This window comes from Mustela nigripes, chromosome X (genome assembly GCF_022355385.1).
Source record: "Mustela nigripes isolate SB6536 chromosome X, MUSNIG.SB6536, whole genome shotgun sequence".
NCBI lineage: Eukaryota > Metazoa > Chordata > Mammalia > Carnivora > Mustelidae > Mustela > Mustela nigripes.
Genome location: NC_081575.1, coordinates 83,067,888 through 83,135,602, shown reverse-complemented (window position 1 = coordinate 83,135,602; position 67,715 = coordinate 83,067,888). Strand labels below are relative to the sequence as shown.

Here is a 67,715-nt window from a genome sequence, read left to right as displayed (position 1 = left end):
ACAAAGCACAGAGGAAGAGTGTGACCTCCCCCCATCCCCCACAGCTGTTCCTGACGTCTCCACCTACCAGTACGATGAGACATCTGGCTACTACTATGACCCCCAGACTGGCCTCTACTATGACCCCAACTCCCAGGTAATAGGGGGCCCAGGGAACGGGTGGGGCCTACAGTTCCCCTTCTGGAGGTCTCCCCTCACGCCCCCCTCCTTTGCCCCCTCCCAGTATTACTACAACGCTCAGAGCCAGCAGTACCTGTACTGGGACGGGGAAAGGCGGACCTACGTCCCTGCCTTGGAACAGTCGGCCGACGGGCATAAGGAGACCGGGGCCCCCTCGAAGGAGGGTAAAGAGAAGAAGGAGAAGCACAAGACCAAGACAGCCCAACAGGTGAGCAGTGGGGCTCACTGGCTGGTTCTTTGGCGCCTTCCAATGAGTGCATTTCTTTCTTCTTGAAGTCTCCGCTGTGGGGGTTGGGCGGGTGGGGGAGGCAGATGTGTGTATGGCAAGTGACTGTGCTCAGGAGACCAGGCTTCCAGCCCAGCTCCACTCTTTGATGCGTGACGTTGAGCCAGGGCAGTCTCCTCAGTACGTGGTCGGGCAGCCTACCTCCCTGAGTGGCCAGTGCCACCTGTCCCAAGTGAACCCAGCCAGCTTTCCTGTCCCCCAGTGGGAATCCTCCCATTGTTTGAGTGCCTGAAGCTGGGCTAGCCCTGCCTGTGGAAACGAATGGGCACGCAGAGCTCCTGTGGGCCAGCCCTGCTCATGGGGATGTATCCAGGTCTATCTACCCCAGAGAACTTCTTATGGGCCCATCAGGGTGTGGAAAGTGGCCCTTGCAGTGTCTGGTAGGAGCAGGCAGTTGGCACTTCACTGTCTCTCTGCGGAGGAAGAGTATCACAGTCTGGGTGCAGCACTTGGAAGCAAGAACTAAGTGTTTCCTTGACAACCTGGTAAATTCTAAAAGTGGTGGTGTGCCTGGGAGGGTGGACAGAATATGGAATGTGGCATAGTATTGCGTGTAGAAGTCAGACGGAGCCACTGTCTGCACCATAAAACAATAAGACAAAAGCATACAGAGAGCAGAGTCCCGTGGGTGCCTGTGAGGACAAAGCACAGCCCAAGAGGGCTTGGCGAGGGGCACTGATGGCAGAATGACAAGAAATGGGGACTTTCATCGCCACATCTTTACCCACTGCTTGAGGCTGCAGGGCAGCAAGGGGCAGTGGATGGAATTGGCGGTCCCAGCCACTGGAGGGTCCCTGAGAGCCTCACCCACACCCTTACCCCTAGATTGCCAAGGACATGGAACGCTGGGCCCGCAGCCTCAACAAGCAAAAAGAAAACTTCAAAAACAGCTTCCAGCCCATCAGCTCCCTGCGAGACGACGAGAGGCGGGAGTCAGCCACCGCAGATGCCGGCTACGCCATCCTTGAGAAGAAGGTGTGTTGGGGTCACCTCTCCATACCCACTCCCTCATCTTGTCATCTCAGCATCCCCTTGAGGAGTCCCTGAATTTGTGTGTCCATCCCCCCCCCCCCTCCCCAGGGAGCACTAGCCGAGAGACAACACACCAGCATGGACCTCCCAAAACTGGCCAGCGATGACCGCCCAGTGAGTGGCCGGAGCAGGAGGAGCAGTGGAGGGGTGGGGCGCTCCAATCTAGCCAGGCCTGACCTCGCTTTCCTACCCTCACATTCTCTAGAGCCCACCTCGGGGCCTGGTGGCAGCCTATAGTGGGGAGAGCGACAGTGAGGAGGAGCAGGAGCGCGGGGGTCCCGAACGAGAGGAGAAGCTCACTGACTGGCAGAAGCTGGCCTGTCTGCTCTGCCGGCGCCAGTTCCCCAGCAAGGAGGCACTCATCCGCCACCAGCAGCTCTCCGGGCTCCACAAGGTGACTCTCCGAGGGAGGACTGGCGGGGCCCCTTGGCTCAGCCCAGCCCAGCGTGGCCTGGCCGGCCGCTTCACCCCTCGTCTTGTCTGTCCCCTTGTAGCAAAACCTTGAGATTCACCGGCGAGCCCACCTGTCAGAAAACGAGCTTGAAGCACTGGAGAAGAACGACATGGAGGTGAGGTGTGACCCATTCCTGGACTCCATCCCCTCTGTCCCCGGCCCAGTGCCTGTCCCCTCAGGCAGCCGGTGCTCAAGTCCCTCGGCTGGGTATAGCTTGGCTGCTCGCACCCACAGTATCCGGCTCACAGGACCTCACACCTGTTAGCCAGATCCAGCTCCCCCAGTGCCACACACACACACACACACACACACACACACGTGTTTTCAGCAAATGAAGTACCGGGACCGTGCGGCTGAACGCAGAGAGAAGTACGGCATCCCTGAGCCCCCAGAGCCCAAGAGGAGGAAGTACGGTGGCATGTCTGCAGCTTCTGTGTAAGTGCGCGGGGCCAAGGAGAGGGGCCCGAGGCCAGCTGGCTGGTCACTCACCCCACCCCACCGGCCCCTGTAGGGACTTCGAGCAGCCCACACGGGATGGGCTGGGCAGTGACAACATTGGCAGTCGCATGCTCCAGGCCATGGGCTGGAAAGAGGGTAGTGGCCTGGGCCGCAAGAAGCAGGGCATTGTGACGCCCATCGAGGTGAGTCTCCTGCAGTCCCATCCCCGGCCTCCAGCATTCTGTCTGCCGCACCCCCATCCCGCAGCCGACCTGATAGCCTGCCTCTCTCACATAGGCCCAGACACGGGTGCGGGGTTCCGGCTTGGGTGCCCGAGGCAGCTCCTATGGGGTCACTTCAACCGAGTCCTACAAGGAGACACTGCACAAGACAATGGTGACCCGCTTCAACGAGGCCCAGTGAGCAGCTGCAAGAGCTGCTTCTACATATGTCGGGTCCAGCCCCGGGGGACAGGGAGGGTGAAGTGGTGGGTGGTCTGAGTGGGGCCCTGCACCTGTCTACCAGCCCACTCCCCAACCAGAGAGGCCCTGACCAAGTCAGACTTTGAGTTGGTGACTTTTGTTGGACAACTGGGCTGGGATCATGCTCTTCTTTTTGTAATAAAAGCCGAAAAGTCCATACCTTGCATGTCTCTTTCTCACACACCAGCACAATCTATTCCCACACACAGGGACATAAACACAGGTGAACAAGGGGCCTCATCAGGCCAAGGAGGGTGGCAGCATTCACGGCATCTGGTGTATGGGGGCTCCCAGCTTGGGATGAAGGTGGGGGGTACAACTGGAAGTTCTGGCCTGTGCCCCAACCCACAATATCCGGGTCACAGCCCCCTCACCATTGTCAAGTCCAGTAGGTCTCTGTACACCAGGAAGTCCCACATCAGCAGGGCACCATCGGGCTTGAAGTCCCCCCTTGGGTGAGAGTTAGCACTGGGAACCTCCTACCCCCTGGCCTTGGCACCCAGCAGCTGCAACTGCTGTCCAATCGCAGGGCTAAACCTGAATCACACTTGGCCCTCCCTGGAGCTGGGGACTGCCCCTGGGCATCTCCAGGTGGACAACAGTGGGCACTCTAGCACCAGTCACCCCTGTGCCCTCAATGGGCAGATGACCCCAGAGGGATGGAGCTAGAGAAGCTCAGCCTGCCAGCTCCAGGTTGGAGATGCCTCATCAGGACTGGTTGGGCCCACTTAGTCCCGTCCTCTCTGCGACTGCCAGCACAGGACCCACCCCTCTCGTCGCTGTGGACCAGTCTGCACCCTGTGAGTCCCAAGTATGTGTGTGCTCTCAGCACAGGTCTGGGTGCAGTGGAACATGAAGCTGAGGCTGCCCTCTCCCAGCCTGGCCTTGAAGGTCTGGGCGGGAAATGGGGCCAAGAACCACCCCGCCCCCAAACATGATTGTGAGGTGAGAAGGGGAAAGGGGAGGTGCTAAGGGAAAAGGGATCGGTGCAGAGCCCCTCCCCCACTAGCTGGCCTGCTTTGTGACATCTCCCTGCACCAGCTAAAGGAGGCAAGTTAGAAAGAAGGGGCCCCCTAGAGGTGATATGGTGGTGATTTGGGGTGGGTGTTGCCCAGGGACAGAGGAAGGGGGCTGTAGGAGAGGGGAGGGAGACAGGAAATAGGAATAGAACAACGTGAATAAATCTCATAAACGAGTGAAAAAAGACACAGAAGAGCACACACTATATAATTATGTTTATGTAAAGTTCTTAATCAAAACGTGCTGTTGGGGTACCTGGCTGGCTCAGTCAGTAGAGCATCTGACTCTTGTATATACAAGTTTGGGCCCGAGCTGGCTGTAGAGATTACTTAAAGTCTTAAAAAAAATTGGTGAGGGGGCACCTGGGTGGCTCAGTGGGTTAAAGCCTCTGTCTTTGGCTCAGGTCATGATCTCAGGGTCCTGGGATCGAGCCCCGCATCTGGTTCTCTGCTCAGCGGGGAGCCTGCTTCCCTTCCTCTCTCTCTGCCTGTCTCTCTGCCTACTTGTGATCTTTGTATGAAATAAATAAATAAAATCTTTTTAAAAATTGGTGATAGAGCAGAGTGGAGGTGGTGAGGGTGTCTTTCAGTAGAGGGGGTTGCAAGGTAGCATTTTTGGGATAACGAAAAGATTCTAGATCTTGACTGGGGTACTGGCTACATGGGTGTATAGTAGGTAAAAATTCAAGCTCTACAATTAAAATCTGAACATTTCATCATATGTAAGTTAGACACAACGTTGGAAAAAGACTACCAGAGCAAACCTCAATAAGAAGCAAGGAAGTAAGACAAAACAGAAATAGATGAAATAGGGGAAACAAACAACAGATTAGTAAAATCAAAGGCAGAATCTTTAAAACAAAAATTAAGAGCAAAGTTAGACCTGGCAAGACTGATCAATTAAAGAAACTCGAAAATGCAAACACCCCAAATACAAAATTAAAAAGGGGAACTTACTACAGATGTAACAGAACTTTTAAAAATAACGAACATATGTCTGAAAATCTAGCTGAAATGAATACATTCCTAGAATAACATAAAATGCCAAAACCATGCCATGAAGAAACAGATTAGTCGAATAGAGCAAAAAGTAATAAATTGAAACAGTAGTCAAAAGCTTTCCTCTCCCCACCAAAAAAAGGGCAGGGCCTAAATGGTTTTTGTTAAGTGTGGTTTACCCAACTCCCAAGGAATAGTTAATTGCTCTCTTATAGAAGTTGTTCCAGGTACTGGAAGAAGACTAAAAGAGGTCTGTTTTATGAAGCTAGTGTAATCTCTATCCTTGAATCAGGTGAGATAATACAAGAAAATTTCAAACCCATTTCACTTATATCTGTAGTTGTAAAAATCCTTAACAAAATCTTAGCTAAATGAATCGAGTAATATATTTAACAAACATGTTTGAATCAAACAGGGTTTATCCCAGGAACGTAAAGTTGGGTCAACATCAGAAAAGGCTACAAATGTAGTTCACTACCTTAATAGACCCAAAGTAAGCGAAACATAATCTGAAACACAGAAAAAGCAGTTGATAAGCTCTAGACACCATGAATCCATACCTATCTATAAATAAATGGGTGAAAGAGTAAATAATTGGAGAAGAAGGGAAATATGTTCTTTACAGTAGAATGTTAACAAATAATACTAACAATGGTCAACAGTGATGGAGTTAGAAAATTTATGAATGCTAAAACTAGTTGTTACACTAGCAGTCAGTCAGACTTTGTTGAGGAACAGGATATTCACATAGATTCAAAGTATCTCCCTATGAAATCCATGTTAGTTAATTCCAAAGGGAGGGAAAGTATCTTTACAAAAACCTGCAGATATCAGCTTAATGAAGGGAACACAGCGAACATGATCAATATTAAAATCATGAGCCATCGGATAGAATGAAATGAGGAGTCAGCGACACTTCTGTGTTAGTCCCATCCCAAATACAGAACCTGAATCTAACCACAAGGAAGCATGAGACAGGACCAAACCAAGGGACATGCTACAAAATTCCTGGCTTCTCATCTTCAAAAGCGCCAAGGTCATGAAGGTCAAGGGAAGACTGAAGAACTGTTCCAGACTGAAGGAGACAGGCCATTTGAAAGTTCAAATGTCACCTACTTAATGAGGCCTGCCCTGCCTACCCTATTTAAAATTCCAAACCCTCCCCCACCATACTCCCTATGCCCCACTCCTTGCATTACTTTTCTCCATAACACTTCTCAGATTCTAACATCCTCTCTCTCTATTTTTCCCTTTTCTATATTTTCTTCTTCACCAGAACCAAAGCTCCATAAGGGAAGAGACTTTCGTCTTGCCTTGCTCACCACTATGTCCCTAAATGCCTAAACCAGGGCTTCGCATATACCAGTTCTTGGAAGTATAAATAAAAACACATTCCACAAAAAAAAAAAAAAAAAAAAAAGGCTAGAAAGAAAAGACAAAAACAAAACCAAAAAAGGCTAATACATAAAGAGTTCCTAAAAATCCATGAGAAGTACAGCAACCCGACAGAAATGAACAAAGGACCCAAACAGAAAATTCCCCCCAAAAACAAGAACCATAAATACCTTTAAAGCTATGAAAAGATGCCCAAGCTCACTCCCACAGAGTTCACAGGACACTCTCATCCGTGGCTGGGGGCAAAGCTAAATGGTACAATTCTCTCTCACCCTCACCTCCCCTTCCCTCTCTTTTTCCTGCTTTCTAACCTCCACGGGCTTCTGCCCAAGGTGTTCCCTCCAACTGCAATGCTCTCCTTCTCACTTAGGAAAGTCCAAATCCTGACTCAATGACTCCCTCTGATCCATTTGAGGGTAATCGATTCTTCAGAGAACTCGGCCACACCCATGGCTTCAGCTGTCCCCTCTGATGGTCCCCAAATCCGTATCTCCAGCCGCAGACCTCCCTCCATCCCCTGAATTTCACACCTACTCCCCAACTCTTCACTCAACCAACACAAACCACAACCTGGATGTCCAGCGTGCATCTCAAATATAACACATCTGAAAACAAACACCTGACCTTGCCCCACACCTGGTTCCTAATGGAGTATTTCCCCTGTCCGTTGATGACAACTCCATCCTTCCAGCTGCTCAGGCTAATAACCTGGGGGTCAGCCAGAACTCCTCCTTACTTTTCATGTCCTCTATCATGACCCCTTGGCAAATCCTGGCATCTCTACCTTCAAAATCAACCCAAAATCGAATCTCTCCTCGCCTCTTCCACTTTTACCATCTCAGTCTGATCCTCTCTTGTTACTTCTGGCCTCTTGCAGTGGCCCTTCTGCTGGTTTCTTGGCTCCCATCTTTCCCCTTACAGTTGTTCTCTCTCCACACAGAGCAGCCAGCTTGTTTACGCTAGAATGGAATTTCTATCAGGTGGCACCTCTGCTTAAAATCCTTTCACGTCTCCCCACGGATCTTAGAACAAAACCCAAACATCTCAGCCTGGCTTATAACACCCTCCTTGACATGGCCTCAGATGTCATCACCAGTGTTCTCCCGTCCTCACTCCTCTCTTGACTACACAGACTTCTGCCCTCTTCCTCAGACTGGGACTCACACTCCCAAACTCCCAATGCTGTGCACCTGATGATGCCTCTGTTCGGAATTCCTTCCCCCATGTGATACATGGCCTGCTTCCTCACTTTTCACATGCTGCTTCCTCAGAGAGGCTGTCCCTGACTACCTCACAGGGAGTATCTGGGGAGGTCTCTCTGAGGTGAGGCAAAAGATGAGTAAGAAGGAAAAGACCTGATGGAAGAGTGTTCTTGACTATTGCAAGGGCAGTCTCCTTCATAGGTTCTCTGCTGTTTTCCCAGTGCTCTGCACTTAGTAGGCACTCAAGAAATCCTTTTCTGTTTTTCTTTTATTTATTTATTTTTTTAAAAAGATTTTATTTATTTATTTGACAGACAGAGATCACAGGGAGGCAGAGAGGCAGGCAGAGAGAGAGGAGGAAGCAGGCTCCCCGCTGAGCAGAGAGCCCCATCCCAGGACCCTTGGATCATGACCTGAGCCAAAGGCAGAGGCTTTAACCCACTGAGCCACCCAGGTGCCCCAAGAAATCCTTTTCAAATGAATAAATCTGGAGGTTGTTGACAGGATATGAGGTACAGAATTTGGGATAAGGTGATAAAGATATTTTCTGTGAGACGCATTTGCTCGAACATCACCTTCTCAGCAAGGCCTTCTTTGATCACTCAAAAAATGCAATCTGACCCCACAGATTTCCCCTTACCTCGTTCTGTTTCTCTCCATAGCACTGACAATTGTTACATACATATATACTACACGTATTTACATATATCTTTAATTATATATTCACCTGCGAATATAGAATACACACAATGTATTTAAGACATTTATTATATACAGATGTAAATTAGTTACATATGGATACTAGCTATCATGTTATGTCAACTATGTATTTATATGTATATTTTATTACATATAATTTATATTATACAGTCACATGTATCTATCATAATAAGTATTTATATGCAAAACTATGATTTTTACTCATTTGCTGTATTTATGGTCTATCTCTCTCGCTGGAATGTCTGCTCTGTGAGGACAAGGAAAGAGTCCCTAGCGCGCCTGGCCCACAGCTTGAACTGCATAAATGTCAAACGAATGAACTCCTTTGGCCATCTGAGCCTCAGCCTTCCCATCTGTAGGATGGGTGTGCCTTTACATCTGGAGGTACCCCACGTTCCACTCTCTTTTCCCATCCCCCAGAGCACAGCTCCAGGAATTCCACAGCACAGGTTCACATTTTCCCATACTCTGGGCGCTGTAGCCCACCACGTGCACCAGGCACTGGCCAGACAGGACTACTACCCCCAGCATGCCTTGCGCGCTCGGGACGTACCACAACCTGTAGGGGTGTCTGGGTCTGACACGGGCGCCGACGGCGCGGCAGCAGGGGAGGGCGCCCCTCTAGCTAAGCGTCTGTGGTACATCCCCAACCGGGGGCCCTCTAAGGCCCCGCGCTTCCGAGCTCCGCGCAAACTCTGGCTCTGGTACGACGGAGGTGGTGTGCTCTTCCGTTGCCCCGTGGCTTCGGCTCATCTCCAGCAGGAAGGCGAGGCTTCCGCCCGGCGCAGGGGGTGAGCTGGAGCACGGTGCCCCCAAACCCTAGACAGCGTTTGGGGGAGGGGGCTCAATTTGGGGGATCCCCTAATGGGCACATTTGGAGCTCTGGGCCCGGGGTGGCTGCTTTTGATGGGTCCCTTAGGAAGTGGCATTTGGGGACACCGGGACGGGATTTGGAGTCTGTTTTAGGGAGTATCACTGGGAGGCAGGATTTATATACCCTTCAGAGGCAGGCTTTACACCCCTCGGAGACAGGGTTTTGGGGGGATGTTTGAGGAGACCCTTAAGGTCCTTGTATGAGTTCTCTGTCCATGAGGCAGGATTTGGGGGTACTCCCCAAAGGGAGAGGCGAAGTTTGAGGTTCCTGAAGTCAAGGTGAAATTTTGGGAGAGCTTGTTTCAGGACAGGTCCTGTGACAGTGGTAACGTTCGGGACCGACGTGGCATTGTGGACGTATCCATGGCCTTTGTGACCTCTGGTTCTATGATGCGGTCCCCCCCTCCCCGCCCTTAGGTAGTCGGGGCGAGGCGACTGGACAGGTCGGAGCCCACACGTTTTTAGGGAGAGGGGGCCCCCCACCCCCTCCAGGCCAGGCTGTGGAAGGCACGCTGGAACCCAGTGTGCTAGGCTCTTCCCGAGGGGACAGCGTGCTACCGGGCCTTCGTTGCCCGCGGCTTTTTTCATTATTCATGAGGAGGTGTGGCTGTTGAGGAAGCCCATTTTTGCCTCTTTCGCACCTGGTCCGGGGAAGTATCCGCTTGTGAATTATTCACGAGGGGGCGGGTCAGCGTGCTGGAGGGATGTGCTGAAGGGGCGTTCTGCAGTCCGCCGGGCAAACTAGATCTCATTGATTAATCGGAAAGGTGAGTAGAGCCCCGAGTTTTCTGTGGCTTTTCTAGGGGCGTAATTTGCATAATTCATGAGGGGCGTAGCTTTTACGGTTTCATCTGCATGACCTGCTGTTAGCTTTCCCCTACAGGTTCCAGGATTTAAGTAACCCTTAACTCTAGCGACGGGAGGTAGGCCTTCTACACTGTTCATTCCTTATGGCCTGGTAATTCCAGGTTATCAACACAGGCTCTAGATTCAAATCCCATCGATCCTTGCCAGCTGTGTAATCTTTGGCAAATCTTTCTGTGAGCCTGAAAATGGGTATGGGCATAATGATAATCAGATGAGTTTACATTCATTTCACACTTTATTAGCCCATTTAATCCCCACAACAATCCTAGGAGGTAGGTTATTATTATCCCATTTTATAGGTGAGGAAACTGGGACACCGGGAGGCTAAGTAATTTACCTAAAGTTAGTCACAGTCAGTGAGTGGCTGAGCCAGGATTCATACCCAGTCAATCTAGTTCCAGAGTCTGTAGTCTTTTTTTTTTTTTAAGATTTTTTTTTTTTAATTTATCTGACAGAGATCACAAGTAGGCAGAGAGGCAAGCAGAGAGAGAGGAGGAAGCAGGCTCCCTGCAGAGCAGAGAGCCCGATGTGGGGCTCGATCCCAGGACCCTGGGATCATGACCTGAGCCGAAGGCAGAGGCTTAAACCACTGAGCCACCCAGGTGCCCCCAGAGTCTGTAGTCTTAATCAAATGCCACAATATCTCCCTCCGCCGCCACCACTTTAATGACATGTACTACTACTAATGTTAGTCATATAGTACTTGTGTCTGGCACTGTTCTAAGCCCTTTCTGCCCATTTACTCATTTAAACTCTGATCACAAGGTAGGTTACTATTGTTCTCATTTTATGGTTGGGGAAACAGTGGTCCCGAGAAGTGAAGTGTCTGGCCCTAGGTCACACAGCTAGTCACTGGTGGGTGGAAATGATTTTTGTGAGGCTTCAGGAACTCTCTAAGGAGGTCACCTCTGAGCTAAGACCTGAAGGCCGGGAAGGAACAGATTTTCTGCTCTGCATTCCTGAGATCAGTGGCACAATGCCTGGAAAGGACACATCACCATCATATGCGATCTATTAATATGATCTGTTGTTATTTGAGAGAAGTGTGTTGAGTGCTTATTGTGTACCTGACAGAGCTTTGGCCTCAGAGATACAGTTGTATCTCTGGTGGCCTGGTCCTTTTGTCCTATCTATTCAGTGGACATTGGTGACCTTAGCATTCTGTTTACCATTGTCCTTCTGGGCGGTTGGTTGTCTCAAGACATTGTTTTTTTCTTTCTTTCTTTTTTTTTTCTCTCTTTAGTGCTGTGTAAGATTTCATTGCCTGGTCAAGACATTGTTTTTTAAATAATGCCCCAAGCTGGGAGTTTCTGTAGTGACCTGAGTATACCCTCAGCCATAACTAATTTTATATTAATATAAATATATATATCTACATAGCTTTTTTATATTAATATAGAATACTTAAATTTAACAGCGCCCTGTGTCAGCACTGCTAGCTCACATCACGATCCATATTCTCTGATTTTCATAATAGCACACTTTGCTTTTATGAGGTAAATGGCTTGTATTACTATCCCCATTTTACAGTTGTGGAAACTGAAGCACCTGCCAAAGGCATGTTAGTCTAAATTCAGTTGGGCCAAGGCTGCCCTGATGTTAGTCAGGGGTGGGGAGAAGGCGGCTACACTTCCCCTGGGTTTCCCCTGTGGCCCTGCAGCATCGTCTTTCATTATTCATGAACAGGAAGGCGTGGCTGTGTTCCTTGGCTGGAGTACTATAATCCCTGCTAGCTGGGCAGGGTTGTCTTGAGTGTTTCTGTCCATCCAGCTTCATACATAATTCATAAGTAACTAGGTGGGACCTTTCTTGGCCTCTCTGAGTTTCCAGGTTGAGCTGCCGCAGCATCATAATTCATTATTTATGAGCCGGGGGAGTGTGTTTTCCCTACCCTTTTTCCCTGCTTATAGGGTAATAGATGCGGCAGTAGGCGGGCCTCTACCTTTTGTTCCAGCCCACCGGGCTTCATGCATTATTCATGACAAGATGTGGCCTTGGTCTCTTTGGCTTCCGGGCTGCCGTGAGATTTATTAATTATTCATGAAGGGGCGTGGCTCCATGTTTTAACATGGGCCTTTTGGTTGTAGGGAGTTAGTCCACCAACCACCCGGCCTCATGCATAATTCATGGTTAGGAAATGTGGGCTTTTGAGGTCCTTTCTTAGTTATCTTGGCAACCTGGCTGCAACAATGTATTCATTATTCACGTTCCATGGGGCGTGGCATCTATGGTTTTTGTGTTTTGGGTTTTTTTTTTAACCTGTCTTCCTAGTTGCTACCCCTTTCGCCACCAGGTGGAGCTCTTCGTCTTCGAATGGGTCACAGCGGGCTGGGACCATTTATACATGATTCATGAATGGGCGCGGCCTGCCTGCATCCGGGTTCCTGGGGGGTGGGGCTCAAGGTTTTGTTCCGGCCTCGGGCTCTCCGGCCGCCATCTTGTGTCGGCGGCGGAGGTGAAGGAGGTGGCAGGGTCGAGCACTACCACTACGGCCGGGGGAGGAGAAGGCGGCCCAGGCGGCGGCGATTCTAGGCGGCCCAGGCGGCGGGGAGGAGGAGGAGGAGGAGAAGGAGGAGGGTGGCGGCCGGGCTTGGCTTCGGCTCCTAGAGGAGTTGGCGGCGGCGCGACCCGGGGAACCGGCATTGGTAACAAACGGCCTTTCTCAGCGCCTTGGCCGGGGCAGGGGTTTCGGGAAGCATTGGAGGAGCTTGGGTCGGCGCTGGGCCAGGCCGATGTCGGGATGGGCGGTGGTGACTCGGATGCTAGGGATCTGTGGGGAGGGGGACAGGTCTTGGGGCGGGGTCCACATTTCCCATCCTGGACCAGCCCTCGGGCTCGGAAATCTGACCTTGGGGTCAGACCACCCCCCACGCCCCCCCCCCCCGGGCCCGGGTCTTAGAGACTCAGGCCCAGTATCCCTAGTCAGGGACCGGGACTTTGACCTGAACCTTGTATCGCAAGTCAGAATGTGTCTCAGTCGCTAACAGAGACTTAATGGGATTGACATTCCTGGGCGAAGCCCCGCACGAATGTGTGCCCTGAAAGCCCTACCCCAGAATCTTCTTTCAGACCCTCCTAGTCCTTCACTATTTGCTCTCACAGCTTCCAAGAGGGGCTAGACCCCGGGGAGGGCCTTCATTTCTGTAAGTCTAATCTAGCAGCTTCCTTCAGATAGCTCTCCCTCCTCCCCCAACTCACACAGGCATTATCTGCTCTCAGAGCCTCCAAGGAAACTAGACCCTGTGGAAAGACGATTTGGGCCTGGCTTCCATGTCAGAGACCTATTCTCTACATGTCCAACCCGAACCTGGCCCTAGTATCTTCCATGAAAAAGCCCTCTGGACCCAGCATTTCTAATCAGAGGTTCTCTTCAACATTTACCTTTAGAGACTCATTTGCTTTTAGAGGCGTTCTCTACTTTTAGGGAATGCCCTTTTTCACAGTTTCAGTATTCTCTCTGGAGACTACCGCTCATGGGCCTCAGCAGCTCCCTGGTCACACAGTCCTCACTGCAGGATGTTCCATCACAGATTCCCCTGGCCAGCACCTGCCTTTGCAGACCCCGTTGCCTTCCAGCCCCCTCCATCAGACTCTCCTCATACCCCACCCTTCACTCAGCCACTGCCTTCAAAAGCCAACCAGGGTTGCACCTTCGCTCCCAGATCCCTTAACATCACATAAATCAGGCCTCAGAATCTGCCCTCAGTCTTTCAAGGTCCCTAGCATCAGTTAGAGGATTTTAGGTTCATAGGACCCCAGCATCATTGTCAGATGTCCCTTCCCCCAACAGGCCCAGTTGTCTTCAGTCAGAGTAGAAAACCCCCTTCTCAGCATCTACTCAGAGCGTCCGTGGGATTCCATACAATTGGTCAGAGAAACCCAAACCTACTTGGAGATCTAGCCAGTATCTGCTTGCTGAACTTTTTAGGACTAGAACTATCTGGGCTCAGCCTCCTGTTTCTTCTCTGTTAGAGCAGCTGCTGTATCTAGCATGTACCAGAGATCAACACCAGGCCTTTGTGCTCCATTAGAAATCCCTCCTCAGCCCTACCCTAGGACTCACCATTCACCTTATAGCCTCCTGGGACTCTGACATCAATGTCAGAGACACCTCTCTCCCTACAAGTCCCTGTTATTTTTGATCAAAGGTTTTTCTGTGCCAGTAGCATCCATCTGCAGAAACCCCTAAGGCCCCAGCATCCTTCTGATGGACAACACACCTCCCCCTGGATCCCAGCATCTTTCCGCAGCCTCCTTGGGTCCCAGAATCCCCCCACCTGTTCTTCGTGTAGCTTCCATGGGGCCCAGCCACTGCCCTCCTTTCTCCTTGCAGCCTCAGAGGACCTCTAGTGCAATTTCCTGGCCTTTCCCTAAAAGATCCTTTCCAAAGACTCAGGTATGAGTCTTAACAATCTGGCCTAGCCCTGCCTGGTATGCTTCCCATGACTTCTGTCCCCTTCTCCATCTCCCTCTGAGCCTCCATGGGCTCAAACAACTACCTAGTGACTCCTCTCTTTTGTGTTCCCAGGGACTTCTCAGTTAATCCCTCCCAGGAGGCTTGACAGGCCCCATCATCCTGTGCCTTAGCTTCTCCATCTTGATAACCTGACCCTGTGCCTGCCCCCTTTCAAACCTGCTCCCAGACTCCTACCTCAAACCCTCTTCTCTGGTTTGTGTGGTAGAGAATGCTCAGGCTTCAAAATCACCAGTTTGGAGACCTCAGGCAAGTTCTGAAATTCTCTAAGCCCCAGTTCAGCTTTGCTGAACAGTGGATCAGATATGCGTCCTAAGGGGGCCTGATCATATGTTGAGGGAGAAAGGGTATCGATTTTGTACTGGGGGTGGAGGAATTATTAGCTCATCTCTGGGGTTACTGCCCCAGAATCTCTTGCCTTGAGACTGGGCTGTTCCAAATTCTCTGCAGTTGAAATCTTTTCTGGAACAGTCACCCAAAACCTGCTTAGACCCTTGCTGGCAGCAACAGGAATCCAGAGATAAAAGTGCAGATACTAAAGATCTCTCTGGTCCTGGATCATCACTGATTTAGGAAGCAAGGGAGGTGGTGTGTCCCAGATGATCAAACCAGTGACAAGGCAAAGAAATAAAAGTAATGGAGGCCACTGCAAGTGTCCAGGGAGGAGCTTACTTACGTCTTCAAGTCTCTGAGTTTTGACCACAGAAGTAGACTTTTTTAACCTCCCTAGCTGTTTGTCCCTGCTTTTGGAAAAGATGGGGCTCAGTAAATGAGATCCCTTCCTCAGGTCAGAAAGCCGGTAAATGAAAAAATTATGATTTGCCTCCATACTAATTCACCAACTTTTTCTTGTTTAGGTTAGTGCTTTGCATTCCCAGTACTTAGGCTGGTTGGCTCCAGGGCCCTAGCCAACCTCCTGCCTTCTGGGTCCTCCTCCTCCCTCACACCTCATCCCTTAGCCCCATGGGCTGGGTCCTGACCTTGGTCCTGACTCTCTTCTCCCAGGAGGCATTTGGCAAACAGGCCCCCACCAGCTGCATGACTGTGGGCAAATGATTGAGTTCCCTGAGCCTTTGTTTTCTTACTTGTGATGTGGGCATGAGGTTATCTCCTTCGGTGGGCATTGTTGGGATTAGACAAAGCTTTTTACCCTGTGATTGACAGGCAGTGAGCTCTTGGTAGATGATAGGGAGCTCCTGTTTTCTTGCCTAGCGTCAGAGGGTGACCGGTGCCGAGATAGAATCTTAGGTACACTGGGTGTTCTCAGTGTGATTGGGGAGGGGGGCAGGCCAGAAAAGGCCCAGTGTGAGAGGACAGTGGCTTAGGAGATCATTGGTGGTAAGGGGAAACGATTGTGGGTCCTCTTGTCTCTGCCATGTGGATCCAGTCACACACATACATTTTTCTCTGCCACAGCAGGCTCTATTGTTCTCTCTCTGAGACCCGGTGTGTGATGCTCGGCAGGTTAACTTGATCTCGTGAGCTCAGGTTTTCTCATTTGTCTGGCAAGGATGCTCAGCCCTGGTTGAGGGGATAAAATGGCGGCAGCCTAGGCTTCAGGGTCCGCAGATCCTGGTCAGGGCCTGGCCACTGTGTTTGTGGGAACCTTAGTCAAGTCACTAAGTGTCCCTGAGTGAATTTTTTTCCTCCAGTGGGAGTTGTGGGATGACACAGTAGTAGTCCAGATCTCAGGGAGACACCGTGAGGACAAAGTGAAGCAAGGCTCATAACGTGCTTGTTCTGACATCTGGCCCAGGGAGGATTCCTAATCAATATTCCTCCGCCATCATCGTTAACCTGTTTCCGGGTTCCATATGCAGACAGGGCTTGGGATGTGTGTGCGTGCGTGCGTGCGTGCGTGCGTGTGTGTGTGTGTGTGGTTTCTCCCCTGACCTCTTTCATTGGCCTGAGCCTTTCCCTTCCGGCCGGAGGGAGGGGGAGGGCTGGGGTGGGCTTTGGGAAACTCTCCTCCCTGAGCCCCTTTGGGGCTGGGTCTCTGGCAAGGTGTCTTCCGCCATCATGCCACCCTGATGGAAGTCTAAGCTGCGTTTCCCTCCTGTGCCCCTGTCGCTGGGGTTAAGGGGGAGGAGAATGGCTGCTTGTGGTTGCCTGCCTGCTCTGTGCCAGGCTCTGTGGTCTGGGCTCTCTTTCATCACTTCGGCAACTCCGTGGGGTAGGTAAGTGGCCCTGTCAGCCCTATTGCACAGGTGAGGGAACTGAGCCCACAGGTTAATGCTTAAATGAGGTCTGTCAAGGAGTGGCAGGGTCTGACCTGAGCCTACACCCTCCTCTGACTTTCCCACAAGGACATTCTTCATGTCACTCCTCTCACCCCGCAGGACTGGAGTCTCTCCCTCATGCTGGGCTGGGGAGAAAGGCGAATGGCCTAGTGGTCAGCAGCATGGATTGCAAGCCAGACCACCTGGGTTCAGATCTTAGCTCTGACAGCTGTGTGACCCTGGGCAAGTCACCTCACCTCTCTGTACCTGCCTCCTCTTCTGTAAAATGGAGATACCAGCCCTTAAGTCTTCCCTTCCCCCCGCCCCACGGTCACCACTAACCAACTGCAATACTCACATGCCCCAAGCTCACCTCTGACCCTCCTTTTCCCTTCCAGATGTCCAGCTCGCCGCTGTCCAAGAAACGTCGCGTGTCCGGGCCTGATCCAAAGCCGGGTTCTAACTGTTCCCCTGCCCACTCCGTGTTGTCCGAAGTGCCCTCGGTGCCAACCAACGTAAGTGTCTTCTTCCTAGACCCCAGCAGGCCGGGTGGTGGGAGTGGTGGGTGGGAGAGTCTTCTGTATCACAGAGCATCTGTCCACACCCTCCTCTGTATCTCCCTAAACCTGTTCCTCTTCTCTGTGCCTAGGGAATGGCGAAGAACGGCAGTGAAGCAGACATAGATGAGGGCCTTTACTCCCGGCAGCTGTAAGTGGGGCCTTGGTTGGACCAAGCAGCGGAGGGGGTACTGGGAGGACAGGGTCTGGAGGGCCAGACCTTGACCCGGAACGCCCCCCAACCTGGCAGGTACGTGTTGGGCCATGAGGCCATGAAGCGGCTCCAGACCTCCAGCGTCCTGGTGTCCGGCCTACGGGGCCTGGGCGTGGAGATTGCCAAGAACATCATCCTTGGTGGGGTCAAGGCTGTCACCCTGCATGACCAGGGCACTGCCCAGTGGGCTGACCTCTCCTCCCAGGTACTTCTTGGCAGCCCTTCTCCCTGGTGGAGGTGCCAGTCCCCCGGGCTCTGCCGCCACTCCCTTCCTCTCTGGCTCCCCTTTGCAGTTCTACCTGCGGGAGGAGGACATCGGTAAAAACCGGGCTGAGGTCTCCCAGCCCCGCCTCGCCGAACTCAACAGCTATGTGCCTGTCAGTGCCTACACCGGGCCTCTGGTCGAGGACTTCCTTAGTGGCTTTCAGGTACACTGGGGGCGTACCACCCAGCCTCCTGCCCAGTTTTCTCTGAATCTGTCTTTGCTCATTAGTTCTCTGGTAAATGGGCTGGCCTCTGTGCCAGGTTTCATGTTGGGGATGCAGGTGGGATTCAGGCTCTGGACCTGCCTATTCTGGGGGCGGGGGTGTGGATGGGCAGACCCACAGAGCCTGGTGGTCATCAGCACGTGCTGGAGTCACACTTCCTAGTGAGGGTCTCCAGTAGAGGTCACTCGATCTCCTCTGTTTCATTTTTTTTCTTTCTTGTGGACTTGGAACCCATAGTAATACCTACTTCTTAGAGTTTTTGTGAGGGCTAAGTGCTTAGAATAGCAGCTGGCACATGATAAGGGCCATCTGGTTATTTGTTAAATAAAAATTCTGAGCTGGAAAGAGGAGTTGTGGGAGCTGAGATTCTGCCCTGGGGCATCCTGCCTCAGAACCTGAGGTAGTTGTAGGTGTTCCTCCGGGTGGGGAGGGCAGGGGAGGGAGGGCATTCAGGCAGAAAGCAAAATCCCAAGGCACGTGTTTCAGCAGGCATTGTCTGGAGAATTGGGAGCAAGTGGGTGTGGTAGGAGTGAGCTCAGTCTTTGGCTGCTGAGGGAGGGTAACTTCTGTGTCTCTCTGGTCGAGGAAGGGTTGTAGGCAGGCTGCGGTGGGCGTTGGTGCGTAAATGAGTCAGCTGGGCTCCATGCTCTGCTCCTGGCTGCCTCATTACCCAGCCGGCTGCTTTGCCTGCCCTGATGGAGGGATTGGCCTTTCTCTTTCCTCTGGGTTTCACCCTGGCTGAATCTGCTACACGGTAGGTCCTTTGTGAAAGTCTCTACTGAGCCAGGGGAGATAGTTCGAGTTCCTGGCACGAACCTTCCTCCGTTATTCTCTCCCCTTTGGTCCAGTGCCGGGCCCGTGCCCTGAGCCTCCACTTCTCCACAGGTGGTGGTCCTCACCAACACCCCCCTGGAGGACCAGCTGCGGGTCGGTGAGTTCTGTCACAACCGTGGCATCAAGCTGGTGGTGGCAGACACGCGGGGCCTATTTGGGTGAGTGCCCCCACCCTGGTTTCCCGACCCCTGCTGGGCCCGGGCCGAGACCCCTGAGCTCTCACGGCCCTGTCCCTCAGCCACTCGGGGTTTGGATTCCGTGTGTCCTTCTCTCCCCACGTGACATGAGCGCTGTGTGATTCCCAGCAGTGATGGGCAGAATTTGCTCAGCAAGTATTCGCTGCATCTCGAGGGACATGCGGGTCCCCGGGAGCATGGGACTCTGGGGCATCAGCCCTGTTGCCTCCCTTTACAGGCAGCTCTTTTGTGACTTTGGAGAGGAAATGATCCTCACAGATTCCAATGGGGAGCAGCCTCTCAGTGCTATGGTTTCTATGGTCACCAAGGTGAGGAGGCTAGCCTCAGGGCTCCGGGCAGGTGGATGGGCAGCAGCAGGCCTTCCGTCTGCTCCTGGTACCCTGAACCTGCCTCTGAGGCTCACTTCTCCTTTAACCAGGACAACCCCGGTGTGGTCACCTGCCTGGATGAGGCCCGACATGGGTTTGAGAATGGCGACTTTGTCTCCTTTTCAGAAGTACAGGGCATGGTTGAACTCAATGGAAGTCAGCCCATGGAGATCAAAGTCTTGGGTAAGCTAGGGCTGTGGAGGAATTGGGTGAGAGGATATGACCCTGGGCTCAGAGTGGGGGGAGACAGACACATGCTGCATGTCTGAGATGAACCAGAGACAGACCTACCCCCCTCACCCCCCGTCGAGGTCTAGCCAGAGTTGGTGGGCCTGGGATAGAGGTGCTGTCTTGAGTTTGAGCTGTTTGTAGAATAGGTCTCTGGTGTCTGCGCTGATAGGGAAAAGGTCTCTGGTGTTTGAACAGAGCAGATCAGAGGATCCATTCTTTTCTGAGCTGGTGTAAACAGGGAGCAGAGAATGTCTTCTAGTGTAGACTTGGATCCAAGGGCAGAGGGTCGCGTGGGTTCAGAGCCTGGGTCTTGGGCAGAGTGGAGATGGTTTCTGATGTCCGAGTAGAACCTGGCGTGGGGTCTTGGCTCCTGATGACTGGGCTCCCTGAAAATCCATGGATTTTTTCCCTTATCTTGAGGATATTGTGGGCTTTAGGGAGAGTGGGTAGCCTGACCTTTTTCCTATCTACATAGGTCCTTACACCTTTAGCATCTGTGACACCTCTAACTTCTCTGATTACATCCGTGGAGGCATTGTCAGTCAGGTCAAAGTACCTAAGAAGATCAGCTTTGTGAGTATGGTGGGTAGTAGAGGGTGGGGGTGGTTCTGGGCATTTCTAGGCTCTGATGCCCTGTCCCCCACAGAAATCCTTGCTGGCCTCACTGGCAGAGCCTGACTTTGTGATGACGGACTTTGCCAAGTATTCCCGACCTGCCCAGCTGCACATTGGCTTCCAGGCCCTACACCAGTTCTGTGCTCAGCATGGCCGGCCCCCTCGGCCCCGCAACGAGGTGGGTGAATGGGTGGGCCAGCCAGGGCAGGTGACCTTGGCACCGAAGGTCCACTGTGCCTGTCTACTCTCCCTCCTCTTTGCCCCTCCCCATCCCTCTTCCCACAGTGGCCTGACAGGTGCCCTCTTGGTTTCTTCTGCCCCACCAGGAGGATGCAACAGAGCTGGTGACCTTAGCCCGAGCGGTGAATACACGAGCCCCGCGAGCGGTGCAGCAGGACAACCTGGATGAGGATCTCATCCGAAAGCTGGCCTATGTGGCTGCTGGGGATCTGGCGCCCGTAAACGCTTTCATTGGGGGCCTGGCTGCCCAGGAGGTCATGAAGGTCAGCGTGGGTGGAGAAGCTCAGGGTCGGGGGTGTGGGCCAGGCACTTCTCTGACTCCATCACTTACTGTCCATCTGCCCCAGTTAACCACTGACTGCTTCTTCTCTCCTCTGCAATCCCCAGGCCTGCTCTGGGAAGTTTATGCCCATCATGCAATGGCTGTACTTCGATGCCCTGGAGTGTCTCCCTGAGGACAAAGAGGCCCTCACAGAGGACAAGTGCCACCCGGTATGCGAGTAGGGCCCACAAGGAAGATGCCATTGGGGGCATTTCTGGCGGGTTCCTCTGACCCTCCTCCCTTTGCACTCCTCAGCGCCAGAACCGTTATGATGGGCAGGTGGCCGTGTTTGGCTCTGACCTACAGGAGAAGTTGGGCAAGCAGAAGTACTTCCTAGTGAGTGTTTCCCTTTGATGCCCTCTACCTGTACCTCCCAGGCCTCTGGCCACCTATTCTTGAGTCTCCTGCCTCCCAAGGGAGAGTCTTCTGGTTCTGGTACCTCTGTTGTGGGCCTTTGGCCACGGCCTTCCCTCAGATAGCTCTGGGTTATTTCTTGTAGTTCTGGAACTTGAGGAAGTGGCACTAACCCCACTTCACCTCCCCTGTGGTCTTCAGGGGTGGTGGGGAGTGAGGAGTCATGCGTACCATCACACTTACCTGTGTTACCCCAGCCAGTCTCTGTCTCTCTTCTCTACTGCTTCCTAGGTGGGTGCAGGAGCCATTGGCTGTGAGCTGCTCAAGAACTTCGCCATGATTGGGCTGGGCTGTGGGGAGGGCGGAGAAATTGTTGTTACAGACATGGACACTATTGAGAAATCAAATCTGAACCGGCAGTTTCTATTCCGACCCTGGGACGTCACGGTGAGTGGGATGGGAGGGGGTGGGATTTTGTCCTCTGGCTTTCCTCCTGTCTCTTGTTTCCATATTTTCTGGAAAGGAGGGAGGCCTTTTTCTTCAACTCTTTCTCTCAGCTTCTCTGCATCACTGCATCATTCAGTAAACATTTCTTGACTATCCTTGCATTGGATCTGCAATTTTTCATCTCTTTTCTTTTTTTTATTCTTTTTCCTTGATCTCTTATCTGTGCTGGTTGGGACAGTGTGTTGGGGGTCCCCTAGACCACCCCCAGGTTCGATGATTGACTAGGAGGACTCAGGACTCAGCTTTTAGCTGTATTGATGGCTATGATTTCTTCCAGCAGAAGGATACAGAGCAAAATCAGCAAAGGGGAAAGGCACCCTGGGAGAAGTCTGGGGGAGACCAGGCACAGGCTTCTGAGACTCCTAGTGGAGTCGCACGGGATGCACTTAACTCCCCTAGTAGCGAGTTGTGACATCACGTGTGAAATGTTGCCAACCAGGGACGCTCATTAGCGACTCAGTGCCCAGGGCTTATACTATGGGCTATATGTACATACCTAAATTCCAGCCTTCCAGAAGGAAATCAGTTGTTCAGCAGAAACCACACTTTACATAAGCAGTCTAGGCACAGTGAACCACGCTTATCAGGTAAGGCATGGGGAAAACCCTCCCCAAATCCAGGTTCCCAGATGCCAACCAAGAGCCAGCCTTGGCAACAGGCCTTCCTAGGAGAACACTTGTGCTAGGTTCACTCTTCCCTGCCACATGGACACTGGGCTGTACACTGCTTGAGCTGCGAAGCCTTCCATGGCAGACGGTGTCATGTGTGCCTGCCCAGGATCTGTTCTCCTTTATGTTCATAGACTTTGTCACCAGGTAGCCATTGGCCTAGGCACTGTGCTCGGCACCTGGGATACAGCAAGGAAATAAAGGTGCTAAGAGAGTGAGGGCAGACCGGAAGCAATCTGTAAGGGTGAGGTTTGGGGTTTAACGTTGGTAAGTGCCCAAGCAAAGGGAAGTCAGACACACCCGGAGGATGGATTTGCAGGTTTGATGGTAGGGGTTAGGGAAGGGCTCAGTTCTGCAGGCCTGGAGGGTGGAAGGGTGTAGAGCACCCCCCACCCCCCAGAGCACTCCAGGCCAGGATCCTGATGGTGGGGAGAGAGATAGGAGGTGAGCTAGGGGAAATAGGGGCCAACTCCTTTTCCCCTCTGTGGAGGGGGTGGGGAGGTAGGGGGAGGGTTTTGAGCAGAGGAGGGATGTGACCTGACCTGGGCTTTGGCAGGATCCTGTTTTGTTTGAGAGGATGGATTCCACCCCTGAGTTCTGTTATCTGAAAGAACAGTACATGTTGGGTAGGCATAGAAACAAGAGTGACTGGCCTCTTGCCTCAGATCTGCATTTGTTCACTGCTTCCCTTTCCACTGAGCCCCTGCCACCTCTGTCACAGCTTTGGCTATGTGGTGCTGTCGGCAACTGTCTCCTAAATCAAGGAGCCTTCTGAACTTAGAGCCCTAGTTCTTTCTAAACTAAGTAGTCCATGTTTAGGAGGACAGTTGTATACAGGTTTGTTGGGTGAATACACGAATAACTGAGCCCCATGTTCCCATCCCGGCCTTGTCCCCTTAGAAGTTAAAGTCTGACACGGCTGCTGCAGCTGTGCGTCAGATGAATCCACACATCCGGGTGACAAGCCACCAGAACCGTGTGGGCCCTGACACGGAGCGCATCTATGACGATGATTTCTTCCAAAACCTGGATGGTGTGGCCAATGCCCTCGACAATGTGGATGCCCGTAAGTTTGGAGGCGGGCGAGGAGGTCGGGGCAGAGGCGGTATGCGCGTGCACGCGTGCGTGTGTATGTGTGTCCACTGTCGTTTTGCTATCCTCTATTGACTTTTTTTTGACACACACACACACACACACACACACACACACACACACGGTCTCCCATCCCCCACCCCTCCTCGTAGGCATGTACATGGACCGCCGCTGTGTGTACTACCGTAAGCCACTGCTGGAGTCTGGCACACTGGGCACCAAGGGCAACGTGCAGGTGGTGATCCCCTTCCTGACAGAGTCCTACAGCTCTAGCCAGGATCCGCCTGAGAAGTCCATCCCCATCTGCACCCTGAAGAACTTCCCCAACGCCATTGAGCACACCCTGCAGGTAATCAGCTGTGGGGGAAGAGGGGAGGGAGCAGGCTCCTTCTTGGCCGCTAGGCCCCCTCAGGTATCACCAGCCTAAGCTCAAGACGTGCTTTCTCTTGAAACCTTCCTCTCTCACTTCCCATCCAGCAGCCTGGGTCTCTAGAGTGATACATTCATTTTCTTTTATTTTGAGAAGTTGTCAACATGTAGAGATACACAGAGAGTGGTATGATGAATACTTAAATATCATTCCTCATGCAGATTTAATAGTTGAAGTTTTTGACACATTTTCTTAGATTGCTGTATTTTTCCTTTTCTACTGAAACGTATCACAGATATCACGGCATCTCAGTCCTTAATCGAATATGCTCTGCAAGGGACATGTGCTCTGCATAACAGGGTCTCTCGACCTTGGCATTATTGGCACTTGGGGCCAGATATTTCTTTGTCGATGGTGGGTGGCGTCCTCTGCACCGGCCAGCGCTTAACAGCGTCCCTGGCTTCCACCCACAGGATGCCATTAGCAATTGGGAATGTCTCCAGATGTTGCCAGGTAGCCCTCTCCCCTCCCCAGGGTGGGGGCAGCATCACTCCCAGGTGAGGACTGCTGCTGTCTAATCAAAACCCTGCTTTTGTGCTGAGCGAAATTAATGGTCGTTTCTTACTGCCTCCTGCAGTTACCTAGGTCTTTAATGCTCCTCTTCAGGTTTCCCCAGGTATTGCTCAGAGTGGCTTCAACAGCTAGTTTCTCAGGACAATCTTGTTTGTGTGATGCGTGTGCGCACAGCCCAGAGCTCCCGTCATCAGGCTGACTTTTTACAAAGTGAACACACCTAGGTGTCTGGCACCAGGGCCATGAACCAGAACCTGAGGGGTACCTGAAGAGAATGTACCCTTCTGTGCTATGAGAATGACCTGGTAGTCTTTGAGAACAGATTTCCAAATGTACCCTGAGGGGTACCTGAAGAGAGTGTACCCCTTGTGCTATGAGAATGACCTGGTAGTCTTTGAGAACAGATTTCCATATGTTTAGTTAGTTGGCCACTTTCCCCTCTGCCTGGAGTTCGAGAGTGGGCATGTTGATATTTGTGTCCCCATTGTGATCTCATGGGGTCGTGTGTGACTGGACACAGACAGCTCTCCATGCCTGACTCCTCTGAAATGAGGCTGAGAGCAATGTCGGCCCCTTGGTGTGGAAAGCACTTAGTCTTTCCTATGTATCTGGAGCAGGTTTAGGAAACTCTCCGTAACGTAGTAGTTTCTGGTTTCTCTTTTTCAACCTCGCCCAGTAGCTATTACTGTTACAGTATCTGTTTTAGAAAGGAGGGTGCAGGGGCGCCTGGGTGGCTCAGTGGGTTAAGCCGCTGCCTTCGGCTCAGGTCATGATCTCAGGGTCCTGGGATCGAGTCCCGCATCGGGCTCTCTGCTCAGCAGGGAGCCTGCTTCCTTCTCTCTCTCTCTCTCTGCCTGCCTCTCAGTGTACTTGTAATTTCTCTCTGTCAAATAAATAAATAAAATCTTTAAAAAAAAAAAAGAAAGGAGGGTGCAAAGGTAAGTGTTGCTGCGTGTTTCTGAAGTCCTCAAACTAGATACTAGGTAGCAGAGCTGGGCATTGAACCCAGACTCAGGCACTAGTGAATGCATTTACTGTCCTTAGGAATTTGCATAGTGCAGAACATCTGTCTTATTTCCCGCTCAGCCCAGAGCCTGTATGGTGGCGGCTGTTTCGATTTGGGTCTGAATTTTTTTTTCGGTTATGGTAAAATCTAACTAAAAATTTTTAATTGAGATATATCTTTAGTAAGGCACACAGATCCTAAATAATAATTTTTTTCACACATACGCTAGTGTAACCATTGCCCAGATCAAGTTAATTGGTTTTTAAATTGAGGTGCGGGAGGGTGGGGGAGTGGGGAAGGTTAGGGAGCAGTGGCAGAGGGCTTCCCTGTTCTCCGAGCAGCGGTGTTCTAGTTGGATACATTCGCTGATGGTCTGTCTAATGACTAGTCCCTGGTTGTCAGCCGCCACTCCATGTCGTCCATCTGCTCTGTCTTCCAGTGGGCGCGGGATGAGTTTGAAGGCCTCTTCAAGCAGCCGGCAGAAAACGTGAATCAGTACCTCACGTAAGTATCCAAGCGACCCTTCGGCCTGTCCCTAGCCTGCCCGCCAAGGCGTCCTGCCTGCTTTCCTCACCAGTGATGCCCGGCACCAGGCCTGCTTACTTGGCAGATGAATTGGGGAAGGCTCGGGGTCTTGTACCTCTGGGGGTCAGGGCTAGCTTTCCGTGGAGGAAGTAGAGTGGTGCTGGAGCCCACTGCTAGGGCCGAGGTGTAATCCTGCCCCTCTGACCTCCTCCCAATTCCCAATAGAGACCCCAAGTTTGTGGAGCGGACCCTGCGGCTGGCAGGCACCCAACCCCTGGAGGTGCTAGAGGCTGTACAGCGCAGTCTGGTGCTGCAGCGGCCGCAGACCTGGGCCGACTGCGTGAGCTGGGCCTGCCACCACTGGCACACCCAGTACTCCAACAACATCCGGCAGCTGCTGCATAACTTCCCTCCCGACCAGGTAATGCCTGTCTGCTGGCCCCGTTGGGTGTAAGGCCTTTTCCCGACGCAGGAACCTGCTGCGGGCTCTCCCCATGCTCTTCGCAGTCAGGAGGCCGGCTGCAGCAGGTGCCTCAGGTACCTCAGGGCCTAGGGCTCTCCACAGATGGATTAAGTCTGACCTGTTTTTCCCGTTGCCTTCCCTTTGAGCAAGAGACTTGTGTCCTTGTTTCCTTTGCCTGTGGCGTGCTCTGAGTCCAGCTCAACCCCCAGGGCCATACTGATTACAGAGGAGAAATTTGGTAGTCATTCGGTAGTCGTGGACACAGGAATGTGCATGGGTTCGCCTCCCGGCTCCATTTGCACTGGGGCAAGTCACATAGCTTCCTCTGCAGTTTGGTCTTCCACATGCAAAGTAGACAGAATAGCAGTCTACCTCACGGGTTTTTGTGAGGATTTACTGGTACTTACTGATAGGAAGTTAGTACAGTGCCTGGCAGTCCGTCAGAGTTCGTGAGGTGGCTGCATGTCTTGCACGAAGCAAGGGCCCAGGAATTGGTAGTTGTCTGCTCAGTGAGGGCCCCTGGTTCAGCCTGGTGTTGGAACATCCATCTACAGGACCCTACAGTCTGGGTCTTTCATGACTGACTCCAGGATCCTGCATGTACCCAGCTAGGAGTTCAGCTTGTTAGAGGGGCCTCTGCTCTCAAGTCCTGCCCCTCAGAAATCTCTTTGCTCTTTTCCTTCAGCTCACAAGCTCAGGAGCTCCATTCTGGTCCGGGCCCAAACGCTGTCCACACCCACTCACCTTTGATGTCAACAATGTAAGTCTCTTCCCTGGGATGTCTTTGGGTCAGGCGGAGGGTGGGTGAGAGGGAAGGAGGCCGAGACGCGTCAGGAGAGAGCCGATGTCCTCACCCTTCTGGGCCCTGCCTTCCCCCAGCCCCTGCATCTGGACTACGTGATGGCTGCCGCCAACCTGTTTGCCCAGACCTATGGGCTGACGGGCTCTCAGGACCGAGCTGCTGTGGCCACACTCCTACGGTCTGTGCAGGTCCCCGAGTTTACCCCCAAGTCTGGCGTCAAGATCCACGTCTCTGACCAGGAGCTGCAGAGCGCCAATGCCTCAGTTGGTGAGGGTGTTTGGCCAGTCGGCTGCCCAGGCCAGCTTCCCCACCAGTTCTCTGCCCCTGGCTCTGCTCTGCCACCCCAGGCCTGAGACTTCCCCACACCTTCCTTTGAGCCTCCCTTCTTCCAAAGTGTGGAGAAGTTTGGTCAGTTGGGACAAATTGTCTCCCTCACTCCTTCTCCCCCACTCTTTGGTCTTTTGTGTGTATTTGCCTTGCAAAAAGATTTTCTCTCTATTTCTTTTGTTTATGTTTCTCTGGGAGCTGTGATCTCCACCAGTGGTCTCTCTCCCTTGACATCTGGTCCCTGTATGCCTCTTCACCCTAATACTGCTCTCCATGTTATCTTTCCTTGGCATTCCCTACCCATCTCCCTCTGCACGTCTCTCCTCTTCGACTTCCCATTTCTCTCCATCTCTTTCAGCTCATGATGCATATTAGGTGAGGGCCCAAATAGTGACCCTCAGGCTTTTCAGGCCAGAGTGTCTGCAGTCAATCACCTGTCACGGTTGAAGTACAAAAGCAGCCATATACAATGTGTAAATAAATGAACGTGTGTGGCTGTTTTCCAGAAAAATTTTATTGATAGAGCAGGTGGTGGGCTGACTTTGGCTCAGGGCCGTAGTTTGCTGACCCCCAGCCTGTGGATTTGATCTGTCTTGCCCTTCCTACCTCTCCCTGTCCATGGCCTAGATACCACATCTGCAGCTCTGTGGCTCCCCCTGCTCCTTCCATGCTCCCCATTTCCTCTCCATCGATCTTCTCCCTTCTCCTGTTATCTCCCCATCTCCCTTCCCAAGTCTCTACCCCCTCATGTTCCTCTCCGTATATTTCTTCCCGTCTTTCCTTCCACGTTTTTCTTCACTTCATCCCTTTATTTCCATTTTTCTCCTCGCATACATAGGTATATACATGCATATAGCTGCCTAACCATATGTGAGATCTGTGTAATGTACGTAAGGTATGTGTGAAACGTGTGTAAATGATATATATAAAGTGTGTATGAAATACATCTACATGTCTCATGCCCCATTCTCCTCTCTTCCTTTTTCCCCTTCCCCATATCTTTCCTCTGTCTCTGTGTCTGTGTGTTCCCCCCAATACCCTCTCTGTATATTTTTTTCATACCCCTGTTGCCCCCCCCAAAGCCATATTTTCCGTGTCTCCCCACCTCTTTCTATAACATTCTCCCCAAGATCTACAGCTCTCCCATGTGGATCTGTCCATGTCCACTTCCTCATGATGTCTTCCTTAGTGTCTCTGGAGAGCTCGCTCTCTCCATATACCTACCCCCATTCTGTCTCCTTCAGGTTTGTGCTCTCTTGTCCTGCTCTATCTCTCCGCCTTGCACCTCCTCTCTCCCAGGATAGCTTTCTTTTTCAGGTCTTCTCTACCTGAACATCTTTTGCCCTCCCAGACCCCGCCCCCACCCCAGCTCCTGTCTCCATCTCAGACACTGGCCTGGGATCTAAAGGGTCAGTGGTGTCCCTTTCTTCCTGCAGATGACAGCCGTCTCGAGGAGCTCAAGGCCACACTGCCCAGTCCAGAAAAGCTCCCTGGATTCAAGATGTATCCCATCGACTTTGAGAAGGTGCTGGATGGGGGCCCTGGGTGGGTAGGGGGATGGCCCAGACAGAACGGGTTTGTGGGGATCTGGAGGCAGCCCCAGGCCTCTACCGGGATTGCATCATGGGCCTGCCACATGGCCCTGAACGTATGTATAGACGGTCCCAGCCTTGCCTTTGTGATCTCAGAGAACCCAGCAGGTAACTGTAGTGGAGGATACTTGTGTCCCCAGGGGCCAGGAATCCTTTTCCTCCTCCAACTCTGATCCTCTCGCCATCTCCCTGCCCTTTCCCTTCTCCCTCCCCTACTCATAAAAGGATGATGACAGCAATTTCCATATGGATTTCATTGTGGCGGCATCCAATCTCCGGGCAGAGAACTATGACATTCCCCCTGCGGACCGGCACAAGGTGAGGGGAGTCTGGACCTGATTCCACACCCACACCCAGCCTCACGCTTTACCCCTCCCCCAGGCTTGAGTACTCCACGTTCCATTCGTTCTTTGTAGGCTCTGCGCCTCCTCTATCTTAACTATCACATGTCTTGATCCTTCTGCCTCACAGAGCAAGCTGATTGCAGGGAAGATCATTCCAGCCATTGCCACGACCACAGCAGCTGTGGTTGGCCTTGTGTGTCTGGAGTTGTATAAAGTGGTGCACGGGCACCGACAGCTTGACTCCTACAAGAATGGTTTCCTCAACTTGGCCCTGCCCTTCTTTGCCTTCTCCGAACCCCTTGCGGCACCCCGTCACCAGGTAAGGGCCTGCATCGGGGCTGATGGGTTTGAGTGCGATGTTTCTCTGTAGAGCTGGCTTTGGTTTGCTTTCATAGCCTGTCACCATGTGAGGGTTTCTGTGAGCGTGCACCTACTCCCTTTGTGCACACATTATTCGTTTATTCATTTAACCTATTCTGTGCTAAGCACTGAATCTGCCTTTGGAAGCCCTTAGAAAAGATGGTATCTTCTAATTGTATCCTAAGAGATTATTAATAACATAATGATAGCAACTGACATTTATTGGGTGCTTATTATGATAAATACTTTCACTTGCTTCATTTGTTAATTCATTTCAACTATTTACTGAGCACCTGTGTGCCAGGTATTCTTGTAAGGGCTAGGTTTGTTCATTTGTGCACTAGATTCTATAAATAACATGATAAATGATCTTAGAACCTCCAAAAAAGACCACGGTAAGGAGGACTTGAGTACCAGGTGGCAAGAGGATGGGTTGGGGCCTTATAAACGTGGGATGGTCAGGAAAGGCCCTGCTGAAAAGATGATCTATGAGCCCAGACTTGGAGAAGGGGAGGAGGCAGACCACACAGGCTCCTGGAGGGGAGAGCATTCCAGGCAGAGGGATGAGCCTTTCCAGGGGTCCCAAGGTAGGAGAATGCCTGGCATGTTTAGGAAGAATAACTTGTTCGAACAGAGTGAGAGAGAGGATGGGAGATAGGAGATGAGAACAGAGCAGGCTCCCAATGACTAGGCCATGTTGGTCGTCGGTCACCAAAGGGCATCAGTGCTAAGGGTGCAACAGAAGCCGCATGTTTTTGACAAAGGAGGCTTGCAGTCTGACTAATGTTAGCCTGAGCAATGGGGGGGTTGGGGGGAGTGTGGGGGGACAGCGAGGACAGGACTGACGGGGCCAGACCCTGTGGTGGCCTGCAGCCCATCAGCCCAGTCCTTGTCCCGCAGTACTATAACCAGGAGTGGACGTTGTGGGATCGCTTTGAGGTCCAGGGGCTGCTGCCTAACGGTGAGGAGATGACGCTCAAACAGTTCCTGGACTACTTTAAGGTGAGGCCCCTCTCTCACTCTCATCCCACCTGCAGGCAGAGTATGCAGGCAAGGCTTGCTGGGCCGTCCGCCCACATGACACTGCTGTCTCCCTTCCCCCTCCTCCAGACAGAGCATAAATTGGAGATCACCATGCTGTCCCAGGGTGTGTCCATGCTCTACTCCTTTTTCATGCCAGCCGCCAAGCTCAAGGAACGGTTGGATCAGCCGTGAGTTGGGGGGGGGGGGGGGGTCCCACTTGCAGCTTTTCCACCCCAGTTCACTGCCCTTCCCCTCTGCCCCCCCCTCCCCACCCTCCTCCCTTGCTTTTTGCCTCCCTGACCCTCTGCTCCTCTGCCCCCCAGGATGACAGAGATAGTAAGCCGTGTGTCGAAGCGAAAGCTGGGCCGCCATGTGCGGGCGCTGGTGCTTGAGCTGTGTTGCAACGACGAGAGCGGCGAGGACGTCGAGGTCCCCTATGTACGATACACCATCCGCTGACCCCTGTCCGCGCCTGTAGGCTGGCCCCAGCTCCCCTCCCCACCCTCAGCCCAGGGCTCCCATCGGGCCTCTGGCAGTGGCCCAGCTAGCCACGCCTGGTGTTCCCTCCTCTTTCCCCTCCCTGCACCCCTCATGCCGCTGCTTTCTACCTTGTTTGGAACCTGAATCCTAATAAAGAATTATTAACCCAGATGGGGCATGCCCTGCTGCTTCCAGGGAAGGAAGGGACTTCTGGAGCGGTTCTGTTCAGGTGGTAACCCACAGGGCTCAGCCCCATCCCAACTGCCAGTTGCCTGGGCAGAGAAAATGTGGGAATTACCACATTGGAAAGAGATGGAGGCATAGAGCACAGGTACCTGGGTCCGCGTGACTATATTTGAGCTGGATTCGAATTCCACCTTGTCCAGCTCTCCAGCTTCTAACTCCCTGCCATGTTGATTTTGAGAGGTAGTAGGAGTCGTGTTTGAGCAAACCCTGTAACTTTAACCTTGTTCTTTCCGCGAAGAAGAAAGTCCCCTGTGACCCATCAGCCAGGGCTCGGTCAGCATGGCTTATGTCCCTGCAGAGACAGATCCCTTCCCATCTGGCTTAAACCCCTGAGCCCTTGGACAAGTCTTCACCATCCTGGTTCCCAGTACCAGGAATGCCTATGGAGCCCTTGTTCAGCTTCCCAGCTGCAGGGGGCCTGAACAACTCTGTTGGACTGAGGAATGTCCATGACTATGCAGACTTTGCAGTTTTTAATGAAAATATTTGGCTGAGAACATCTGTGGAGGAAAAGACCCTTTCCCACTCCACCCTTCTCCCTCCTCAGGTCTGGTCTGCTTGTCCCTAGGCCTCCTACCTTTGCAAAGAGAGCCAGCTGTGGGTTGTTGATTGGTTGGAGCAGGCTCACCACAGTGCTGCTCCCACCCCGCCCCTGCCCTCAGGACTGCAGAGCTGCCCATGCTAGTCCTTGGTCTTGACTGAGGGCTCCAGATAGTTGAAAGCACCAATCAGACTGGCCACCTGGTGCCTGGGGATGCCACTCATACCTCTCCCTCACCCAGCCAGAAGCCCAACTTATTTCTCCCACTTAAAAAACAGACCCCTCATTCCTTCATTCATACCTAGGGTACTGGGAATAGCACAACCTATCCCTGAACCTGGCCTGACACTCCTCACAGCTTGCCCCCACATCTGCCACCTCCCAGGCCAGCTCTAGACCCCAGGCACAGCCTATGCCCCTGTCTGCCTCCCTCATGATTATTTTTTCCCTGGCCTGCTCTGCTTAGGTTACCTCATCCTTCCATACTTCCTTTTTATTCCCCTCTAGGATGTTGGAGACTGAAGTGCTTTACCTCTAGCATCTATTAAGTGGTGATGCTGTTTAGGTCAAGTGGAGAGGTTTTCCTGCCAGAGGTACTTTCTCCATTGCCGTTTAAGAGTTCCCCAAACACTCCACACCTTGATCCACTGCTGCTACCATCTGACACTTGAACACAAACTTCTGCCCCCTTTCAATACTATCCCAGCTCCTCGCCCACTATCTCCCCCCCATTATAACTCGTGATTCTCCAGACACTTCTGTGCCTTTGTTCACCGCCGAACTCCTGGATCACCTTCCTCTCTCATTCGTACCTGAAACGCTTCTTGATCAAGAAAAGCTTCAGCAGGAACCCCTGAATCCTGGTTACATCTCAGTACTCCCCCATGTGCCATTTTCTGTCCTGTTTGGCTACCATTGTAACACCCAACAAGATAGAAGACCAGAGTTCAGTGGGCAGGGTTTGGGTCACTTCACTGGGCCCCCTGCACCAGGCAGGCACAAAGGGAAGGGTGTTACATGGTTGTCTCTTGACCTAGAGCTATTTGCCATCGAACATTTGCCCCAACATTTGTTGAGTGCTTACTATGGGACAGGCACTATTCTAGGCATTGGAGACAACAATGGATAAAAAATTTAAAAAAAGGGGCGCCTGGGTGGCTCAGTGGGTGAAGCCGCTGCCTTCGGCTCAGGTCATGATCTCGGGGTCCTGGGATCGAGCCCCGCATCGGGCTCTCTGCTCAGCAGGGAGCCTGCTTCCCTCTCTCTCTCTCTGCCTGCCTGTCTGCCTACTTGTAATCTCTCTCTGTCAAATAAATAAATAAAATCTTAAAAGAAAAGAAAAGGTTTAAAAAATAAATAAATAAATAAATAAATAAATAAAAATCCCTGCCTTGAAGGGTGTGTGTAGGTGTGTGTGGGGGGCGGGGGTGCCTCATGTTCTGCTAGGGTGAGACCCAGAACAAACACAAGTAAATTGTAGTAAGTTGACAAGTCATTCAGAAGGTTTGTAGGGCTAGGTCTGGGGGTCTCGAATGGGATGCAGGTAGACATTTTTAAATAGGGTATTCAGGGAAGGCTTCATGAAGGTGACATTAAAGCAAGGACTTGGAAGAAGTGAAGGGATGAGGCATGTGAGTATCTAGAAGAATATTCCTGGCAAAGGGAACAGCAAGTGCAAAGTCCCTGAGGCTGGATTGTGCCTGCTTTATTCAAAAACAGCTTGAAGGGAACAAATGCGTCTGGAGCGGAGTGAGAAGAAGTGAGTGAAAGGAAGAAGAGTAGGAAATGAAAATGAGGTCAAAGAAGTAATGGACCTGATGGTCTAGCCCACGGTGGACTTCTGTCTTTGTCAAGTATTTCCACTCCCATCGTGCTCTGATAACCCTCGCTAGTATGAACCTTACTAGAATACTCTAACTGGTGTGATCAAGGCTGCCATAAAAAGAAGCCCAGAAGAGGCGGGGAAGCTGGCTTTGGACTGAGATGCAGTGTAAGGATGTCCCAGAAGGCCTGCCAAAAGCTGCCGCCATTTGAGCCAGGCTTGTTGACAGTGTAGGAGTTTTCCAGGCATAGAGGAGTGAGGGCTTAAGGTGTGCTGGCAGTGCTTGACACACAACAGGCGCTCAATAAATAAAACAAAACCGCAGACCTGGGGAGAGCCACGGGCGGGGTTCTGGCAGACAAGAGGTAACAGAGCTGGCAGGCAAGAAACCCAATTCAGGGTGCATACGCAAATACTCGCGTGAGGCGGAAAAGAGGTCTCCTCCCGACCCAAAGCCCCAAGCATGCGCAGTAACGCACCTTCCTCTCTTAAGGTCCGCCTTCCCTCTTTTCTCAGCCTAGGCTCCACCCCGTGCGTCTTGCTGGGGTGGGGGGGAATGGGAGGGGTTTAGAGGAGGGGCGAAAGACGATTGAACGCTCTTTTGACCAATCATCTTGCAGAATATTCGGCCTGTGGCGAGAGAGGCGCTCCGAACAAAAAGAAGTGTCCGCCCCCGGCGCTGAAAGCCAATGAAAACCTGGCGGAGGCGTGGCACGGATCAGTGAAATCACGCCTCTTCAGCTCAGCCACGCCCTTCATTCTTGCTCTGCCTCACCCCAGGGGGCAAATCCGATTGGCTGGGCGACAACCTCAAAGGGCGGGGCCGCACACGTTCACAGTGGGAAAGAGCTGGAGGAGGTGGGGGGGGGGGGGTGGGGGGGGGTTAGACTCTGTCCTATCTAAGGTGGTAAAGGCCAATGATTCTCCAGGCCGCCTCTCCTAGAAAAGTCATCTTCTCGCGAACCTTTGAAATTCCTGCCTTCCGAGGCACCTCAAGGGACTCAGACTGACTGCCTCATCTGTCTTTTTCCTCCTTGCCAAAGTCCCGTTTGCCACCATGGGAATGTACCAAGTGAGACCAAGTAGGGGGACCGAGTGGTGACCGGCACGCTGGTTACCGGCTGCTGCCCACCTTGGCACTAGCAAACTTCTAGCAAGATCGGAACTGAGTACTAAGCAACCTCTACACTTCCCCCTGGCGCCGTTCCAGGGCTGGCGCCACATTCCCCGGTGGGCGCGCAATGGCCGGGCCCCCTCCCGCTGCGGACGGGTCTTTTGGTACATGCAGTCCGAGGTGAGTCCCCTCCTTCCCCACTTCAGCCTTTTCAGCGCGTGCGTGCGCATGCGTGGAGCGCGGCGCGCGAGGCGGTTGGGCCGTTGGGTGTTCGGCCCTGGGATCTGCCGCGTCTCCGCAAGCAGTCGGCACTGAGCCGCGAGCCGCCGTGAGCTCTCGGGTTCGAGCGGGCGCCAGCGAGCCCGGGGGCATCGCCCGCAGCGGCCAAGCTCATGGCCGGCTGAGCGGGACGCCGCCTCCGCCTCAACCGCCGCCGCCGCCGCCGCCTCCTCCTCCTCAGCCGGCGGCGGCCCGGGCCCAGCAGCCATGGCCGAAGACTACTGGGACGGGCGCCTGCGGCGAACAGGAGGAGAAGGAGGTCGCGCGGCCTCAGCCCGGGCCGCCGCCCCAGGCGCCGCCGCGCCGGCCCCGCGGCGCTGAGGTTGCTCGCGCGCCCCCGCCGGTGAGCGCGTCCCCGAGACGTGGGGTGGGGGCTGCCCATCTTCTTGCAGAACCAACCCAGACCCCGGGCGGTGCCCAGGGGTCTGGGCTGCACCCCTGGCATGTGCCCCCTCCCCCAGCGAATTTCCCAGAGTGCACCGGGGCGGGGGGTCATTCGGGGCCTCCCTGACCTTGGCCCCGCCCTGGGCCCGGTCTGGGAACTGGGGATGGGCAGTCCTGTGGGTGCTAATGGGGAGCAGGGTGATCAAAGGACTAGAGGATGTGGAAGTGGGTGGTGAAAGACTCGAGCTTTGCTAATGGCCTGAGCTGTGGAGGGGTCGGAGCGTGTGATAAGTCTTAACCGCTGTGTAGGGCTTGAGGCCCAGCGTGTGCTAATGGAGGGGGGCAGTGAAGGGCCCCGACGGTGTGTGTTGGGGGAGAGCATGTTAGGAATGCTGAGGTATGCAAACAGGGTTATAGGTGTGGAGAGACCCCCGTGTGTGTTAATGGGGGTTAAGGTGGTAGAGATAGCAGAAGGGATGCTAATAGGATCAGGGCTCTGAAGTCCTGTGTGTGTTACTGAGCATCAGGATGGTGTCAATACTGTGTATTCGTCCGTGAGGGACTGCAGCGTGCTGGGGTCCAGAGAGTGCTCATGGAGGTCAGGGTAGTCGAAGAACTCCGGTGTTGAGTGTTGCTAATGGGGGTCATAGCTGTAAAGGGTACATGTGTGTGTTAATAAAGGCTGGGTAGTATGAGGCCCAGGATATGCTAATGGGGACAGAGTGGTGGAAGACCCGAGCCTGTGCTACTGAGTACCAGAAGTTATGGATATATGTGAGGTGGGAGGGCACAGTGGTGAGGAAAATGTCTTAGCACTGTAAGAGGTCCAATATATTAAGGATCAAGATGGGGTGTGTGTCCCCGAGTCCATTCGTCCCCAACCATCCATGAGGACGGGATGTGAGACTCCAGGATGCGATAAGGGACAGTTACATATGAAAACCTAGTGACCAGCCTTGGAGGTGCTTAAATGTGTGCCATGGGGAAGAGTCAGAGCCGTATCAGGTCTGGAAAATGCTAGTGATCGTCAGAACGTTGTGAAGACAGTGTGCTTTTGTCCATGGGGGGCTGGGGTGTGTTGAGGTTCCAGGGGGTGCAGTAAGGAGAATCGGGATTGTGAAGGGGTTCAGGTGTGAACCAACAGGCATTATAGGTGTGAAAGATTTGAAGCAAAGAGAAATAAAGGACAGGAATATGTGAAGGTCTAGGTGTGATAAAGTGGATTCAGAACCATGGAGGGCTGAAGTGTGTGCTAATGGTGCTCCAGGCAGAGTGAAGACCTGGGTGCGCTAATGAGGGCCAGGCCATTATAGAACACTGTGTTGGTATGTCCCTGGGGAATGGGGCTGAGTGAAGGGTTCAGGGTGTGCTAATGGGGAGGCACTGTGTGAGGCCCAGTGTGTGCTAATAGAGGTCAGGGTGAAGTGAAGGTCCAGCTTGTGCTGATGGGGGGTGGTGGGGACAGGGTAGTGAGAGGACCAGAACATGGGTTTACTGATAGTTTTGCCTGAGTGGGCAAAACAGGTCAGGGACTGGCAAGTTTCACCTCATGTTAATGAGATTCAGGGCAGTGTGAAGGTCCAGTGAGTGCTAATTTGGGTCAGCTGTAGAGGGTCCCAAGTGCATGTTAATAGGGGTCAGAATCATGCACAGGGAACAGCGTGTTAATGGGGGTAAGTGCTTTAGAGAAGCTAACGGGCAACTTGGCCTAGGAGGCACCCAAGAATGTGGCAGTGAGAGTTAACTTTGAGGGGCCCGAGCCTATGCAAACAGTGCTCTGCTCTGTTGGGGCTTCCTGTGCTGATGGGGGTTAGAAATAAATGGGGAAATTGCAGGTGCTGTTAAAATGCAGGGAGGCCTTTTTGAGGGGCCAGTTTATGCTTATAGGTTTCTGGACAGGATGAGGATGTTGTGTTTTCGGTGCGAGTTGTGTGGTGACCGTGATGACTAGAGTATGATGACTATGTCTTCAGTGGACAGTGTGGTGTGAGGTGATGAGTGCCTTTGAGGGTGAGAGTATTCTGAGGATGGGTGTATGTCCTCGGAGGGTCAGGAAGGACATATGCCCTTTTTTTGAGTGGAGTTGTGTATCCAGTTTCTTGTTCCTTCCTTTACTATTCTGAACCCTTAAAAAGCTCAGAAAATGGAAATAATAATATTTAAAAGTTTTGTTGTATATTAATGTTCAAGTGTCTCTGTTCACAAAGGTCTGCCCAGGGCACCCCTGCTGGGAATGTTACGTGATACACAGATTTTGTATCCTGTCTTCCTAAAATCCCCCCAAAACTGAATTCTGGAACATGTTCAGCTCTTGGAGTTTCCAGTTAAAGGTTATGGACCCTGGCTCCTTCTGGCTCCCTCCTCATCTTCCATCCAGCCCTACTTAACGTCCCCACAGATGCCCCATTCCCTGCCACTACAGGCAAAGCCGACTGAGTATTTGTACCATGGATGCAAGACTGCCTTTGGGGCTGGCCATGCTTCTCCTTCTTCAGCTTCAGGTCCAGTGTTCGGCCTGCTGGATCAGGATTTTTGTGGTTCTCCTGGGTTCTCTGAATGGACCTCATCCTCTTTGCTGGGGTCTCTCTGCTAGGCTGGCACCTCTGCTCCTCCTGGGGGTGGTGAGGCCAGGCAGGCAGAAGCAGGGTATAGGGACCAGTGGGGTAAGCGTCTGATTTCAAGGTAACAGATGACCCACTTCTCTCCTCGAATCCAGCCCCACCTCATCCTCCCACCTCCTCTCTAGCTCTATTTCCCTTGGGCCCAGGGCCATCTTAGGCCCGCTGTGAGTCCAGATGGTTCCTAGGCCAGGTCTTTCCCCCACCTTGCTGGCCTGGAGCCCAGGAGGAAGCAGAAGAAGGCCAGCCTAAGCCTTTTGGTGGCCCTGTTCCCTCCAGCGGCCCCATCTAGGTCATCTTCCTGCGATGCCAATGTCCCTGGGCCACATTTTCTGGAGTTGTTCACAAGTAGCAGACCTACCCTGCCCATCCGGGTGGGGATTGGTCTTAGGCCCTCAGCCTTCTGATTCATTAATTTCTGCCATAAGCACTTTTTGAGCGTCTACTCTGTGTCAGTCACTGTTCCAGGTCCTCAGGATATAGCCGTGACCTAAACAGACAGAAATCTACCCTGGCGGAGCTGATCTTCTAGTTATGGCGGTGAGGAGACAGACAGTTAAGAATATAGAAACCAATAAGTAGGTGGTATCATTTCTGAGGAGGTGATAAGTGCTGGGGGGATAATTTGGCAAAGTAAGGGGGAGCTCAGTATGGTTGAGATTTTAAGTAGGGTTATTTGTGGAGGATTATCCATGGAAAAGGTGGTATTTGAGCAAGGGTCTGAAGAGGGTGAGGGAGTGAGCTATTTTGAAATCTGGGGGAAGGGTATTCCATGCACCAGGAGCAGCCAGTGCAAAGGGCCTGAGATGGGACGGCTGGTTGTGGTTGCAGAACAGCAACTGGCAGTAGTTGTGGGGGGAGGTGAGGCCAGGAAGCTAATGGGGTGAATAGGATAAGACCTTGTGGGCCACCCTTGAGGACTGGGACATTTATTTGGGGTGATAAGGGAGATGTGCACTCTCAAGTAGAAAAAATTTTAATAAGGCCTGGCTTATAAAAATCTTGAGTGGGACCCATAGGGTCCCAACCTGGTTGAAACTTTCCATGAGCCCTCAGGACAGCTGGTGTCCATTGAGATTCAGCACTCCCCACAACCTACCCAGTGGTTGGGTCTGGGCAGGACTCCCCTCTCCATACACCCCTCACTTGAGTAGACCAGTGGGGTAGTCCACTTAGTCACCTTGACAATGGTTGCTGGGGAAGGCGGGCGGGTCCTTATGGTTGTGGGGAACATTCTGCCTTGGCAGTTGGGGGGTGATGTGGGGCTGGTGCCGGCGGAACATGCCATTCTATGGGCGAGTCCAGGGCCGTATTGGTGGCCCCTCAGTCCTGGGAGAGCGCCTCGCCCCACCCACAGCTGGGCCCATTACCGCCACTGCACCTGAGAATGCCTGCTGTGGGGGCCTTTGTTCCCACACTGAGGCTGCCCCCATAGAGGCCAACAGTCCACCAGTTGGGCCCTTGCCCTCAGCCAGCCACCCAGGCCTCAACACCCAGGTGTGCTACTCAGGAGTGCGGTCCCCAGGGGCTGGCTGTAGGTGGGTGGGCACTGACAAGGGTCCCCATCTGTGCCAGGTTTCTGGGAATCCCAAGTGTTTCAAGGCCTCCACAGTGGTTGGGTGGGCACTGACACAGGTTTGTGTCCGTGTACCTCACTAAGTTGTCTTGGGCTTTAGAGGGCCCGTGATGGTCAGGCAAGTGCTAACGTGGGACCCATTCCCATCTATCCCTCCTGCTCAGGTCGCCATGGATCGGATGAAGAAGATCAAGCGGCAGCTGTCGATGACACTCCGAGGGGGCCGAGGTGTGGACAAGACCAATGGTGCCCCTGAACAGATAGGCCTGGATGAGAGTGGGGGTGGCGGTGGCAGTGACCTTGGAGAGGTACCCACTCGTGCCGCTCCTGGGGAACCTCGCTCCGGACGGGGCCCACTCAGCTCTGCACCAGGTAGGTCCACTGATCACTCCTGCCCCCAGCACTGGTCCCCAGGAGCTGCCTCCCAGCCTAGTTCCCCTTAGACTTGTATTATTTCCGTTTTCCTTTCTCTATTCTCTTTCCCTCCCTGCCATCCTCTCAGCACCCTCTATCTGTCCATCTGTGTCCCTCTCCTTGGCTTTGTGCCCAGGCCTCAGGGGGAGGAAGCGTGCCCTGCCTGCTGCAGCTGCCCCAGCCTTCCCTTTGCCCTTCCCCTGCACTCCGCTATGGCCCCCTCAGGCCTACGGGTGCCTGCCTGCCCTGGGCCAGCACCAGTCTCAGCTCACCCCTGGAATGGGGGTGCTCCACTAGGTGACTATTGCCCCTCTACCCCTACTCAGCCCACCGCGACCTGTCTGAACCTTCCTGGGCCTTGCCACCCTCGCCTGAGGGACTCCAGGCGGCGTGGGGGGTTTGTGTGTATTTGTGTGATGAAGCAGTGTGTTCCGCAGGGGAGGGGGTTCCTGGGGCTCTGGACCTCAACTGGTCTGCCCTCCTCCCCCTGTCCTCACTACCAGAGATTGTACATGAGGACTTGAAGATGGGGTCTGATGGGGAGAGTGACCAGGCTTCAGCCACGTCCTCGGATGAGGTGCAGTCGCCAGTGAGGGTGCGCATGCGCAACCATCCCCCACGCAAGATCTCCACCGAGGTGCTTAACCCTGTCTGGCTGGTGGTGGGACGAGAGAAGAGGGTGGAACCCGGGAAGGTGGCACTCATGGTCTTCCCACCTGTCTTGCCTTCTAGGACATCAACAAGCGCCTGTCACTCCCAGCCGACATCCGGCTGCCTGAGGGCTACCTTGAGAAGTTGACCCTCAACAGCCCCATCTTCGACAAGCCCCTCAGCCGCCGCCTCCGCCGCGTCAGCCTGGTGAGCGTCTCCTGCTTCTGGCCTCGCCTCACCTCTGCCCACTTCTCTCTTCCCCGGCCCCTCCCGTGTGCCTGCTTCAATCTGCCCTTTTACCCCACAGTCTGAGATTGGCTTTGGGAAACTGGAGACGTACATCAAGCTGGACAAGCTGGGTGAGGTGAGAGACAATCGGGAGGCCTGTGGTGGGGATAGGGGGCCGCGAGAGCTTCCTGTAGCCTCCAGCTCCTTTCCTGTCACTCTTCCTCACACTCCAGGGTACCTATGCCACCGTCTACAAAGGCAAAAGCAAGCTCACAGACAACCTTGTGGCACTCAAGGAGATCAGACTGGAACACGAAGAAGGGGCTCCCTGCACCGCCATCCGGGAAGGTACAGACACCCAGGAAGGCCGTCCCAGGCTTCCCGGGCTCTCCCCATGTCTCATCTGTACACACCCCATGGTGAGCACAGAGACTGGGGGTTTTGGGACTTCGCTTCTGACGCTGGCTTTCAGTAGAAAGTGCCCATCGTGCAGATATCTAGGTCATAATCGAGGTAACTGTAGATCTGTTCCTGTTCGGAGAAGAGACCAAGGAATTAGAAAGCCAGGTGCTTGCTTTGTCCGCTTCTGAGAGCACCCATGGAAATGCTAACGTTTCCTTGACATGACAGTTTCTAGTCTGACTGTCCCACGGAATGAGCTTGAATTGCGTAGAGGTTACATGTGCAAACTCAATTTCATAGAAGCTGAGAGCCTTTGTACTGAGGGTTGAAGCAAAACCCCTTTGCAGAAAGCAAAGACAGGTTGTGAATATCTAATGTCACATAAGCCTGGGGCTGTAAGCCCAGGTTCTTGCTTCTTGCTGCAAACTTCTTCTCTGAGCCTTAGTTTCCACATCTGGAACATAGGAACACCCCTCTCTAGCACCGGGTGGGATAGAGCCAGTGGCTATGAGCCACTACCCCAGAGTGCACGGGGAAAGAAAGGAACCTTGGGCTCATCCCTGTCTGGTCCTCATCCTCGCCTCTATCCTGAGGGTGGGGTCCTAACTCTTCCCCCATCTCATTCCCATGCTTCCTGCAGTGTCCCTGCTCAAGGACCTCAAACATGCCAATATTGTCACGTTACATGACATTATCCACACGGAGAAGTCCCTCACCCTTGTCTTTGAGTACCTGGTAAGGTTGAGTGGTGGTTGGTCCTGGAGGGAGGTGGGGAGATGGCCACTGTCCCCTCTTTTCTCCTGTATCTCCTCTCCTCTCCTCAGGACAAGGACCTGAAGCAGTACCTGGATGACTGTGGGAACGTCATCAACATGCACAACGTGAAAGTGGGTGTGGGGCAGGAAGCGGGGGCACACGGGGGCCCCCACTCACCCACTCCACCCCACAAATCTCCCAGAAACAGACTTTTCCCGATTGGCTTTTTTGCTGGGAGCCCTTGGAGGGCATTGGGACCCTGTCCTCTTCCGTGAGATAAGGCTCTGGGCTCAGTGTCTGTGTTTGGGAGGGGGAGCAGTGTCTGCTGGGGGTCGGGCTGCTGGATATACTTTGACCTCCACCTGCCTTTCCTGGGTCCCTAGCTGTTCCTGTTCCAGCTGCTTCGTGGCCTGGCCTACTGCCACCGGCAGAAGGTGCTACACCGAGACCTCAAGCCCCAAAACCTGCTCATCAACGAGAGAGGAGAACTGAAGCTGGCAGATTTTGGTACCCTGCCCCCCCCCCCGCTTCCCCGTGACGCCCCAGCCTTATCCTCTCAGACCTTCCTTCTTCATGACTACCTAATCTCAGTCCACTTCAGCTTCTCCAGGCTTTGCTTAAGATGCTCTCCATCCCAGCTGTCCTCTCCCCCAGACTGCCCGGGACCTCCTCAATTCCAGCTGCCCCTTCTTTCAACCTCCCAGGCCTGGCCCGAGCTAAGTCGATTCCAACGAAGACCTACTCCAATGAGGTGGTGACACTGTGGTACCGACCCCCTGACATTCTGCTTGGGTCCACGGACTACTCTACCCAGATTGACATGTGGTGAGGACAGGTGGAAGTGTGGCAGGAGCTGTGTAGTGAAGGCGGTGGCTTGGTCACAATGGCCAGTCAGCCGACTGCCTCCCTTTTCACTGTGCCCTCCCTGCCTAGGGGTGTGGGCTGCATCTTCTATGAGATGGCCACAGGCCGGCCCCTCTTCCCAGGCTCCACCGTGGAGGAACAGCTGCACTTCATCTTCCGCATCTTGGGTGAGGAGCAATGGGCCCTAGGAGCTGTGGGGACATTTAGTGATGCCCTGTGGATGCTTAGGGTAATTCTTCCCCACCAGGAACCCCAACTGAGGAGACGTGGCCAGGCATTCTATCCAACGAAGAGTTCAAGACATACAACTACCCCAAGTATCGAGCCGAGGCCCTTTTGAGCCATGCACCCCGGTGAGACTGGTGGGTGGGTGGGCAAGTGTTAGGGGCCAGAGTGCCCAAACTCAATTTAAAGCAGGTCCCCTTGTCCTTGCTGTAGACTTGACAGTGATGGGGCTGACCTCCTCAACAAGCTGCTGCAGGTGAGTCCACCTTCCTGGGCCAGCCTTGGGGGTTAGGGGATTCTAGGGGTGGGGAAACGGGGGAGCTCCAGGGGTGGGGAGGAAGAGAGTCCTGCTTGTTGAAGGTGTTCAGTACACTGCCGCTGCCCTCACTGCCCCTTGCTCTCCCCACGCCTGTCCCCCACTCAGTTTGAAGGTCGCAATCGGATCTCCGCAGAGGACGCCATGAAACATCCATTCTTCCTCAGTCTGGGGGAGCGGATCCACAAACTTCCTGACAGTGAGTGAAGCTGGTGGGGGGCTGGGGGGGACAAGAGGCTGGGCAGGTTGTGCAGGGCTCGGGTTGTGTCACCTCTGGGGTAGCACATCCTTGTTCAGACACGTGATGCATTTATTACAAAAATTAACTTGGTTTTCGGTTCCTTTTTACCTTTCCTGGGAATTTTCAAACATACATAAAGATAGATGCAACATCACTTTCCCTTATTCTAGTAAACATTTTCTTATAAAATATATATGAAATGCACAGATCATAAGTATACATCACCATGAATTTTCACAAACTAACACACCTGTGTAACTGGCATATGGGCCAAAAAATAGGATATGAGGGACGCCTGGATGGCTTAGTTTGTTAGGCGTCTGCCTTTGTCTCAGGTCATCATCCCAGGGTCCTGGGATCAAGTCCTGCATCAGGCTCCCTGCTCAGCAGGGAGTCTACTTCTCCTACTCCCTCTGCCTGCCGCTCCCCCTGCTTGTGCTTGTGTGCGCGCTCTCTCTCTCTCTCTCTCTCTCTTTCTAACCTTAAAAAAAAGAAAGAAGAAATAAGATATGAGGAGCTTCCCTGAAGGTGCCCTCTTATTTCGTTTAGTTATCCCTAACCCCTTCCCAAGGATTACCACTAGTTGGACTTCTAACATTGGTTTTCCCCATTCTTGGAACTATGCAGAAATGTAATCACACAGGGTGTTCTCTTTTTTATTTTTAAGATTGATTTATTTCCAATAGAAAGTGTGAGTGAGGGGCTCAGAGGGGTAGGAAGAGAAGTCCTCAAGCAGATTCCCAGCAGAGCATGGATCCCGACACGGGTTTCAATCCCAGGACCCTGAGATCATGACCTGAGCCAAAACCAAGAGTTGGACACTTAACTGACTGAGCCGTCCAGGCACCCCAAAGATTTATTTGTTTTGGAGGGAGTGTGTGGTGGGGAGGGGTTGAAGGAAAGGGAGAGAGAGTAGAGTTAAAGCAGCAGAGCCCGACATGGGACTCAGTTTCAGGACCCTGAGATGATCTGAGCCAAAACCAGGAGTCCCGACGCTCAACTGACTGCACCACTCAGGCGCCCCTTTATATATTTGGGGGCACCAGCCTAGTTCAGTTAGTGGAGATATGACTCTTGATCTTAGGGTTGTGAGTTTGAGTCCAACATTAGGTATAGAGGTTACTTTAAAAAAAATAAATAGGGGGCGCCTGGGTGGCTCAGTGGGTTAAGCCGCTGCCTTCGGCTCAGGTCATGATCTCAGGGTCCTGGGATCGAGTCCCGCATCGGGCTCTCTGCTCAGCAAGGAGCCTGCTTCCTCCTCTCTCTCTCTCTGCCTGTCTCTCTGCCTACTTGTGATCTCTCTCTGTCAAATAAATAAATAAAATCTTTAAATAAATAAATACATAGGGGCACCTAGGTGGCTCTGTTGGTTAAGCATTTGACTCTTGCTTTTGGCTCAGGTCATGATCTCAGGGTAGTGAGTTCAAGCCCCACATTGGGCTCTGTGGAGTCTGCTTGTCCCTCTCCCTCCCCTCTGTCCCTCCCCATACTCCTCTTTCTATCTCCCTCTCTTTTTCAAATAAGATTTTTAAAGATTTTATTTGACACAGAAAGCGACCACAAGCAGGGGGAGCGGCAGGCAGAAGGAGAGAGGGAGAAGCAGGCTCCCAGCTGAGCAGAGAGCCCGACATGAGGCTCAATCCCAGGAGCCTGCCCCAATAAGATCTTTTTAAGAAAAAAAAAAAAGTAGAATTATATATATTTATCTATTAGACCAAATAATATGAGTCCCCAAGTATTCCCAACAGGTCATCAACTTGTGGCCAATACGGTTTTATCTGTATTCCCTCTGATTATTTTGAATCAGATCCCAGATATGTCATTCATCTATAAATTTCAGCATGTGTCTCTAAAATATTTTTCATAACAATATTATATACCTTAAAAATTGGCCCACTTCCTGCATCTCCCCACTAGATTAAACTAAAATCCCAAGCACCATCATCTAGACTCAGCAGGTGGTAATTGCAGTACTATTATCACACTTGACAGAATTACTGATTTTCTGGCATTATGTAATAGTCCATATTCCATATTCCCTAGCTATAGCTGGTTTGTGTGTAAGGATTGTTTGATAGGCGAAAGTCAAGCCTCTCAAAGAAAAGGCAGCTTTTTCTAATTCCGCCAAGGGGGCCATGTGGGAGGTGATCCTGGATGGCCCTGTGGGTCATTTCCCAGTGTCTCTCTTCATCCACAGCTACTTCCATATTTGCACTAAAGGAGATCCAGCTACAAAAGGAGGCCAGCCTTCGGTCTTCATCAATGCCTGACTCCGGTAGGTGTGGCCCTCGCCCTCTTCCCTGCCCCAGCCACCATCCTGCTTACCCACCAACAGCCATCCGCTCTGCTTCCCCCTCCAGGCAGGCCAGCTTTCCGCGTGGTGGACACCGAGTTCTAAGCTGAGTTCTAAGCCACAGACCGAGGCCCCAGCAGGCAGCAGCTGGAGGGATGCCACTCCCCTCACAGGGCAGCCCCCAGCCGCATCCTCCTCGCTTGCTGCCTGCCTACCTGCCTGACTCATGCTCGCCTGCCCACATGTTCCCGCTGCCTGTCCGAACACCCGACCATTGGCCTGTCAGCCCACCCATTGGCCTGTCTGCTGGGTGCTAACAAAGCTCTCATCGCTCCTTCGCCTGGTTTGTCTGTCTTGTCTGTCTGTCTGTCTCTCTCTGTCTCGGTAGTTGCCGGCGGACAGCATGGCCCTGCCAGCCTCCCACGCTGAGGCCAGGCCTTTCCCCCCCTCCCCATCATACCTTCCCCCAGGACCACTACCCCATGGCCAGCCAGGGGTCCGGAGCTAGCCTGGGCTGGGGGATCTCGACTCAGGATGTGGCAATGCCTTGGGTCTGAGGCTTCCCCTGCCTGCTTTCTTGCCTGCCCCACCTGCCTCATGTTGTGTGGGCCTTTTTTTATTTGTTTCATTCATTGTTGTTTTTAATTATTTTAAATGAGGTTTTCATTTTTTAAATGCAATATCTCTGTATACAGACTGGCTGGGCCCCACCCCCTGCGTGTGGCCCTCCCACAGTATTTTGTGCAATGAAGCCCCGCTCCCAGCCTTTCCAAGGCGGGGACACAGCCCCTATTTGGAGCCCTGACCATCACCAGACCCTGGGGTCGGCTAAGGGAAAGCATGCCTTGACCATTCGCCTTCCTATCCCCCCGGCCCGCCATCCTCGGCCACAGGGGGACCTGTGGACTACCAGAGACTCTCTGGGAGGTGGACGAGGTGGGGGGCCCCCACTCTTTCCCTCCTGCTGTCCCATAGCTGGGGCCTCCTTCCTTCTCAGGGTCTCCTTAACCCAACCCTCCCGCCCCTGTCCCACTCGGTGCTGTTGAGTAGGGCCCTGCCAGGAACTGACCAACTCTTCAAGGAGCCATAGTGTGTATATGTGCACAAGCAGGGGCAGAGGGGTGCATGGGGTCCGGGCCCAGGTGTTATCCCTGAACCCCTGGGGAGGGTGAGGCAGGGCAGGGACAGGTCGGTCCCAGATGGGTGGTTACTTCCCCATCCTCCACTCTAAACCTGGGTCCCTCAAATGGGGTGGGAGGGCTGGGGTGGGGGCCCTCCTAGTGGGGTTTGGGGGGTTGGGTTCCTGAATGCACCATAATCGCTGTATGAAATATTAAAAAGTCTAAAGTGAAAAACCTGATTGCAAGTCCCTGCAGGGGTGGGGGTGGGCTCAATCCATGGTGAGTTCTGGGACCTTGGAGAATTTGTAACTGGTTTCCATCATCTAGGAGAGCAGTGAGGTGGGCCAGGGACATGGCATGACTATGTCCACGCAACAGTAGAACATTGTGTTGAAACAGGTGGGGCAGGCTGAATAGAGGATGAACTACTAAAAATCAAACAGAAAAGAGATTCACCCAAGTGTATGAGGAAGCTAGATGGTGGAGACTGGTGTATGTAGAGGGGCTGTTTGTTTGCAAGACACTTGGGAAGGCCCAATAAAACCAGGAGGTAGGGAGGAGAGGCCCAGTATGACCACATGTCGGAACTGGACACCATGAGGCAGGCCAGTTGGAGAGGGAGGTGGGAGAGGAGGGTAAATTTTGGACCACTGAGTAGGTAGGGGAATCCTTTAAATGGGTTAAATTCAGAGATGGGGCTACCAATGGATGGAACTAGAAGTTTCGATTATTGGTGTCCAGGAGGTAACAGAAACCATGGGCATGGGTGAGATAACCCTGAGAAGGACGTGATGCCTACTCCAGGTAATAAGCTAAGGCTGCTTACTGTAGTCCAGTGGTGGAGCCCGAGGACCACTAACCGTTCCACTGTACCCCTGTAAGCATTTTGGCGATATCTCCGCCTACAGCCTTCTGGTTCCATGATGGCTGCCATGTTCCCAGAGATGGGAAAGCAAGTGAGGAAAATAGAACATTTGTCCTGTCTTATTACCTTGTAACAGGGCTGAACTGTCCACAAGCTCAACAGACTTCCGGTGCCGTTCTGTGGCTAGAATAAGATGATATGGCCACCTCTGGCAGCAAGGGAGGCTGGGAAGATGAGGACCTTGTAAAGGGAGGCAGGATTGCCAGGCCAGACTTAAAAGGACTAGAATTCACACAACTGCTCTGGGAAGTGGTAGGCTAATTGGTGTGTGCAGAGGTGGGCCTTTGGAAGGTGAGGAAACCAAACAGTCTAGGCCTGGGGATGGGAGACCTTGCTGAACTGTAGGAAGGACAGGCTACCCAGTAAATGGGGAGGAGAAGTCTGCAGAGGGGTAATGAGGCAATTCAGAGAATCAGAAGATTCAGCTGGGCATGCAGACCAGCTACTTGCCATGTGCCAGACTCTGTGCCATTATAGAGACCCCAGGGTGAAAGGGCTAGTCTCATCTCCCTCAGAGTTTACACAACTGAGCTGTAACCCCTCAGCTGTGTCAGGTCTGGGCTAGGGGCTGGAATCACAGTAGTAGAGACATAACCCCTGCTCTATAGAGGTTAACTGAAAATTGAGGTAAACTACGATATCCAGTGGATGGGTGGGGCTTGAAATTGTGCAGGGAGAGGGTGTTCTGGACATTCCAGGTGCACAGGTGTGGGAAGGCAACCGGTGGTCTTGCTTGTGGAGATGGGTGGTGATAAGGAAGTCACTGAACCAGAACCACAATCATCAGCCTGTCTTAGGGAGTATATAGGACAATCAGGTGGGGGCAGCCAGTGCATGAAATATTCAAATTACCAACAAGAAGGGCTGGAAGCCCCAGCAGATGAGGATGGCAGAACCTAGTACAGTGGTTCTCAACCAGTGATCTCCATACCCAATGAACACTGGCAATGTCTGGAGACACTTTGGGGAATCAAACGGGGGATGATAACTTGCTATTCAGTGGGGAAAGGGCAGGGATGCCGCTAAATATCCTACAGTGCTTCCCACAACAGAGAAATGTCAATGGCGCCTAGGTTGAGAACCCCTGGCCTGGTGCAATGGTTCAAAACTTTTTGGTCACAATCCCCTTATAGTGTTAAAAATTGAGGACATCTAAATAACTTTTGCTTATGTAGCCTCAGAATATTACACCACACATGCAAGAAAGAATGACAATGAAAAAAAGTATTGTGAAGATAGTTTTGACTTTGTGAACCCTCCTGAGAAGGTCTCCTGAACCAGTAAGAAGACCGGAACCACAGTTTGAGATCTATGGCCTGGTGCTTAAGGTCACAGCTCTGAGTTCGAACCACAGCTCAGCCATTTACTAGTTTCTGGTCTTCACCTTGCCCCATTGAAGTCCAAAGGTGACAGGGATATTTATCTGCTGCCTAAGGCTACTATTTACATGCAATAAAGCACTTAAACAGGGCCAACTATTACAAGTTATCATTGCTATAATGCCAACAAATACACTGGGCTCGAGGCCGACTTGCCTTCAACACGTTTGTCAAGAAAATAAATCTAATTCAGGCAGGGAAAGCCCGCAGGCCTGGGTGGTGATCTTTCTTGTACCAGGTTTTGATGGATGAGAAGAGCAGTGCAATAAAGGCAGGGCGTTCTGGTCAGCTTAACAAAAACTCTCAGGGCAGGGGCCCCTGTTCCCCAGCAAAGCACTGGACCGAGAAAGCCCGGAACCTTTGTGTCCCTGAGCATTCCCCAAAATGTCTTCGTCCATATCGGGGACCTCCGCCTGTACCTTTCCACACAACCTTTTACCCAGACTCAACATGGCGTTAAAATCCTACAAGGCACCTTTGTCTTTCTTGGTTCCCAACTGGAGGTTTTACCCCGCCCATTAGCCGCAGAGATCACCGCCCACAGTCCGATGCCTGCCTAGCCCCTCCACGCGTCCGACCGTGGGGTCCCTTTCCAAGATGGCAGTAGACCCCTGGCCATTTGGGGGGCTCTGTTTCCGTTTCCGGGATCAGAATCCGGAAGTGGCCGTTGAGGGGCCTCTTCCCATCTCCAGATGCGGTAGCTGCAAGAGGAGGGCGAACGGTGATGGCGGCGGTCGCAGCGAATGTGGCGGCTGCGGCCGAGGACCAAGAGCCGCAGCGCGAAGCTGTGCCGAGCCTCGAGAGCCAGCGGCTCCAGATCGAAAACGGCGAGAGTGGACGAGGGCGTCCACTGCGGGCCGGCGAAAGCTGGTGAGGCAGGGCTGCGAGCGGATCCTCGGCAGAGGGGGACAAGCGGGGGCGTAGGCAGCTGCGGGGGACGTGGCGGCCGAGGTCCGCAGAACTACCGCGGGGGTGGGGGAGTGGCCTGTGGGACTGCGGGCGGGAAGGGCGGGGTGGTGCCTGTGAAGCAGAAAATGGCGCCTGCGAATGAGCAAAGTTTGTGACGCGGCGAGGTTTTTGCCTCTGGCCGAGGCCTTCTTCCCAGGACGGGAGAAAGTGCAGGTGATTGGCACGGGAGGGGCCTTCGATGTTACGTCTGTTTTCTGTTTTAGTACTGTTTTGTTTTTGTAATCAGGAGAAATAGCTATTTAAAAAAAAATGTCAATGCGTATCTTGATAAATCCTCTTGTTTTACTGATTTCTTGGCTAACCAGTGCTTGAAATGTACTGTTTCTGGGTTTATTTTATTTCTCGCCGAGTTGCATCTCATTTTTAAAATTGTGATATACGTAAGACCTAACAAGATCGCATAAAACGTTTACATAGCCCAGGTTGATGGACATTCTGTAAAAAATACACAGCCTGTGCTCTTCAAAAATTTCAAGGTCGTGAAAGACAAAGGATGAAGAACTGTTCCAGATTAAAGGAATTAATGGAATTTAAAGAGTCGTAACTAAAATGCAATGTGTGGTCCTGGATTGGATCCTGGAGCAGAGAAAAATAAATTATTTTTAAAAATCAGGTTTTTTCTCATAAAATTAATTTTCTTTTTTTTTACTGTTAAAGATGTTAATGGGGAAATTGGTGAAATTTGACTGAGACTTGTAGATTAGATATCAGCAGTGATAATTTCTTGATTTAGTTAATTGTACTGCAATTATGAAAGAGTATCTTTTTTTTTAAGGGAATACATACCGAAATTTTTACGGATAAAGAACCGTCTTGTAAGCCGCTTACTCGCAAATGGTTGGAAAAAATAGCGTACATAAAAATGTATGTAAAAAAACAATGATGGGGCGAATGGATAAATGTTAAATTTGGGGAATCTGGATGAAGGGTATACGGGAATTCTTTATATTACTTTTGCAATATTTTTCAGTCTATATCAAAGTAAAAAAAATCAAAAAATAATAAAACAAATTTGTGAATTCACCATTCAGCTTGAAATTCAGACCGTTAGCTTAAGAAATCCTGTGCCCCTCTTGGGTGAAAATCCCTCTCCCTGCGCCACTGTTAGCCTGAATTTTTCAATTTGTTAACGTTTTTCCATTTCTGTATGCATCCATAAGTAGTATTTGTGGTCTAAGCTTTCATTTTATGGAGGATACATGTGAAATCATACTAGGTGCGTACCGTGTGCCCTCCGCATCATATCAGGCGGTACATGGTATCCACATGACGTCATTGGTGACGTTAGCCTTGATCATTTGGTGAAGGTGGTATCTCTGCCCTGTTTCTCCAGTATAAAGGTACTCTTTTTTTTCTTTTCTTACACGGTAATTCTTTTAAAAACATATTTCTTTCCATCCATTCCTCAAAACGTTTAATAGCTTCCCATCTTGTGTAGTGTAAATGCTATGATTCTTACAATGACTGGCAAGGCTGGTCCCAGGCTCCGATTGCTTCTCTGATCTCGCCTCTGATTTCCAGCACACACACACACACACCCCGCCCCCCCAAGCTCTCTCCATCCCGCCATATTAGACCCTTGCTGTTCCTGTAACACTGTGGGCATGCACTCACCTGAGGGCTTTTCTGAGTGAGGTTTGCTCATTTTAGAGTTCTCTAGTCACAGTGCTAGTGAGATATATGTGTCCCTGTTCTTGGGGACTAGGCCAAGCTGAGGTTTCCAAATAGGGAATACGAAATCTTTTTTTTTTTTTTTTTTTTGAGTGTTGCGCTGTAACTGTTCAGCAAGGAAAAGCCTCATTCCATCCTGAGAATTCATCCTGAGAATAAACAACAATTACTGGAACGTTTTTTATAGTTCATTTGGATGTGTTCATGGGGTTGGGGGCTCCCGTTCCTGCCGCATCCTGCCTTTACAGCCGCCTGGTGACAATACCCTTTAAAATTACCTCATGGGTATGGGTTTCCTTTCGGGGTGTTGAAAATGTTTTGGAACTAGATAGAGGTCGCGGTTGCACAACACTGTGAATGTACTAAATGCCACTGAACTGTTCATTTGAAAATGGTTAATTTTATGTGAATTTTTAAAAGTATGTTTTGTCAATAAAAAAAAAAAAATTACCCCACCAATGTTGGTTCAGTATTGAAGCCAGTTCATCTCTGCAGTTGTGGCTGATAGATAACATGAAGCCTTTTTCCTTAACTCTATTTTTAAAATGCTTATCTACTTAGGTGATAGCAAAGCATCTCAAGGTTCTTTAATTTGCTTTTCATTTTATAGGAGTTTGCTGCAGTGGTCAGGAAATTTGTGTTTACAAAGCATTTCGAAGTCACCAGTATTAATATTTTGCACCTTCTTTTGTCAGCTGGCAGATCTGGGCAAGGACAAGTAATCTGGCCATCTGAACTGATTTAATTTCTAGGAAAAACTTGTATTTTAAGAGTAAATTGAAATCTATGATAGTAAAATTTCCTTGGCAAATACCAGTTTTGCTTTTTAAGAATGAACTATCTACAAACATAATTAAATCAGGGAGAGTGGAGGGAGTTTCTAGAAGGTTTGTGCAGGGTGTGTGTAGTTTCCTAACAGGTAAGCAGGCAAGGAGTTCTTTGTTCAGGTAAAGGAAGTAGTGTGGCAGAGTGGATAGTGATGTGTGAAGGGAAAGTGACAGTGTTCCATTCGAGGTTAAGGGCTACCCTAGAAAGGCTGAGGGTTTTCTGTCGGTGGAGAAGTCTGCACAGCACCAGGGACCATAGAGTGTAATGAAGACCCTAGAACTCAACCAGCAATTTTCACCATTTGCTTGGTGACTTCTGTAGTAGCTCTTAAACAAGGTGGATATGCCTTGACTTCTGGAACTAATGAAAAGACTGAAATAAACAATAAACCTCTGGCAATTCCCTTGTCACTGAGTCGGTCCCCCTAGTGCTTGTTCAGAGTTTTCATGAAGAGGGGGGGTTTTGGGTGTTTAGAGTCCTGGACTGGGGCATCTTTTGGTAGATCGTAATTGCACCAGTCTTTGTTGCTTGAACATGAGTATGCTTTTTAGCTTGAAAATACACAATTACTGAAAGATACTTGAAATTCTAATTATGATTAATATAATTAAGGTAGGAAGATAAACTTGCTTTTTGATTTGTCATTTTTCAAAAATAACAAGTGTACACTTACCGCCATGAGCACTGGGTAATATATAGAATTGTTGAGTCACTATATTACACACCTGAAACTGTGTTGACTTTACTGGAATTAAAATTAAAAACCCAATAAAATTTAAAGAAAATGTTAAGTTCGGAACATGGACGAGCTTTTATAAAAATTTTAAGTTCTTTGAAATTTGGAGAATTTTAATTAAACCTAGTTATGCCTATTGCCATTCTTTCCTTTTATAGGGGAACAGAGCAAATCTTTGTGTTATCTCCCAGAGGTGGTTTCGCCATAAAAGAACATTTTAATAGTATTATTCTGGATTGGGGAAAGACAAATCAAAAATAGTTGTTGGGGGAAAAAAAGATATACATTGAAGTAAGGACAAAAAATACTTATAGTCAACTTTGTAAAAATGCAGTGATAAATAACAAAGATGATTAGAAGCGTAACTTTTTTGATGTCAGAAAACACCTAGAGTTAATAATTTGGTGTTAAAAAAGGACCTTATAATCTGGGCATAGAATAATGACGTTTTACAGAAAAGGCCCAAATTCTAATTTTCCTCCTTTGGTGTGTTATAGATGTAGCAATTTACAGTAAAGGATTCATTTACATGTCTCTGTGTACATCTGTTTAGGCCTAAACGGATATATAAGTGATAAACTTAGAACAGCGTAGTACTATGTTTACTGTCTGAATAGGCTGACAAAGCTTTTAATAAACAAATAGGAAACCCTACCTCTTCTTTAAAATCCGTATTTCTGTTTTTCTCTGATTTTTGTATCTAGTATAGTTGACCTGATATGTATATTGTTACCTTAAGCAATATAACCAATTTTTTCAGACATGAGAGAAAACCAGAGGACAAAGAACTTTGTTGAGTGGGTTTTTTTCCCCCATAAGCACATATTTCGTAAGCACTTCAGGGAATTTGAGGAAATAGAAACATAAGGGACTTTAGCATGATGTTTTATTTCTATATACTAGCAGGAAGAAATTGAAAAATGAAAATTTAAAAGATACCATTTATGATTGCTTCCTCTCGATCAGATACCTAGGGGTAAATCTAACAATGTGTGTGCTTCCCTATCAGACGATGGCAGTTCTGTCATGACTGCCATCTGGGCTGACGGATCATGAGACCTCCCAATTTCAGAGATGTTAAACATTTTTAAAGTGTCCTTGAACCCGAAGAAATCTGGTAGTCTTATTCTGTGAAAATTGGTATAAACGTCAGGCTCCTGTGAAGACTTTAGAAATTCAGGTATGAGGGATTTTGCTCACCTCTGCAGTGTGATTTTTTTTTAATTGCTGTATAGTTGATACACAATGTTACATTAGTTCCAGGTGTATGCTACAGAGTGGTTTTAATGTTAATTTTCCTTAAAAATCTGCTCTTCATTCAAGGATGAGCAGTGCCTCCCCTTGCAAGGTAAAACTTTAGGGAAGATGTTAAGGTCATAGACCTGCCAGCGGAGGCATTGAAAGCCACAGCAGGGAGGGGTGGGGGGTCAGTGATGGGGTGTTCCAGAAGAGTGATGGGAGGTTTGTGGCATGCGCCACTGGGGCAGGGAGGGCGTGTGTTCCTGGTATGAGTGATGTGCAGGGGGTTCAGTGCAGCAAAAACAAACAACAGAACCCCACCAAAATGTGTGCCTGTGTGGGTGACGCATGACTGTTGCAAGGTTTTCTAGCCCTCCATCCCTCCACCTCCCTCATCCTTTTATGAACACAGGAAAAGTTGCCATTTTAAAGAATCCCACTGAAAGGGTTAAATTGCTAGAACACTAATCACTACAGCGTGAGAGTAATATTTTTAAAAATTGTTTATTTGAGGCGGTTAACTTTGGGACAGCCTCTTATATGTCACAAATCCCATAGCAGAGCAGGTGTGTGACTGAGTGTGGACAGGGGTTGTGTGTCTGTGAGCTTTGAGGTCCAAGCCCTGGGACTGAATCAGTAACGGCTAACATTCATTTAGCATTTTTTTTTAAAGATTTTATTTATTTATATGACAGATAGAGATCACAAGTAGGCTGAGAGGCAGGCAGAGGAGAGAGGAGGAAGCAGGCTCCCTGCGGAGCAGAGAGCCTGATGTGGGGCTCGATCCCAGGACCCTGGGATCATGACCAGAGCTGAAGGCAGAGGTTTAACCCACTGAGCCACCCCAGTGCCCCCATTTAGCATTTTTTACTCTATGTCAGGTCTTTCTGGTCTTGAGAATTGCCCTTGACATTTTACAGAGGCAGCGTTCAGCCGTCCTAAATGTTCATCCTAGGTGTCGTGCATATCAGAGTTCCTCTTTTAAAAGAGAGCGGGTCAAGCTGTACACTTTAAAATGGTTCAGATGGTAAATTTTACAGTATGTGCTGCTTTTTGCCACAATTAAAAAAGAGAGAGAGAGAGAGGGACGCCTGGGTGACCCAGTTGGTTATGTGTCTCCCTTCTGCTCAGGTCATGATCCCAGGGTCCTGGGATCGAGCCCCGGGTCAGACACCCCATTCAGTGGAGAACCTACTCTTCCTCGCTCTGCTCCCCGCTCCTGCTCTCTCTTATTATCTCTGTCTCTCTCTCAAATAAATAAAATCTTAAAAAAAAAAAAAAGAACGAGCCAGTCACCATAAGCTCGGAGATCTATTATAAAGCCGAAATAAATCCTCAACACAAAAGTGACCAAAAAAGGTGGGATACAGTCTTTGAAGGAGTTCTTTTAGCATCTTAAAATCTTCTCAGTTTCTGAACAGGTTTCCAGAATTTAATAATTGATTTCTTACTCTCCCTTTATATATCCTTTATAAACATTGCACACTTAATGAGTGGCTAAAAGCTCTACAACATTAGCTGTAAATAACGGGTAATTTTCAGCCTAATTCTTTGTTCTATAATAAAACCTCATATTTCCTGGCATTCTGGATGTGGGTTTGTGGTTTGTTTTGTCTTGTTTTGTTTGGGGTTTTGCCATTTTCTGTTTTTATTTTTTTTTTTTTTTAAGATTTTATTTACTTATTTGACACAGAGATCACAAGTAGGCAGAGAGGCAGGCCGAGAAAGAGAGGAGGAAGCAGCCTCCCTGCTATGTAGAGAGCCCGATGCGGGGCTTGATCCCAGGACACTGGGGTCATGACCTGAGCCGAAGGCAGAGGCTTTAAACCACTGAACCACCCAGGAGCCCCCATTTTCTATTTTTAATCAAATCTCTTTTAGTGTCCTCAGAAATTAGGTAATCTGTTTAAACCTGAGTTTCGCTGAATGCATTTTGCTTCTGATTATTTTTATATGATGGTGAAGCTTTTTTAAAATTTTCATGTTAAGTTCTGGGAGAGATTTCCCTTTTTTATTGAGCTATAATTGACACATATCCTGGTATTATTTTAGGTGTATGTGAAATTTGTCATGTTGAATGGCAGTGTGTTGATCTTTTTAGTCTACTAACCATAGGAAGTGGTACCACTAATTCCAGGTGACCATGTGCCGCCCTTGTTCCCCGTCTGGTCCAGGTTCCTCGTGGTGCGGCACTGGTACAAACAGTGGGAAGCGTATGTGCAGGGAGGAGACAAGGACTCTGGCACCTTCCCAGGCTGCATCAATAATGCTGACCTCTTTGAAGGTACCAGACCTCTCCCTCCCCACCTCAGTCAAGCCCTAGAGCTCTTGTCCCCTCTGTCCTTAGAGCCAACGATCATAAGCGTCTTCACTGACCTATGTCGTCGGGGTGATGGCCAGAGTGACTTACCACTTTCCCTCCCTGATTCTTCCTCTACCCCCGGCAGACCAGGTAAACTGGCACCTCAGGAAGGGTCTAGTGGAAGGTGAGGATTATGTGCTGCTCCCAGCGGCGGCTTGGCATTACCTGGTCGACTGGTACGGTCTAGAGCATGGCCAGCCACCCATTGAGCGCAAGGTACAGTGGATGAGGCGGGTGCTTGGGGCAGGAGAAAGGCCTTGGAGGCCCGGGATGGGTCTAGACTCGTGTACATGGGTGCCCGCATACGCTGTGTAGCCACATCCTGTCTGCACTCCTCTCCCCTCAAGTATCTTGGTGTGTATGCTCCTCTGACCTCAGAAGTTGTCGTGCCTGTGCCTGTGTCTGAGTGTCTGTGTGTCTGTTGTGTGGGTACACCCGTTTGCGCGCCCCTCCTCCTCCCAGGTTGTGGAGCTGCCCAGCGTCCAAAAGGTCGAAGTGTATCCAGTAGAGCTGCTGCTGGCCCGGCACAGTGATATGGACACAACCCACACTGCTCAATTCAGCCGTACGGATTCTGTTGGTAAGTCGGAGGGCCACAGAGTGAGTCGGCCTTCCTGCTGCTCAGTGACCCAAGACAGCTGGGGCCTTGTCTGTGGAAAGCAGCAGTTGGGCTTTGGAGGACCAGGAAGGTATTGGTTTAGTTGGGCAAAGGCCCTGAGGGCGTGCCCTAGAGTCCTGAGGGGGTGTGAGCTGCTCTCCCGTGGCTAAGATGGTACGCCAGAGGGTCCTTGCTGGGGGTGGTCTTGGGTCCCCAGCCAGCATCTGTCACTCGGAGATGTGTCACTCGGGCACACAAGGTATTGACCAGGCGTGCAAAGTCTGAGGATGGGTCAGGGGCTGATGCCGAGATGGGTCGATCATTCAGGGTCTCAGGAGGATCCTCTGCCACCTTCCACAGACCTCGTTCTGCGCACCGCCCGAGAGCAGTTTCTGGTGAGCCCCCAGGAAGAGACACGGCTGTGGATCAAGAACGCCGAGGGCTCTTTTGAGAGATTGTGTAACACACGAGTCACAGTGCTCGACGCTGCCCTCAAGACTGGGCAGGTGAGGGTGGGGAGGGCCCTCCTGCTCACCACCAGTGCTCTCAGGTTGGAGGAAGGGAGAGTGAGATGCCCATAGGCCCTCCATGAGCGCCTGCTTTTCTTTCTCTTCCTCAACCCAGGTGGTCATCATGGAGACCCGAAACAAGGATGGCACTTGGCCTAGTGCCCAGCCACAGGCCGTGTAAGCCCCTAGAGTGTCTGGGTCAGAGTGGGGTACCCCTAGTAGGCAGGATGACTGAGTTCATGAGCCTATTTCTTGTGCACACTGTTGACCTTCAGCTGATAAGCATTTTCCCTCCGCCCTAGGAACACTGCATTGGAGGAGGATGAGAACTTCCAGGGCCAGCCAGGCATCTGTGGTCTCACCAACCTGGGCAACACATGCTTCATGAACTCGGCCCTGCAGGTTGGGCGAGTAGAGTTGCGTCTGGCACAGCAATGGGGGTGGGCCTCAAGTGAGGAGGATTGGGTTGGGGGACTGTAGGGCAAGGGGTTAGGTGGGAAGCTGGGGTTCCACAGGTCGGACCTGATGTGCCTGCGGTCCTCCCTGAAACATCAGTACCTTCTCGCTCTGCTCCCCTCTGTTTTGGGTTCTTTTCTCCTTTGTCACCACGTTCTTCCTTTTCTCGAGATGCTGCTGCCTTCTCTCCCCTGCCTCATCCCCCCCCACTTCTGTCCCCTTCCTCTTTGCTTCTTCCTTTCTGTTTCCACCTTGGTCACCCCTCTCTCCTCTCCTCTGCCTCGTTTTCCTGGGCCCTGCCTTCTGCAGTGCCTCAGCAATGTGCCACAGCTCACCGAGTACTTCCTCAAAAACCGCTACCTGGAGGAGCTCAACTTCTGCAACCCGCTGGGCATGAAGGGTGAGATCGCCGAGGCCTATGCAGACCTGGTGAAGCAGGCCTGGTCCGGCCACCACCGGTCCATCGTGCCTCATGTGTTCAAGGTATGACTCAGGCTTGGGCTGCCCCTGCCCACGCACCCCCCCACACACACACTGCCCCCGCCCCTGCTCCTGCCCTCTCACCCTGACCACCCTGCCTGTCTTCTCAGACCAAGGTTGGCCACTTTGCATCCCAGTTTCTGGGCTACCAGCAGCATGACTCGCAGGAGCTGCTGTCGTTCCTCCTGGATGGGCTGCATGAGGACCTCAATCGCGTCAAGAAGAAGGAATATGTGGAATTGTGCGATGCTGCTGGGCGACCAGATCAGGTGGGCATTCCTCAGAGACTCCTGTGCTGAGAGCTCCATTAAAATCACCAGGGCCTCAGCTTCAGGGATCCTCTGGGCTCCCTGGGGCCTCCCACACACCCTACCTGACCTCCCAGCCCAGAGTTACCCCTCACCCAGTATCCTGCCCAAATACAGCCCAGCCTGACTGAACACCACCTCCAGAGAGCCCTGGCTATAACTCCGTCCCTGCACTTTGCCATGACCCTCACCTTGACTTCAGCTCCATGCACACCCACCCCAAGCTGCAGTTTCCCCTTCCCTGGGCAAACCTTGTCACCCACCATGACATTGTCAACAGGAGGTTGCTCAGGAGGCCTGGCAGAACCACAAACGGCGGAATGATTCTGTGATTGTGGACACTTTCCACGGTCTCTTCAAGTCCACGCTGGTCTGCCCTGACTGTGGCAATGTGTCAGTGACCTTCGACCCCTTCTGCTACCTCAGTGTCCCGCTGCCTGTCAGCCACAAGAGGGTCATGGAGGTCTTCTTCGTCTCCATGGATCCTCGCCGCAAGCCAGAGCAGGTGTGGGGTCATGGAGATGTGGGAATGTGATGAGGGCTGTAGTCTGAGTTTGAGGGCTCTGCTGTACCTTGATGTGGCCCACACCGACTGACCACATGCCCTTCTGCTCTTGTGTGGATACTGTTTTCCCCTACAGCACCGGCTCGTGGTCCCCAAGAAGGGCAAAATCTCGGATCTGTGTGTGGCTCTTGCCAAACACACTGGCATGTCGCCAGAGAGGGTGAGGCTCTGCGGGTACAGGGAGGGTGGGATTGAGGGGCAGGGAGGCAGAGGGCCCAGACGAGCCCCCACTGCATTCCATTCCCAGATGATGGTGGCTGATGTGTTCAGTCACCGCTTCTATAAGATCTACCAGCTGGAGGAGTCTCTGAGCAGCATCTTGGACCGAGATGATATTTTCATGTGAGTGAGGGCCCTGGGGATTTAAGGGTACCTCAGGAATCTCCTCCTCTTAGCCAGCTTCCCTGCCCACCTTTGGCTGGACTCACAGGCCACCCGCCTTGTGCAGGGTTTGGATCATGGGCCTTAGTAGGGCAGAAGCCTTGGGGCTGTCAGGAAGGTGGGCGAGACATCCTTACACAGGGGGTTCCTGGGTGTTTTTTCCTCGTACGTGGTGGAGGCTCTTGTTTCTTCATTTTAGTCAGCACACACTGAGTATCTCCTGTGTACTGGGTACTTGATTCTCCTTCCTTACTCCTGTTGGAGTCCTCAGAAAACCAAAAGGGATTTTTGAAATAGGGAACACTAAGATATTTTCCAAACATCAGAGTATTCAGAACAAATTTGAAGTTAAAATAGAAAGTGCAGGGACGCCTGGGTAGCTCAGTTGGTTAAGCATCCGGCCTGTGATTCAGGCTCCGGTCACAAACTCGGGGTTAGGGGATCAAGCCCTGCATCGGGCTTTGTTCTGAGCAGGGAGTCTGCTGGAGAGTCTTTTCGCACTGCCACTTACCCCACTTGCACTTGAGTGCGTGTGCTTTCTCTTTTCTCCCGCTCGCGCTCTCAAATAAATCTTTAAAAAAATAGAAAATAAAAATAAAACAGTAAGTGCTACATCTTGAGAAGATCTTTTTAAACCAAGGAGGGTTTTCCAAAAACAAAATGGTTTTAGATCCCTTCATTGCTAAAAATTTGTGTCACTTTCCTCAGTGCTTTTTTACCACCAGAGCGCTCTGTGAAATGTCAGGCAGAGTGTTGGGCCATCTACCAGTCTGTAAAGCGCAAACCATGGGGTGGCTCTTCAGACCCTTTAAAAAACTATTTTCAGGCCATGAGGGGTGAGTGAGTAGAAGAGCTGGGGCAGAGTCCCCAAGTCCCTCTGGCGTGTCCTGATCAGGTGTGACACGATATTCACGCCCTACCCCACCCCACCCCCGCACAGATACGAGGTGTCAGGCAGGTCTGCTATTGGCGAGAACACCAGGGAGGATGTCGTGCTTCCCATCTACCTGCGGGAGCGCACTCCAGCCCGGGACTACAACAACTCCTACTATGGGCTGATGCTCTTCGGGCACCCTCTCCTGGTGTCGGTGCCTCGCGACCGGCTCTCCTGGGATGCCCTCTATCATATCCTGCTCTACCGCCTGTCGTGAGTCTGCCTTTTGGGGTGCAAAGGGGGGAAGGTGGAGTCCGAATTCAGACCTGGGTGTTGAGCTGCTTGTTGCCAACCCTCTTCCGCTTCCAAAGCAAAGCTTAACGTGGCCGGAGAGGAACTTGGAGGGTTTTTTTGCTCGGTCTACACCTCCGGCTTTGCCGCTGCCTCTCCTGGGTGTTGGGGATAACCGGGGTCAACAAAATGGACAAAAAACACATAACCTTTGTCCTGTGCATCTCGATTACCCTCTCCTTGGTGAGGCAGGGTTATTTGGATTTTTATGAAGAGATTTCCACTGTGCCCTAAAATCCGGAGGCTTTAGCGAGGCAAACAGCGGTAGGCTCTCTGGCTTAATTTCTCGTTTGTGCTGCACTAACAAGTCCATTGCTCAGAGGCCTGATTAAAGTTGACAGTTTATGGGGTGTTTATTTGAAGTGGCTCACCACGCTTAAGGTCCATACTCCTTAGCCGTGGCTCACGAGACCCTACCTGGTCGAGCGACCTCTACCTGCACTTCTGTGTCATCTCCGGAGACCTTCCGGGCTCAGCATGAACAGCTGCTTGTGGGGGCCTTTGCCAGTGGTTTCCCATCAGAAGCCAAGTGGAGTCCGTCCGGGGCCCTGGCCTCCTGGCCCCCGTGGCCCTCCTCAGGAGTCTGCTCTGCTCTCTTGGCAGGCGCTATGTGACCAGACCCAGCTCAGATGATGAAGACGACGGAGATGAGAAAGGTGAGGAGGGGTGAGGAGAGAGAACTGACAAGGATGACGGTCTGTACGAGCCGGTCTAGGGCCCGAAGGAGGGGTGGAGGTCTGGGGGAGGTCTGCCCACATTCACATGGCCGCTCAGCCACCTGGGGGCTCATCCAGACCCGCGTCTGCCACCCTCCCCTGTCCTCGCAGACATGGAGGATAAGGACAACATCCCCAAGCCTGGACACGTGGCTGGGGGCAGCTCCCAGGATTCTGGGCCAGAGCAGGCCGGGCCCAGCTCCGGAGTCGCAGGCGGGAGCCGGGCCCCTGTGGACAGCTCCCCTGGACCATCTCACTGGCCCCAAAGGGCGCGGCGCAAGCACCTGTTCACCCTGCAGACCGTGAACTCCAATGGGACCAGCGACCGCTCGACCTTCAACGAGGATACCCATGGTGTCTCCTTCAGCTGTGAGCCAGGGTTGGGAGGCGGGTGGGGGGGTTCCTTGGCAGCAGGGCCCATGACCACCTCCCTCGCCCCCAGCCCAGCCGTATATTGCCATTGACTGGGAGCCGGAGATGAAGAAGCGTTACTATGACGAGGTGGAGGCTGAGGTAAACGAGCCCCCACCCCCCCACCCGCCACCCTTCACACCCCTGCCCCCCCACCTCCTCCAAGCCGTGACCACAGAGCTCCCAGGGACTCAGATTCCCAGCTTCAGAGGCCATGACCTTCACTGCAGGGCACAGGTCTCCTGCCCCCACTCCCTTTCACGTGCCATCCTCACTCCTGGCCATTTCCCCCCCCCCCCCCCCGGCCTAGGGCTACGTGAAACATGACTGTGTCGGGTATGTGCTGAAGAAGGCTCCCGTGCGGCTGCAGGAGTGCATTGAGCTCTTCACCACTGTGGAGACTCTGGAGAAGGAAAATCCCTGGTGAGGGACTGGAATGGGGTCTCTTGGGGGGATAACTGGGCGGGACGACCTGGCCAGATCCCTCTTACCTGTAAATGTCCCTCCTTTGCCCCTCACTCAGACCCTTCCTGCCACTCTGGCCACCAGTACTCAGGCTCGGTCCCACCTGAGAGCCTTGGCCTTTCTCTTCCTCCTTCCAGTCCAGTTATCTGCAGGACTGGACGCGCCATTTTGCTCAGGTCTCTGACCCAACGTCAGCTTATCAGAGCTCTCTCTTTCTACCCTGTTAGAAGCCACTCCCCCCACACCATCTCTCCTTCCGTTCCCTCCCCAGGCTCACTCTGTCTAGCCCAGCATTACTTTCCTCCTGGCTCAGTAATACCACTTGTTGGCATGTCCTGGATCCCCTTTGCATCACTCTTTGCTTTTTCCATCAGAGGAAACTCTTGAGGGTGAAGACTTCTAAGTTTCTGCTGTGATCTCTTCTCACTGATGATAAGGGGGGTGGGGAGGGCAGGGACAGGAGGCGCTCAGTAGCTCCTTGCAGGATAAACAAGATCTAAAGGGACAACCAAAAAGTTGAAACCAATCACAAAAATTGGAGTGGCTTCTCCATGGAGCAGGGGTGGCCACAGGACTGGGCAGTAAGTGGTCAGTAAGTATTTGGCAAGTGAGTGAGTGGATAAAATGGAGAAGTAGAGGGACAGAGGCAGGCACTAAACAAGATGAGTATCTCATGGACCTGAACCCAAAGCAAATCACATGCTAGTACGTGACAGCACCTGATGAAGGACAGGGTTTTAACACGGGAGGAGAGCCCAACTGGAGTAACAGGCGGTCTGGAAGGAAGAGCAGCATCTCTGTGACCCCAGACGGGGCCTGTGCCCCCCCCCCCCCCTGCCAACACAGAGAGGGGCAGTAGGTGCTCAGCGAGTGCCTGTGCTGATGCGGGCTCGTGTTCGCAGGTACTGCCCTACCTGCAAGCAGCACCAGCTGGCCACCAAGAAGCTGGACCTGTGGATGCTCCCTGAGACACTCATCATCCACCTGAAGCGCTTTTCCTACACCAAATTCTCCCGGGAGAAGCTGGATACCCTTGTGGAGTTTCCTATCCGGTCTGGGCAGGGCCCAGAGCAGGGTGGTTGGGGGAGGAGCAGGGAGCGGGGAAGGGGTGCGCTGGGAGTGACCCTGGCCTCCCCCACAGGGACCTGGACTTCTCCGAGTTTGTCATCAAGCCGCAGAACGAGTCGGCGCCAGAGCTGTACAAATACGATCTCATTGCGGTTTCCAACCATTACGGGGGCCTGCGTGATGGACACTGTATGTACCGGGCTGTGGCAGGGCTGGCCTGGGTCAGGGGGTTAGGATATCCCGTGTGTGACTAAGATAAGTGAGCGGGTGGCGAGGTTGTCCTGGCGCGCAGAGTGGGGAGGGAACATGGGAAGCTCTCGGGGGTCAGGGGAGCCGGTATGGACAGCCCCCTTCTCTTGTAGACACGACATTTGCCTGCAACAAGGACAGTGGCCAGTGGCACTACTTCGATGACAACAGCGTCTCCCCTGTAACTGAGAACCAGATCGAGGTGGGATCTCCCTCCATCCTCCCCTTCTCCCGACCCCCCACCCGGCAGCGCACAGCTCCACGCTGACTCCTGTCCCCTCCCTGCAGTCCAAGGCGGCCTACGTCCTCTTCTACCAACGCCAGGATGTGGCGCGTCGTCTGCAACCCCAGCCCGGCTCATCTGACCCCCCAGCGTCCCCTGCCTGCGGTTCCCCGCCCAACTCTGAGTTCATGGATGTAAACTGAGGAGCTCCCCCCGACCCGGCCCTGCCTCAGGGAAGGAAGCCATCTCTGCTCTCTTCCTTCCTGTGCCGGCCCCCTTCCCCCCTCCCCGCCCCCTTACCCGTGTTAGGCTCCCCGTGCCAGGCATCACAGGCTTAGTCGTGGCTACTGTTCTCTCGTGCCGCTCTATTGCTCTCTCCCGGGGAAGAAGAGGTCGTGTCTCCTCCCGGCAGTGTGTTCCCCGCCTGTGTGTGCCCCTTAGAGCATTACCCTTCCCTTCTCTTCTCTATTTATGGTTGTCCCCTTCCCTCTGTCCTCATCCTGGGGTGTTCTGTGGGGGTGGTGGTGGGGTGCACCTGAACACAGAGTGTATTTTCTTATCGAGACCCTGTACCTGCTGTGTATATATAAAGTGCCAGTGTGTTCCTTGGCGGTGTGGTTTCTTCCCCACGCCGTCCCTGTGTGTGAGGGGTGCTGCGCCGGGTGCTTGCCAAGGGCTTGCTGAATGCCGTGTGCGGGGTGGGGGGCGTGGTTTCTGCATCCCTGGACGCCAGACACGGTTCTCAGCACTAACCACGTGCCCAAGGTTTTCCAGAGAATTTTACATGCCGACTTAAAATCCTCACCATGGTCTCATGTGGGAGTTGTCATCTCCAGTTCAAGATGGGTAAACTGAGGTACAGAGATGAATTAATTGCTCAAGATTCTGTCAGGAGATCATATCTCGTTCGTTACCCTGGTGTTGGTTCCCGGAGGGGGTGTGTTTGACCTCCCTGGACCCAAGACAGCAATCTTTCTGGGGACATGGCCAGCCCCCTATAGCAGATATGGGAAACAGATATGGGACCCCTGGAACAGACAGGCATCCCTGTGGACAAATGTGTGGTTTCTGGACACATGCAAAGATACTAGCCAGACCACCTTGCAGACTCCTAGCAGTGTCCTCCCAGGAGAACTGTGGAGGTGGTACCTGACCCAAACCAGCCAGCCCTATAGGACAAGGGTGCTGTGTCTTTGTCATTCCTGTACTTAGCCCCTGGTGCTCCCCCACCAGATAGGGTCCCTCCAACCTCATCCCAGAGAAGAGGGAGCTGGAACACCTACCACAGAACAGGAACAGCATAGCATGTATGGGTATAGGACACCATTTAAACACCGAGCATCTCACACCTGACCCCTCCTTATAGGCATCAACCGCTTTGTTTAAGAACTGGCTCCCATGGGACCCACTGTGGGATGGAGCGATATGGACAGATGTACAGTACGTGGGTGTAAACAAGCCCCCAGCCCCTCACTCTGAGGAAGGGAATCTTGCGCCGTGGGGGTTAATGGACATTCCCACAGGAAGGGCCTCCACGTCCCCCTGGCAAGCCCCTCTTAGGGTCACTCGGCCCAGTGTTACCACCTGCAAACGGCCCCAGTCACACGGCTGACCCCGGCAAGAAGGGAGGTAGTTGACACGAGGAGCCCAGCTCAAACTGACGTAGGTAGGGCTAGATCCAGGAACTCAAAAAAGCAGTCATTTAATCCTCACAAGGACCATATGATTTGAACACTGTTACCCCATTCTGCAGATGAGGCCCGCCCAAAGAACTGGCTCAGAATGGGCTTTAAGTGCAGAAAGACCTCATTTCATTACCTGTGCATCAGTCAGTCCTGAACAAAGACCTCCTGAAGTGAACCCATTTAAGATAACTTCCCTGATTTAACCAAAAATGTCTGGAAATGACAACATGTGGGGTGCCTGGGTGGCTCAGTGGGTTAAGCGTCTGCTTGTGGCTCAGGTCATGATCTCTGGGTCCTGGGATCAAGCCCTGCATCGGGCTCCTTGCTTAGTGAGAAGTCTGCTTCTCCCTCTCATTCTCTGTCTCTCTCCCTCTGCCCCTCCCCACCACCCATTCTCCGTGTCTCTCTCTCCAAGTCTTTTTTTAAAAAAATGACAACATGCATAAGAATCAGAATCATAAGAATCAGACTCACAGAGGTGCCTCACATTAGAATTCTTAGACAACAATGTAAAACAGCTGTGCTGACTCTGGTGCTGGAACTAAAGGTGACAGGAAGTGAAAAAGAAGTATAAAACTTAAAAAGATGAAAATGAGTTTAAAAAGAGCCAAGTAGAAAAGATAGGCCGAGATAGGTAATAACAAAATTTAAGAAACCAATGGATGAGGGGCGCCTGGGTGGCTCAGATGGTTAAGCGTCTGCCTTTGGCTCAGGTCATGATCCCCAGGGTCCTGGGATCCAGGCCCAAGTCCAGCTCCTTGCTCAGCAGAGAGTCAGCTTCTCCCTCTCCCACTGCCTCTCCCTTGCTTATACTGGCACTTCCACTCTCTCTGTCAAATAAATAATCTTAGGGGAAAAAGAAAACAACAAACAGTTGAGTTGAACAACACATTACCTGTAGCCAAGGAGCAAGGGGGTGAATTGGCTAAAGGTTAAAGCATAGGCACCTGGCTGGCTCAGTTGGTAGAGTACATGACTCTTGAT

General features: G+C 51.9%; 4 protein-coding genes across 18 annotated transcripts in view; all 4 read left to right on the top strand.

The window, feature by feature from the left end:
- The window catches only part of RBM10 (RNA binding motif protein 10), a 30,069-nt gene extending 27,040 nt beyond the window's left edge, over window positions 1-3,029 (top strand). For all 6 annotated transcript variants that reach the window (XM_059385812.1, XM_059385813.1, XM_059385811.1 and 3 more), the window contains 9 exons: window positions 45-136; window positions 224-388; window positions 1,292-1,441; window positions 1,547-1,612; window positions 1,704-1,892; window positions 1,993-2,067; window positions 2,281-2,387; window positions 2,464-2,593; window positions 2,688-3,029. In XM_059385812.1, the coding sequence (XP_059241795.1) occupies window positions 45-136; window positions 224-388; window positions 1,292-1,441; window positions 1,547-1,612; window positions 1,704-1,892; window positions 1,993-2,067; window positions 2,281-2,387; window positions 2,464-2,593; window positions 2,688-2,813 (1,100 nt within the window). In that variant the 3' untranslated portion in view covers window positions 2,814-3,029. The remainder of the gene's footprint in view (window positions 1-44; window positions 137-223; window positions 389-1,291; window positions 1,442-1,546; window positions 1,613-1,703; window positions 1,893-1,992; window positions 2,068-2,280; window positions 2,388-2,463; window positions 2,594-2,687) is intronic.
- Window positions 3,030-8,892: 5,863 nt separating this feature from the next.
- On the top strand, window positions 8,893-31,361 carry UBA1 (ubiquitin like modifier activating enzyme 1). Of its 4 annotated transcripts, XM_059385751.1 has the most exons (27): window positions 12,374-12,592; window positions 16,761-16,883; window positions 17,039-17,155; window positions 17,290-17,348; window positions 17,448-17,616; window positions 17,705-17,839; window positions 18,785-18,891; window positions 19,148-19,238; window positions 19,349-19,481; window positions 20,005-20,102; window positions 20,176-20,322; window positions 20,471-20,647; window positions 20,772-20,876; window positions 20,962-21,042; window positions 21,352-21,507; window positions 23,136-23,301; window positions 23,480-23,676; window positions 25,716-25,780; window positions 26,027-26,222; window positions 26,950-27,024; window positions 27,144-27,333; window positions 28,830-28,918; window positions 29,211-29,303; window positions 29,457-29,648; window positions 30,590-30,691; window positions 30,800-30,900; window positions 31,036-31,361. In XM_059385751.1, the coding sequence occupies exons 3-27, from the start codon at window positions 17,039-17,041 to the stop codon at window positions 31,169-31,171; spliced, it is 3,177 nt and encodes a 1,058-aa protein (XP_059241734.1). In that variant the 5' UTR covers window positions 12,374-12,592; window positions 16,761-16,883; the 3' UTR covers window positions 31,172-31,361. The 4 variants fall into 4 exon arrangements, with proteins under 4 accessions (XP_059241735.1, XP_059241736.1, XP_059241734.1 ...); XM_059385752.1 differs by lacking the exons at window positions 12,374-12,592; window positions 16,761-16,883 and adding an exon at window positions 8,893-8,998; XM_059385753.1 differs by lacking the exons at window positions 12,374-12,592; window positions 16,761-16,883 and adding an exon at window positions 9,760-9,847.
- A 3,389-nt stretch (window positions 31,362-34,750) lies between these two features.
- CDK16 (cyclin dependent kinase 16) lies at window positions 34,751-46,500 on the top strand. 7 transcript variants are annotated; one of them, XM_059385417.1, is made up of 16 exons: window positions 34,751-35,095; window positions 39,937-40,144; window positions 40,690-40,823; window positions 40,919-41,044; window positions 41,145-41,201; window positions 41,299-41,413; window positions 42,108-42,202; window positions 42,292-42,354; window positions 42,607-42,730; window positions 42,928-43,048; window positions 43,157-43,254; window positions 43,335-43,440; window positions 43,505-43,568; window positions 43,737-43,827; window positions 46,067-46,144; window positions 46,205-46,500. In XM_059385417.1, the coding sequence occupies exons 1-16, from the start codon at window positions 35,084-35,086 to the stop codon at window positions 46,270-46,272; spliced, it is 1,560 nt and encodes a 519-aa protein (XP_059241400.1). In that variant the 5' UTR covers window positions 34,751-35,083; the 3' UTR covers window positions 46,273-46,500. The 7 variants fall into 7 exon arrangements, with proteins under 7 accessions (XP_059241400.1, XP_059241402.1, XP_059241403.1 ...); XM_059385419.1 differs by having other exon boundaries at window positions 34,755-35,095; window positions 43,526-43,568; XM_059385420.1 differs by having other exon boundaries at window positions 34,756-35,095; window positions 46,230-46,500.
- Window positions 46,501-50,169: 3,669 nt separating this feature from the next.
- Window positions 50,170-65,651, top strand: USP11 (ubiquitin specific peptidase 11). The gene is given in 22 exon segments (XM_059385416.1): window positions 50,170-50,301; window positions 50,303-50,457; window positions 57,205-57,314; window positions 57,478-57,608; window positions 57,855-57,972; window positions 58,351-58,496; window positions 58,615-58,676; window positions 58,802-58,901; window positions 59,265-59,438; window positions 59,546-59,704; window positions 60,024-60,248; window positions 60,385-60,468; window positions 60,556-60,650; window positions 61,630-61,836; window positions 62,518-62,570; window positions 62,742-62,984; window positions 63,073-63,143; window positions 63,352-63,464; window positions 64,409-64,558; window positions 64,648-64,763; window positions 64,937-65,025; window positions 65,112-65,651. Coding segments are annotated over 22 exon segments (2,856 nt in total). The 5' UTR covers window positions 50,170-50,184; the 3' UTR covers window positions 65,250-65,651.
- Window positions 65,652-67,715: the final 2,064 nt, after the last annotated feature.

What these genes read in the sequence shown, in the direction of transcription:
- UBA1 (XM_059385752.1), top strand. Translation starts at nt 17,039, where the DNA reads ATGTCCAGCTCGCCGCTGTCCAAGAAACGTCGCGTGTCCGGGCCTGAT. An exon ending in CATGGAGATCAAAGTCTTGG is followed by an intron (nt 19,482 to 20,004) that starts GTAAGCTAGGGC and finishes CTATCTACATAG; the next exon opens with GTCCTTACACCTTTAGCATC. An exon ending in TCCGACCCTGGGACGTCACG is followed by an intron (nt 21,508 to 23,135) that starts GTGAGTGGGATG and finishes TTGTCCCCTTAG; the next exon opens with AAGTTAAAGTCTGACACGGC.
- CDK16 (XM_059385417.1), top strand. An exon ending in ACTGAAGCTGGCAGATTTTG is followed by an intron (nt 42,731 to 42,927) that starts GTACCCTGCCCC and finishes TCAACCTCCCAG; the next exon opens with GCCTGGCCCGAGCTAAGTCG. An exon ending in GATCCACAAACTTCCTGACA is followed by an intron (nt 43,828 to 46,066) that starts GTGAGTGAAGCT and finishes CTTCATCCACAG; the next exon opens with CTACTTCCATATTTGCACTA.